Here is a 71808-nt window from a genome sequence, read left to right on the forward strand (position 1 = left end):
GCACTTGAGGTCGGGCAATGGCCGGTCGGGCTCTTCTTGATGCTTGAGCCTTCCTCTTTGATGTAGTTGCCATGCTCTCCAAGAACTCCCAATCATCATTCTCGTAATTTGTACCGAAAGTCCCACCGGTAATGGACATTAGATCACGCGCATCTTCGGCACTCAACCCTTCGTGAAAGGCATTCATCAACTCCCACAATTCAATTCCATGGTGAGGGCAATTCTTTATCATCATATTGAATCGTTCAAATGCCTCGTGGAACATTTCACCATGTTGTTGTTGGAAACTTCTCAACCCCTTTCGTGCATCGTTGGTCTTTTGGGCGGTGTAAAACTCATCTAAGAAAGTTTGTTGCATCTCCCCCCATGTATATATGGATGCCGAAGGCAAGGTGTAGAACCATTTTTTCGCCTTATCTTCCAAAGAAAATTGGAATAATACCAATTTAATATCATCGGCCGAGAACCCTTGACTCCCAAGAGTGTTACAAATCGAGTCATAAGCCTCTAAATGAAAGTAAGGCTCCTCCGTTGCTAACCCTTTATACTTTGGTAAACTTTGCAAAGAGTTGGTCCTCACTTCAAATGTCCTCCCTTGATCATTGTGAGGAATAACTACCGGTGAAGGGTTTTGATTGATTACCGGCCTAAAATGTGCTTTGATGCCCCTCACATTTTCTCTAAGGTGTCTCCTTGGTACACCAAACCTACCTCTTGGAGGGATAGGACCCATTGGCCTTGGTACTTGCCCTTGTGGTGCGATTGGTTGTTGAAACTGTTGTTGTCGCATCGGTGGGCGTTAAGGTGGTCTTTGAAATTGTTGTTGTACATTTTGTGGCCGAATTTGTTGCAATGGAATAGGATGTTGCATTGGTGGCCCTTGTGGTCTTGGCCGAATGTGTTGTGGTACGAGTTGTTGTTGTTGTTGCATTCCACCGACACTTGCCATCCCTTGAGATTGAATTTGCACATATCCGAATTCTCCTTGATCACCATAACCCCCGTAAGCATACCCATCCTCATCATAACCCTCAAACTCCTCAAATCCTTCATCATACCCATCTCCTTGAATTCCTGACGATTGCCCAAATGGAAGGTTTGAATATTGAAAACCCGCTTGGTTCGATGGTCTAAATGTTGAAGTAGCATGGACAATGGTCGAAATTGGTGCTATGGTATGGCTTGAATATGACGGACCCGCACCCGGGAAGAAATGGGACAATGGTGGTATAGTAGTAGATGGGTTAAAGGTAATGGTTGGTTCTTCTTGGGTAGTAATGGGTTGTGTTGTGTTGGTTAGTGTAGTGTCATGAGGTGGAATAGGAATTGTAGTGGAATTTGGTATAGTTGTGTTTGGTGATGGTTGTGTGGAAGTAGGTATGAATGATGAGGTCGTTTGACCCGTTGTAGGTGGAATTTGTGAATCGGCCATGATGTTTCTTGGTGTAATTGGTGAAGTGGGTGAACCAATGATTCGGTTTTCTCGTAATAAAACCCTGTTTTGCCTTAGCGTTCTTTCGATTTCCGGATCAAATGACAATGGTGACGCTTTGTGAGAGCCTCTAGTATGCATGCACCTGTAGAACCTGCACACTAAACACACCAGTGTAAACCCGAAAATAACAAAGCAAAACTAACAAACTGACACACGTTGCGCACTACTCCCCGGCAACGGCGCCAAAATTTGACGTGATGTCGTGGTACACGCAAATTTAATCCCAAAAACAACTATAGATAGTGGTAAGAGGGTATCGAACTCAGGGAGTATGTGGAAAATATGTCGATTATATAGCTTTGCAATTAAACTACAATTAACCTAATTTGCAGAAAATAAAGATCAATGATTTAGATTGTTGTTTTAGAAAACTAAATTAATAACTAAGTGCAAATCAAAATTGGTTGTTTAACACATTAGGAAAACAATGACCATCTTAGGATTCAGTTTCTTTAAACAATTGTGTGTAATTCCAACTAGAAAGAGTTACATAGACATAACTCGTGTATAGATAATTGAAGTGATAAAAGGGAACAAAGTACTCGGATTATATAAACGCGAGGTTGTTTCCCGATGACCAATTAATCAATAACCAACCCTAACCCTTCCCGTGATATCTCGATTGCCAACGGCACCAAGAACGTACGATTGAGACTAGAAATTGCGCTATCAATTAACACGCTACAAACAATTATGCATACACCATGATAAACAAGCAAACACAAGTTATCATTCTAGAAATTCAGAAATAAACACACAAAAGTTCAAGAGAAACCTGCACCTAAGATGATCACCGAAAGTTTTAGCCACACATAGCTTGGTGAAGCATCATAACAAGCAATTCAATGTTCATACAAATCGAAAACACAAACCGAATGTTAGAAATTGTCTAAAACCAAGCCAAGATAGCCAAAATCGCCCCCAAAGCGTTCTCTAACCGACCAATGATGATGACAGATGAAAAGACACCCTCAAAACTGACTTAATGTGGCAGTTACATAAATTCCGCAGACTCCACCGTAACTTACGGCTCCACCGTAAGTTACGGTGGACATGAAATTGTTACGGTGCAAGTAAACTGTTTTACGGTGGGAACCAGGCCAAGATCAGGTGCACTGTAAATTACGGTAGGACCGTAATTTACGGTGACAACCTGAATTTTGTGCTTTGTTTCATCCTTTGCTCCGCACACGACCCGTTCAACTTCAAACTTTCTAGAGCTGCATTTTTCTTCACTTTAAGCCGCCAAACCGCACCTGAGACATGAGCAACAGTAGTTATCTAATTCGAGATAATTACACACTTAAATGAGGGATAAACTTGTCTTTTAACATCATAAAAGGGTTGTCCAATGGACCACCCATCACTGCGCAGGTATTTCACCGGTCATGTCATCACTGTACTCACCAATTTTCACATTGGCACTATCTTACAAAAGCCGGAAACCTCGGGTCGTTTGGCAAAATAGGCAATCGAACTGGGGGCCATAATATCTTGTATAGGCCGCGCCCAGCTATCGAAGGCCAAGTGTTAGCAGATTTCATTACCGAAGTTCCAGAAGATAAGATAAGAGAATGTGAAGCAGTTGATACACCCGTCCAGAACACATCGGATGAACTATGGTTGTTATTCACAGATGGGGCTTCAAATGAAGACGGCGCAGGAGTAGGGTTGTGTCTAGTCAGCCTAGAAAAGCATGAGTTTACCTATGCTATAAAGTTGGATTTCAAGAATACCAACAATGAAGCGGAGTACGAAGCGTTCCTGGCAGGCTTGTGCCTAGCCATCAAAATGGGTGCAAAAAACTTACAAGCGCATGTTGATTCTATGTTAATCGCGAGCCAAATCAATGGGCTGCATGACGCAAAGGGCGAGGTAATGGCTCTCTATTTGGAATAGGCAAAAGAGTTTCTCCAGAGGTTCAAATCGTACAAGGTTGTTCACATCAACCTATATGAAAACAAGCCCGCTGACGCACTCAGTAAGCTAGCCTCAACAGCATTTCAACACCTTGCGAAGGGTGTCAGATTTGAAGTTTTGAAAAACCCATCCGTTCTGCTGCGCGAGGTAAATGTCATCGAGATAGGACCACCTTCGTGGATGACCCCCATCATTCAATATCTGCAAGAAGGGATTCTTCCAGAAAACAAGGCGGAAGCTAAGAAGATCCAAAACAAAACGCTGTTCTATCAAATGGACGGGGGCATTCTTTACAGGAGATCTTTTTTGGGGCCATTATTACGCTGTACGGACCCCCAGGATGCAAGCTACTTAATCATAGAAATTCATGAAGGCATCCGTGGAATACATGCGGGCCCTCACATGGTTGTGGCGAAGATCATGAATGCAGGCTACTATTGGCCAGGGATGCATGTGGATGCTTTAAACAAACTGCGCAAATGTGATGCCTGCCAAAGGCATGCGCCGAAGACCCTGCGCCCAAAAAATGATCTGATCCCAGTTTCAACAGCCTGGCCCTTCCAACAGTGGGGGATCGATATAGTGGGACCCTTTCCTGAGGCCCCAGGGGCAGTCAAGTTCATAATTGTTGCTGTCGATTACTTCACTAAGTGGGTGGAGGCAAAGGCCATAGCATCAACTTCAGCAATGATAGTGCGGAAATTCATTTGGGAGCATATCATTTGCAGATTCGGCCTCCCACTCAAAATAGTGACGGATAATGGCACAAATTTCGCCTCCAAGGATCTTCAAAAGTGGATGAAGGAATTGAACATTGAACACACCTTCTCTTCCGTTGCGCACCCTCAAGGTAACGGTCAAGTGGAGAGTGTTAACAAAAGCATAGTTGAAGGGATCAAGGCCCGCCTGGGCACAAAACGACGAGGTTGGGTCGATGAGCTCCCTAGCATCTTATGGGCTCATCGTACCATGCCTAAGACAAGCAATGGCGAGACCCCCTTCAGCCTTGTTTATGGCTCGGAGGCGGTTATCCCAGCAGAAATCGACCTCCCCTCGCCGTGCTTAACAACAGTTAACACAATCGACAACGAGGCGGAGCATCGGTTAGACTTGGACCTACTTGAAGAAAGGCGTGAGATCGCGCGTATTAAAGAGGCCAAGTACAAAACTCAACTGGAGCGATACTACAATGCGAGGGTGCGCATATGTACGTACACTCCAGGAGAATATGTGTTCCGGGACAACGAAGCCTCTAATGCCGAGCGCGCTGGAAAACTAGCATCCAAATGGGAGGGCCCGTACTTAGTTCATGAGGTGCTAGGAAAAGGCTGCAAACGAATCGAACGAACATAAATAAATATGAACAAAACCTTTTTCATGCTCTCTTGTTAAGGAAATAAATGTGCTCATGAACACATGCCGAACAAGATTATTTGTTCATGTTCGTTCCTCAAGGAAATTAACGTGTTCACGAACACAAAAAAATTGAAGAAGCGGCGTATGCCAAAGGTAAATGGTGGTGGGAGCAACGTTGGAACTTGAAGTCCTGATCGTAAAACGAAGGTCGATAATATTCGTTGATGTGAATAATGAGGAAAGAAAATAGTTCTGTGCATAAACAAGTTAAGAATATAACTACCTACTTTAATTTTTAGGGGAATAAAAGAAATAAGTTAAAGGATATAAATTGTCTTGATAAAACACATAAATGTACAAAAATCTTTGATGAACAATCTAAACAAACAAACATGAATGGGCGTTTACAAACAAATTATCGAATGTTGACGAACATAATTGAATGAACAAGACTTATGTTCATGCTCGCCTTTTAAAATAATCAAACGGAATTATTGTTTATGTCCTTTCACTATAAAACGAACGAACGTAAACGAACTTCCTATTAAATGGTTCGGAGACTGTTCGGTCCGTTTTCGACCAATGATCTCTAGATCAGGTGGTGTAGGACTTGCATTTCTCTTGAGAGATGCAGGTTCGACTTCCACTTGGTGCAGAGTGAGGCATTGGTGGGCAATGATAGGAGACCCAGGGAAACCTAGGTTGGATCCTTGAGCCAAACGGGTTTTACCGGTAATTTCACCGTCGTGCCTACGGGCGAGTGGGTTACTGGGTTTTCCCCGGAATTGGTGGTGGACTCGGGTTACTCTCGGAGTACTCTGTTTATCCAGTGGGTGCCCCGAGAGTGCTCGGGATTTAGTTTGTTGGCCGTTCAAAAAAAAAACAACGAAGAAAGGAGAGTTGACCGGGCCCAGAATAGCCCGACAAGGCTGTACAAAACCCTAGCCCCATTTACCAAAATATCTACGTCAATCTCTTCGATCTTTTTCAAACCCTAATTCAATCACTAGCTTCATTTATCACAATCTCCATAAATCACAGGCATCTCTTTGCTCCTCATCGTATAATCCTTCATCTACCAGCATCCATCATCCAAAGTTCGTCTCTCATATATCGTAACGACTCAGATCTGTAACAATCTTCAGGTAAATTCATGTTTCTAGTTGATTTCCTGTAGGTTTTATGTATTTACACGAATTAATCGTTAAATTGTCTTAGCAGTGTTATGAATCTCACATATACGGATCTGATTTAGTGTTTTTGTTCGTAATCTGTTTCGTAGTTAGATTTGAATGTTTATTGATGTTTTTCACTGTAGATCTTGTTTGTTTTTGTTCTAATTTTGAGATCTGAGCTTATATATTGCTAGTTATTGAACATACATAGGTGAATGCTTATCAGATCTGTAATTTAGTCAAATTTAAAGCAACAAGCATAATAATCTACGAAAGTAATAGAGGTATGCTAGGTAGTTGAACTTGCGAATACAGGATTTGGATATAATTGTGATTGTGTGTATTTTAGTTTACATGTAGATAGGTATAACTAAATTAGTAAGCACTGGTAATAATTTATTCATCAAACTTTCAGGTATTATTGCTGCAATGACATATTATTGTTCGTATAATGTGATATTGTGATGTTATGCATATAGAGCGTTCTTAGATAGTTGTATTATGATATAGCCTTTATTTACTGTCAATTTTGGTACATATTAACATGTTGTATACATATGCTCCGTTGACGTTGTTGATGTTATTGGAAGGGGAGACATATTTTAATTCACTTATGAGTTTCGGTGTTTGACAGGTTGTGTACTTTGTGTTCTTTGCAATGGCATCTTTAGATATGTCACTTGATGATATGATTAAGAGTAGGCGTACTGCTGTTAGAGGTAGAGGTAGAGGTCGAGGTGGGGCTCGTGGTGGCCGAGGTCAACAAAGGTCATTTGGTGGTGGAAGACCGACAGGGCCACCTCGCAGAGGTCCCCTTGGTGTCAGTGCTCGACCATCAGCTCATACCATTGCCAAGGCAAGCTCAAATTTATGGATATCTTATGTATTTGATTAAGAATTGAGTAGGAACCCAAACTTGCGGACCTCGTAACATTGCCTTAGATATTCAAACGTGAGGAGTATTTGACACTATTATCTTCATGGTGAAGTTCATATCAGATCTGCTACTAAAGAATTGTCATTCTCTACTTCATTTGTTCATGGATCCCTCGTTTTGAGTTGCATCGAGGGTTTTCTTATGCATCTGCTCGATGATACGGAAGTTCTTTAATGTCATTGCTGTGTTAGATTGCTTGCTTGCTAGCTACATCATGTAAAGGAGCTTCATCATTACAAATAACCAAAAGTTCAAACAGTTTAATTTCGAGGGGCCAAATTTTCTATTCTCATTTATAAAATCTAATCTTGCTTATCTACCTGTGGTCAATTTACTCGCATCATTACTTATTTCTAGATGGGGATATAAGATGGATTCTATTGCTTTATCTGGGATATCTCACCAGCAAAATTATCAGTTACTCTCCAAGTTCATGGTGTTTTCGCAAAGGGGATTCCTTCGCCTGAACCTCAGAACTGGAGCTTGTTTGTATACAATAGCAAAACTTTTTGTGCAGTGGGTTTAGTGTAGCTCCACATACTTCAATGTTATCAGTATTTCATCATTTCAATATTTGAATGTTTCTGGGTTCATTCATGATGCCATGATAAACGAATAAGTCATGAAGAATGGTGCATTGTTTAACTTATGGTAATAGACTGACTTTGTCCCAACTTGGACTTTTTTTTGGTATGCTTGCTCCAGTCTTTCCGCAAACCGAAGAGTTCCCCTTGGCAGCGCAACTTGCTTGAAGAGAGTTTAACCGCAGCAGGCGTTCCAGGGTTTGATAACGTTGCAAAGTTGAACGTTTCCAACTTGGACATCGGAGTGACAAATGAAGATATTAGGGTACATTATAAGCAGTTTTACTATATGTATTTCATGTGCCTCATCCTCTCAAGTTTTCTTCTTTAGTTTCTTGACGATGGATTTCAAACTCTAGGAACTTTTCTCTGAGATTGGGGAGCTGAAAAGATATGCGATTCATTATGACAAATACGGCCGTCCAAGTGTAAGTCTCTATCACTCTATGAAATTAGCACGTTTGTTGTGAAGAGTACAATTAAGCAGTATAATGTAGTTCTTACCAACAAACTCTTGTTGTACAGGGTTCAGCTGAAGTCTTGTTTGCTAGAAGAAGTGATGCTTTCCAGGCACTAAAGCGGTATAACAATGTACAATTGGATGGGAAACCTATGAAGATTGAAATTGAAGGCTCCAACACTAAGACTCCTGTTTCTGCTCGTGTTAATGTTGTTGGAGGTCTAAATGGTCAGAGAACTGTTGTGATGACGTATGTTAGTTTTCTCATTTTTTATTTACTTATTTGTGGTGCTTTACTCTTTCTTTTCTTTGATTATGACAATATAAGAACAACCATCTTTCTAGAAGGTAACTTCTAGATTCAAACTATAAGGAAGGCCTTTTGAGCAGAACTATATGTGAAAGTGAAAATTAACAATTACCGTTTTTGGTCGGGAACGCTGTGATCTAAGTATCTGACATTACTTAATCCCTTGCAGGTCAAGAATGGGTCGGGGTAGAGGAGCAATTGCAGCTAATCGTGCATTTGGGTAAGCCTTTGTGATAGTTCTTTATCTATGATCTGGATTCTTGAAAACTGTTTTTGAGATATTTTCTTTGTATATTGGTTTTTGTTTTTCGGGACAGAAACCGTGGAGGTGTAAGGAACGGACGTGGGGGTATGACAAACATGCGTGGCGGCATTGGTGGGGGTCGTGGGCGTGGTCGAGGTCAAAGTGGTGGGCGGGGTCGTGGTCGAGGGAAGAAACCAGCTGTGGACAAGTCTGCTGATGAACTCGATAAGGAACTAGAGAACTACCATGCTATGCAGAGTTAGTTATTATTTCTCAAGTTTTTGAAAATTCGGTAATGGTTGAAGATTTCTGCTTGTGGAGTAAATTTGTTTTTTAGCTTTGTTGCATATGCTTTCTAATGGTAGAACCCTAACATTGTTGTTGGCATGTTTTTTCTATAGAACGTAGTATCCTTGTATATGGTTGTGTTTTATTCATCTTTTTATAACATTTATGTCATAGACTACTTGTTATTATTGCATGAAATTGGAACACAGGTATGTTAAATTGTTAAGATGAGGAATAAAGTCATCATGCTTTCTTGAACACGACCATTAGAGGCTCCTTGCTCACAATCTTTTACGTTCGCTTTTAGCGACACCAATATCACCACAAATTGGACTGCACGTGTTGCACACTTTAGGGCTGTAAACAAGCTTATAGCCATTGCCGCTATACTACTCTATCTTGAACCAATTGAATAAGGTATCCCTGCCAGGATTACCTATGGTCCCACGGCATGAGAAGAACCATTGCCCGTTCATAACCTCAAGCCTCCAAACTGCGGGCTGGCCACAAATTGTTAGACCCAGGAACTGAATGTTAAGATCAGTGGATTCACAAATGATGCCATATTTTCTAGCGTTGATCGGTATGAAGTCATTGGTAACCTGTTTTTCAAATCATTGTTTTCTTGGATCACGTCAAGCGGGCATGTTTGCCCAATTGATGTGGGGGCAAGGACATCAATGTCAGATATGAGGCAAAGCTAATACTAATAGGCATAAATTAGTGACAGATGTAGAATGGCTTCCTATAAAAAGCTAATAATTTCTTAGATCCACTCTAGGATGCTTTTAGTTAAACTAAAATACTATGTTGAGGTCATGTTTGGTTTGCAGCCAAGCTTCAAGTATAAATGAGGAAATTCTGAACCAGTTTCAACTATATATGACACCGATAGACCGTGCATATCTGTCACAGTATGGCAAACTTTGTTTTTTCTTATATATTTTAACCGAGCTAATTCAATGTTAAGAGTGCACTCGAGTATACTTGGTAAAGGTGCGTAGAAAATCTAAGCGAAGTGTTGGTGTTGGTAAAATCGTGTAAAAATTCTAAGCGAAGTGTTGGTCACTTCCTCGTTTGTTTAGACCTATTTTTACTAATTTTATATTTTCTTTTACTTATAATTATAAAGGTTTAAATTACTTTTTTGCGTGAAGCCGGGATGGTATTACCACCGGGCTTGACCATGCCTGAAGCTATTCAGAGAACCTTTGGGGATGAAGCGGTTCGGTTAAAGCTTTAAGTTATCTATAAAAGCTTGTTTAGGTTTTTTTATAAACAAATTCAAGAACAATCAGTTTAATTTATGATACTCTTCAACTTTATGTGGGCTATATATTTGGATCATATGTGTTGATATTGTAGAATGTTAAGTTGAACCATTCACTTATGGATCCATTGTTTTTGTTGTATCCCTTTTTTGGCTGCACTTCATTTCATTTCGCTTTACGCCTTAAAAAGGTTGAGCCGGCCGTGGTACACAACATAACATGTCACATTCCATGAGTACTAACATCTAAGATCAAAAGGCTTTCTTGGCAACTGTGGTTTGGTGAGCTCACTAATTAAAGAGGTGCTATAGCCCCAGGAGGCACCAACATGTTTCCACTCACTAATATTGTGAATTATATCTTGAATTTATTTATACTATACATAAAGCTTTTTGGGTGGTATGTTTCGCTTTTGTACCGAAGATAGAAACCTCGTATATTGTTGTTTTTATTGATGGTTTTATAACGTTTACAACATCGACCCAAGACAACCTTTTATTTATACTAGAACACAAGTATGTTAAACCATTCTTGATGAGGAATAAAGTCATCATGCCTTCTTAAACATGACTATCAGAGGCTCCTTACTCAAAATCAGACTTCTACGCCCACTTTTAGCCACACCAATATCACCACAAACTGGCTTGCAAGTGTTGCACACCGCAGGGCAGTAAACAAGCTTATAACCATTGCCACCATACTTCTCTATCTTGAACCAATTGCCTAACGTATCCCTGCCAGGACTCCCTATGGTCCCACGGCTCGACACAGTCCCTTGCCCATTGACAACCTCGAGCCTCCAAACCGGAGGCTGGCCACAAATGGTTACACTCTGGAACACAATGTTAAGATCACTGGATTCACGGATGATGGCATCTTTTGTAGTGTTGGCTGGTATGAAACTCAGTGGTAACCCGTTTCTATCGTCAACGCTTTCTTGGACCACGTTAAGCGGGCATTTTTGGTTTATCGATGTGGGTGTAAGGGCTATGCCGCCTCCCCTCCCACGTATGACTGGCAGAATGTAGTAGCCTGTGCCATATCTTAGGAAATTGCGGTTGATGTCAAGGACAGAAGATGAAGATTTGGCGGAGGAGAGTGAGAGCGTGGAGAAGACGATGAAAACTAAGAATAATATCTTCATTGTAAAGAAGGATAGTATAGTTGTATGATGTAGGGTGTTTTTAAGTGTTACACGGATGCTAGCTTGTATTTATAGAAGAGGGGATGCGTAAAGAAGATCATCTATGATGCGGTGTCATGCGGCGGAAATTTATCAACTTCACACACGAATGTCAAACGCATACATCAATGGCTGATGTGAAGCACAAGCTAAAGCTAAATGTAGTAACTAGCAAGTTATTATAGTCATATAATCCATAAATAGAATTATGAATGATGTATGATATACATCTATGTCAAATGTATACATATATCAGATATGAAGCACAACTAATGCCTTTTTATAAAAGATAATATTTTCTTGGATGGTTTTAGAAAGACCAAAATCCTATGTTGATCTATAAATAATTACTTGTATATAACATTGATCAAATAATTCGCTGGTCAATAAAATGCGTACATTGTAGAACATATGTCTTCAAGGTTAAGATCATGTTTGGTTTGCACAAAGCTATGAGTACGAAGGGGGAAGTTCGGAACCAATTTGAGTAGGGAATATCACGCGCCAAGAAAATAATTTGTTGCGCCAGAAAAAGGAACTACTGCCCCACGTTGGTCTGCTGCGTTAATGGGATCCAATTTGCTACACCATTTTGGATCAGTTGCACCAAGGTGATACAATCTGCTGCGCTATATTGAAATTTTACGTGCCAAATGACTCATTTTAATAAAAGCTTAAGAATGGTAAATTTCCTTTAGGACACTCTTGGTATGTATATGTGTTTGAATAGTGGATGGCGACGTATAGAATGTCGACTTGAAAAGGACGGAAAATCATTGTATCTTGGAAGTTGCTTTAAGGGCATGTTTGACTTTTCTAAACAACATATGACTTTTTGGAAAGGTTAATAAGTCACAATGGAGTGAGTTATTGACTTTTCCACTCGCATAATAATTTCATGCCAAACACCTTTTAACTTTTCAAAAAGTCAATAAGTCACTAAAATAAACAATCCCAAACATCCCTTGATTAAAAACAAAGAGAACCCACTTTAAAGTAACAAGTAGTAGCAAATTACTTTCGATCACTAAAACAATAATCTTAAAGCAATTAGTAGTAACCAAGTTATTGCTAGACAAAATCCAATTATTAACAAAAACTAAGTTACTGCTGATAAAAACAATCATCAGCAATAACTACGTTTCTACTTGTAGATGCAATAGTCGAAATACTTCATCTAAAAGTCATTACAAAGATCAAACAAAAAGTTACCTACTATATAACATACAACTATAACATGCAGACTTAGGGGCGTCTTAAAGGGTGTGCAGGGTGGGTGACCGCACAGGGCCCATGTTACAGTGAGCCCAGTTTTTGTTTCTGGTTTAGATAGAGTAGGTGGATTATTATATATATTAAAAAACAATAGAGTTAATAGGAATTTCATGTTCTAGAAGAGGCTAATGAATCAATAACAATCTACCATTAGTCTATTAATCAACTAATCATTTGAACCAAATATCCAATACCCCGTTGGCCCTTTTAAACACTTAAATAATTTACCCTAATTAACATTTGCTACAGTTTTTTTTTGTTTTGTTTATTATTATAATAATTAACGTTGTACAAATGAATTTTGCTTATACGTATATAGGGTCAGAATTTAGAAAAAACGGTAGAAAGTGTGAGAACGGTGAGAACGCTTATTGATCGTCCGATCAAAACAATCTATGGACTAGATTGGCGCGGTGGCATTTTGTTAAATAACATCATTTTTATTACATGGACGCGCTTCATTAAGGGTAAAAAAGGTAAAACACCATTTCTCACATAAACGCCATTGAAAAATAAAACGCCAAACAAATACAAAACGCCAATTTTATCACTGTGTAATTTTTTATGGGTTTTATTTAAGCTCTGGGGCTACAAAAACACCACAAAATATGAAACGCCATAATATATAACGCCAAACATTACATACGAATAAATGTTAATTACATTTTTTGTTATAAAAATAATATCCCGCCTAAACTACGCACCAAAAAAAATTCTATAAATAGAAACGTCTCACCACCTTCCGTTTATCACACTAAAAAAACACACAAAAAAACACAGTGGTTGCTAAAAAAATACAACTAAATGTAAACGCCAAAAAATACAACGATAGCAAAACATCTTTTCTTTGATACTCAGTAATGTTCTGCATGAAGTTTCGCTGAATGATTTGTTACGTGAATGTAGAAAGATTTTACTGCATGAGATGGACAAAATTGAAAAAAGAGGGACTGATGACACCCAAATGTCATTCTGTCATCTTTATTCTTGAAGAAGGTTTGAATGATAAGAAGAGACCTATACTAGTGTAAATGCTACTTTGGCCTCGATGATTATAATAAAGACGACGAGCAGATATCATCCACCCACAAACGGTTGATCTATATCTCCAACATCCATAAAGATACTTCAACACATGAACAAAGAAAATAAACAAGGCCAAACCCAAAACGTCATTTATTTGTCACAGTTCTTGTAGTTTCAAAAGATAAAAGAGACTGATGACACTGAAGATTTAAATCATAAATTGCTTCCACTTTGTTTTTTTTTCTTTATCTGTTGTTTGTTTTGTAATTTCAATTAATAAACAACAAAAGTATTTAAATCGTATATAATAAAACGCCAAAATGAGCAAATGCTTGTAAAACGCCATAATGCTAAACTATAATAAAATTACTTTGAACAACTACTATTATTAAAAAAGATAAATAAATAAGCATGAAATAATGTACAAAGAATATAAAACAAAAAAAAAATCCAGTCGTTATCTAACCGCCATTGGAAAACAAAACGCCGTAATTACAGCCGTCAAAAGATTTGACGTGTTACACCATAAAACACAGTTGAGTCTGAAAACAAAACACGGTAAAACTGCAAAAAACAGTAAAATGTAACGACGGAAAACATAATTACTAACATTTATAATATTAATAGCAAAATTCTTGAGAAATTAAATTTATTTAACTTTTTCAAAACGCCATAATTACCTGTCATGCGCGGGAAAAAAAAAGCCAATATAAAAGAAGACCATGAGAACACAAGATCAAACACGCCAAAAAATTTGACTAAAACGCCACATATTATACAAAACGCCAAAAAGTTTTAAAATGGCTAAGGTTATTGCATGGAGGTTTGAAAGAAAAGAGAAACGATTCATCATAAAGTTCTCTGATAGGAGAAGGGTAAATGTAAGGACAATCAAAGCCATGTTTGGGATGAATGAAAAGGTTCAGAAGCATATCCTGGCCCTTGGGGTTCCAATGGACAACGATTGTGAAAGAACAAGAACTGTAATAAAAAGACTGAAGAGAAAATTTCCAGCAGAAGATGATGAAGATGATAATGATATTGACGATACTTCTATACCAAAACTTAGCAGTTGGGTGATGCATGAGGAAGAAGGAACACTTGAATTGACTTATAAAAACGGGGTGCAATATTCAAGGCCAATGGAAGAAATGTTGAAGATAGGGTTGGTATCTATCATTGAACAACTCTGTGATTTAGCACCTTCAAACGATCCAAAATTCAAAGATGCAGTGATATTCAAGAATACGCTGCAGCAAATAAGAGAGGATCTAATGGCGTTATAGGCAAATATGAAATTTGATGATGAAGAATCTGAAGAAAGTGTTGAACAAAGCGATGGGTACATCTCTAATGTAATCCCACCTACGGAAGACTATTAGTTAATTTTGATTTCGTATTATTGTAATTTTATAAAATATTAATCTATGGCAATCAATTATTAACAAAAAGATACAAAACGCCAAAAAATGACATGGAAAAAATCATAACGCCAAAAAAATTAACCATGTGACACAAAAAGAATTAATTCAACGAGAAGAAATATGAGAAAAAACAGTAAAACGCCAAATACTTAATAATTCTAGATAACACCAAAATTATCTTGCACGCAAAAAATAAAGCAGCATGTCAAACGCGAAAATCGGGAAAGGAGAAGAATACTAAAAAGACAAAAAAAAAAAAAACCCCTCGGGCCCTGATCATGCCGCGCGCCACGTGTTGGGCCAGGATGCGTTCACACTGTTCTCACATTTTTGAGCGTTTTCTCCTAAACTCGTTTCTACGTATATAAGCATCTATTTTTTTTAAAGGGTCCATTCTTACTTGTTGTACAGACGTATAGAGCCTGTAAATCTCAGGGACGATACCGTGCAAACTTAGTTGTTATTTCTTGAATTTTGGAGAATTGGTAACACGTATAGATTTAGGCTTTTAATGAGATCTTAATTGTAACAAAAAAAGGCCTTTATGGTAAGTTTGTTGAGTAAATAAGGTTTTAACTTGATGGCATGCTTCTAAAGATGCAATCATGTATAATATAGTTATGTTTTATTGATCTTTTTATAACATTTAGGACACAAGAGACCTGTCATTATTACATGTACTTAAGAAAAAACAGGTATTTTAACCATTCATGATGGGGCATGTAGTCATCACACCCTCTTGAACATGACCACAAGAGGCTGATCGTTACTCACAACCAGACTTCTACGTCCATTTTTAGCGATCCTAGAACCTATATCACCACAAAATGGCTTGCAAGTGTTGCACACCCCAGGGCAGAAAACAAGCTTATAACCAATGCCACCATACTTTACTATCTTGAACCAGTTGCTTATGGTTTCCAAGCCAGGATTCCCTACGCTCCCACGGCTCGACACCACCCGTTGCCCGTTCACAACCTCAAGCCTCCAAACCGCAGGCTGGCCGCAAGTTGTACCACCCGAAAACTTAATGTTAAGATCAGTGGATTCACGAATGATGCCGTCTCTGTTACCGATGGCTGGTACGAAAGTCAACGGTAACCCGTTTCTCAGTTCATTGTTTTCTTGGGCCACATCAAGTGGGCATGTTTGGTTGCTCGTTGTGGGGGTTAGGGTTATGCCACCTCCCCTTCCGCGAAAAACGGGCAAGATATAGTAGCTTTGATATGATCGAAGGAAGTTTCGGTTGATGTCAAGGACAGCGGATGGAGATTGGGCTGAAGAAAGTGAGAGTGTGGAGAGTAGGATGAAAAGAAAGAAAGATATCTTCATTTTTATGGATGTTACAACTCGGAGAGGTTGATTGTATTTATAGGAGATGGGATATGAAGATATGGATGATGTGGTGTTGTTATGCGGTAGTGATTATCGGCTTCGTGCATGTATGCTAAAATGGCATATGTGAAGCATAAGCCAAAAGCTAAATGTAGCAAGTTGTTATGGTGATTATATATATACTTGTCGTACTCAGAAATAGAAATAGGGTGAAGGTTTATCTTGAATTAGTAGTAGAGTCAAGTGTTTATTTTATGAAAGTTGATATATTTTAGTTAATTATATTGTAATAGGTTTAGGAAATGTTTATTTGTTTTGGAGGGGAAGTATAGTGTAACTATAAATAGTGGTCTAGGTTATTATTTTTATTTGTTCCTTTTCTTTTTAAGCTCGTTAAGTTTGTTTGATTGATTGAATTGAAAGAGTCGTGAGTTTGTCCCCCCAAAATATCTTGTGTTCTTGTTCAATCTGATTGTTTGATCCGTCTAGGCCAACATAGGGGTGAACAAATTTAACCTGTTAACCGGATCGTAATCAAATTAACCAACAAAACGAACCGGGTTAATTGAACCAATTGAAAGAGTTTAACATTCTCAAATAATTTTGACTTGATTCATTTGTGAGTTACTCTTTCTGGTTACGGAATTGGGAAATTGTCTTGTCAACAATTCTGCTAGGATGAGCATGTGAAGTCTCTTACATTACTTGGTATTGCATTCCGAGTACATGTGCTAGAGAAATATAGTAGGAACTCAAAACTTTAACACCAGAACAACATAAAACACATATTTTATTATATTTCTAGGACATGAGACCTAATTCATTGGGTATCTTGATGTTGGATATCTATCAGATCCATACATAGCACGATCTCAGTCAGGTTACGAGTTAACCACGATGATACAACAATTTTTTGAAGTTCAACAAAGCAAATGCTGACAACATCATCAAATCATGCCTAACCCATAACTTTATATGATGATGGTGAGAATGCATGTAGCTAAGAGCCTAAGAACAACGACACAACACATACAAGAAACATATATTTAGAACAAAAAAAAAGACCCCAATACAATACAATTTGCAAAATGAATTAAGGGAAAATCATAGCTAACTAGATCAAGCCAAGTAGTTGTCACAGAAAATCGAACCCCACATAATGAAAGACCTATGGTGGTGGTGGTGGTAATTGCATCTACGGTTTTTGCATCGCAGACGACAGTGGTAGGGGTGGTGGTGGTGGCAATTGCATCTATGGTGGTGGCGATGGCGGTGGTTGCAGCGGCAGGGACTAACGTCAGGTCGAGAAGGCGATGACTAACAGTTTGGTTGCTATTTGAACCTTATTTTAAGTTATCAAGTGTAATAAGAGCGGCCAGTGTTGTAGTAGTTGATAGTCGGGCGGTGGGGACAGCGATTATTCGGGATTAATTGTGACTAATCGGCACCTAGCCGGGATTTTTACAACAATGCCTATTCTAACCCAACCCGTTGCTTAATTTGAGTCAACTATGTCACCGAAATGTATATATATTTTTTTATTCAGATCAACCCATATATTAATGTAGGGATGAGCTCGGTACCGTCCGGTACCGAAAGAACCGGTACCGAATATACCCGGTTCGATACGGTTCGGTACCGGTATTTGAGGGTAAAAACCGGTAAATACCGGTAGCGAACCGGTACCGTACCGGACCGGTACCGAACTGATACCGAAAATGTTAAAAGTCGGTACCGAATCAGTACCGAAAAGGTACCCGGTTCGGTAAATTCGGTACCGGTACCGGGTCCATTTTGCTCATCCCTATATTAATGAGTGGGTATGTGTAGCAGTGATTCTCAGGCTTAATCCCAAACATGTATTTGTGTAACGAACCAAAAATAAATCCCAAAACAAAACCTGCTTCAAGTAACAAATTAACCAACACAACCAACTTTTTAACCCCCTCTCAAAAAATTCATTAAAACCCCACAAATTCCTATAGAATCTTGCCGCAATAATTTACAACAAAACCAACGATAAAAGAAGACCCAACCATGGCTATACCAGTAATTCTAGCAGTTTTCACGGCTCCAATCATCGCAATGGCAGCTAATTACACTTCACTCGTCACCTTCATCTTTGGTGATTCTTTAACAGAAGTTGGCAACAATAACTACTTGAGATACTCACTCGCTAGATCAGATTTTCCCTTCTATGGCATCGATTACCCCAACCGAATACCCACTGGCCGCTTCAGTAATGGCCGAACCATTGCCGATATTATATGTACGTAAGTAAGTAAGCCTGTTTTCAATACATTACACAAGTTGTTAAACAGTTTTCTTTTTCATGCAGCTGAGAAGCTTGGAATTCCATCTCCTCCACCTTACCTTTCGTTAAATCGCCAAGATGATGCGGTCTTGAAAGGTGTTAACTATGCATCTGGTGGTGCTGGGATTCTGAATGACACCGGAATCTATTTTGTAAGATTTGATTTAGTTTGTTTTTTTTTTTTTTTTCATTTTTGGGCTGTAATTGTGTTTGTTCTTTCTTGTTTTTATGGGAGTGATTCTTTGGTTTACAGATTGAAAGAATATCGTTTGACGATCAAATAGGTTGTTTTGAGAACACAACAAGGGTGATCAAGAAGAAGATAGGAGAAGAGTCTGCTATTAGTCTTCTACATGAGGCCATCTACTTCATTGCAATGGGTAAGAGGTGCAGGGGCGGATCTAGGCTACTTTTGTGGGTTCCCAGAAACTCATTCGGTTTAGAAAAAATGGGAAAAATTAGTGAGAACCTAGTATGGTTTGGAAAAAAATAGTAAGAATTAGTGAGAATCTACCAAAAGGAACCAGTGAAAAAAGTTCCTAGATTCGCCACTGAGGAGGTGAAATTAAACACTTTTGTAACAATTTGTTACCATTTGATCATTTTATCTTTAAGTTTAAAACGGTTAATATATCATTATCATTAGTTGGTTAGTTTTATCATTATTTTTTTATGGTAATCTCTTTGTATAAATAGTTTTGAATTTCAATATTCACAACACACATAAAATATTAGTCACTAATACAGTTTTTAGTTGTTTTGAATTCTTTCATAGTTTATTGCGATTTCTACTTTATTTTTTGGGCTTTCGATAGGTAGCAACGATTACATCAACAATTTCTTGCAACCGTTTCTTCCCTATAGTCAACGGTACACCCACGACGAGTTTTTGGGGATTTTGGAGTTGAAACTAGCCGAGCAGTTAACGGTAAGCATGACATGTCTAGAGAAAACTAACAAATTAACGATTGTTATACCTAAAACTTATGTATGTTTTGTTTTTGGCAATGAAAGAGGCTTTACTTGCTCGGGGCACGAAAGGTGATATTTCTTGGGCTTGGACCTCTTGGATGCATTCCTTCACAACGAGCGAAATCAACCACGAATCAATGCTTGCAACAAGTGAATGATTGGGTGGTTCAGTTTAACTCCAAAGTGCAAAAGTTGATAAATGTACTAAATGTCAAGCTCAAAAAAGCACAACTTACTTTTGCGGATACTTATCAAGATGGTATGGATTTGGTTGAAAATCCGGGAAAATATGGTAAGCATGTATCTCCTAAACATTTAGGGTTGATCAACAACATTTCTAAATAAGGAAAGTTTCCTAAACAAAGAATAGTAACTTAATTTGTAGCATGTGGTGTTTCTGTTTAGGTTTCAAGGTGTCCAATACGTCATGCTGCAAAGTCGAGACGGCTGTAGGAGGATTATGCTTATCGTATGCACATGTATGTGACAATCGAAGTGAATATGTATTTTGGGACGCATTTCATCCATCCGATGCTGCGAATGTGGTTTTGGCTGATCGCTTCTTTTCAAAACTGTTTGCTACGTCTAATAGTTCGAGTAATTCTTCGTCGAGTCATGAGGGATAAAAGTAAAATTATATATATATTTTGTACCTTACAATAACATGAAGGCCAACAATTCAAACATATTAGAACCCTACAAAACATGTTTGATATGTCTTTTTGTCCTAATATATCCTTCATTTGTCAAGGCAAATTTGAAATTATGGTACATTTTGATGAATAAGAACTCGTTCTAATTGGAATTATCTTGTTCATAATAGGTTAATCAACTATGAGTATTTAGGCGGGAGGGTGTGGGGACGCCACCGCCGCCACCTCACCATGTATAGCGCCCATATTGGCTCCATCACCACACCCTCCAAGTGAAGAGGGGGGGGGGGGCATCTTCCATTCGCCAACATGGTAGCGCCAAGTTTGAAATGTTCAGATGGAGCCCACTAGTTTTAGTCCAATCAATTTTTTTTTTAAATTTTGTTCAGGTGGGCTCCATCCACACCCTCTAAATTAAAGGGGGGCTCCATGGCTGACGTGGATTCTACGTGGCTTGATAAAGCCCCTAGGGGGCTCCAACCACACCCTCCAGCCTTAGCGTTTTGTTTGTTTCCTTTTTTCGTTTAATATCCTAAAAACCTAAGTAGTCTATTGCTTATAACTCAAGGGACCCAACTAATAACATGGTAACCAAAAGATGGTAATATCAAATAAAAAGTTTATTTTGCGGATGAGAATGAATCTTAACCACTCATTTTTCAAATCAATAGTTAACATAAAAATCCTATTTATTGACTTTCTCTCTCCACATGCATATTTCGCCATCATTTTTTAAACGTTCATAACTTTTTTATACGACATTAGTTTTTTATAAAAATTTCACCATGAAAGCGAGCGTCTTTTTATCTTTAATTTGATTACCATATTGCAATATAAAATATGACAACTAAAAAACCCAGAAAATGTGTTGTATTTTTATGTTGTATAGCATTTTTTTGCTTGATTTTTGTACTATATTTTTGTGCTAATTTTTTTTTTCTAAATTTTTTGTGTTGGATTTTTTGTGCTAGATTTTTTGTATTAGATTTTTTTTTGCTAATTTTTTTGTGCTATATTTTTTGTACAATATCTTTTGTGCTATATATTTTTATACTGGAATTTTTGTGCTATATTTTTTTGTATTGGATTTTTTGTGCTAAATTTTTTGTACTATTTTTTCTTGTGTTGTATTTTTTAGAAAACATAACGAGTGTCACATGTCATTTTCGTAATGTTTTAGTACCAAAATGTTATTTCTTGTCATCATCACAATCCCTCTTAGGAACAATTAAATCCGAGCATGTATTAGGCAGGTGGTCTTCTAGAGGTCGGGTCATGCTAGAGAAACTAGTGAAGACAAAGTTAAAACATGAGACCTTTGTTAAAGGGGAATTAGGTGCTTACCACTCTGTCTACCTAAAAAGTTAATGTGTATGATCTGAGGCTAAGACATATAACAGATTCTTTTACTAAAAGATATTGTTTTATTTATTAAACGAATATGTTAATATGTAACTATGCTATACTAGTTTTGGAAAAATGATTTGTAGAATGTCGATAAAAAAGAATGAATCACCTTCCTGGATATAGGTTCTTAAGTATGACATACCTACTCCGATAAATGTCATATGCGTGTGTTAGTCACCCTCTCGAATATACTTTTGACCCTATTAAACAATCATTTGCATGATTTCTAGTAACTGTAATTTAAGCAATTGAATTAACAGTAAATGGAAATTTGATTATATGTACAACTGTCCACATATGGGTTCAAACATAATTTTCGTAGTTATATTTAGTCAGTCTTAGGGTATAAGGAGTGGTTAGACACTTAGAGTGACAAACTAAAAAATCAATCAATGAGAGTGTGCCATGTCAAAGTGGTAAACTATGCTCAAAAGTGTTAACAATGGTTAGACACTTGGTGAAGTAGTAAACTATTTAAAAAAAAAAAGGAAAAATGTGTGATTGGTTGAGATGGCATGGACTCCACCACACACACACCCCCTCTCTCTTCTTCCCTCCATTCACCACTTCGGCAAGCCATGACCGAATTGACAAACTTTTGTGTGGCAAACTATGTTGGCAGTAGTGTTACCAATTGGCAAACTTTACCGCACCCTACTCCGTATACCCTTAGAACATATATTTTATGGTTGACAAAATGTCTAGTTAAAATTTTAAAGTCAAACTTGTATTTGTTTGTTTCTTGGGATTGGTGACCCAATAAGAGAAACAAAGCTTCTAAAGCATCTAAGTTGCAAAAGTCATAGCTTCAAGTCTCACAAAGAACTTCAAGTCTCACAAGAAGTTTAAAAAAATAGTCGTTAAAAAAATTTGTATTTGTTTTAACGTTAATAAAAAAGAGATCGGGAACACCACCCCCGTCCTCAGCAGCCTTGAAAATTTGCTCCAAGACCAGGACGGCTTCCCCAATGTATTCCCTGATTTGGTCTTCCCCAATGTATTCCCTGATTTGGTCTCTCTCTCTCCCTCCCTCTCTCCCTCCCTCCCTCCCTCATCATTTTGGTATTTGGTGAGTTTTGATAGTTTTTGGTGGATTCCCCCTAATCAAAAGAGTTTGGGAAGTTGCGGGAAAAGATGAGGTGGCGCTAATGTAGCGTTTAGGAAGATCCGTTGTTTTTTGGTGGATACCCTTTCACCCTTACCACTATAGGTAAAACGCTCTAGTAAAATACATGTTAAACATGTCAATTTGCTTATGTTGACGAATCTAAATTTGTAAACATCACAAATATAATTTTCATTTACAAACAGGTGGTGATATGAAGTCTGACGACGGGCCAGTGGGTAAGCCCACTTTACCCGCTTTGGGCCTTTTTATCTAGAAGCCCAATTATTTAAAAAGCCCACCGGTTATAATAGCCTTGCTCGCTAAGGTTTCTTCTATGTACAAATGGGCGGGAAACAGCTAAGGAAAACAGGGCTCATTTAATGTCTGATAAGAGAGGCATCCGGTCACTATCATCGTACTTGTCCGGCGATGCATTAATGAAGACGGATATCGCACCGTTGGGGGTCAGACACGTGTCTGACCTTCCCAAGGGATTATAGTTACCGTTAGATAGTGTGGGAGCATTTCCCTTGGAGATAAGGGCATGCTATTATATAAGAAGGCACAAGGATAAGGCAAAGGCAGGTATGATCTCCGGCCACTCTCCTCATTTACTACTCTCAGTTACTCCCCTCATTAACTCCGACCAACATTCCTTGTATTTACTACACTCAATACATTAATTAGATTCACACCAAGATAGGAACTCTCCGGTGAATATCTTCATCGGAAAACGTTCCTTTTCCTCATCCGGCAAGTTTACTTATTCTCACGCCGGAGCTTGGTCACGGATCCCCCTCCCGGGGTCCCCCGTGGCGAGGCTAACGGTTTATTATTTTGTAGCAAGCAAGGATCAAAGCTCTCGACGTCACCGAAGATCTAACCGACGTCAGCCGGAGGTTGGGTATTCGACATTGGCGCCATCCGTGGGACACAGGCCTGACCAGTGTTCCCACACTAACATCCGACGTTCAGAGAGCAACTCACCTTTCCTGAAACAGCATGGCAACTCCACATAGTTCACGTGTCACCCAAACAGCTCAAAATGATCTGGAGAAAGTCACTGTGGAGGATATCACCCATGAAGAGGATAACGAGAATCTGGTAGAAAACCTGGAAGAAACGGAACATGTCACCCCTGGCTTCGTGGCCATGCACAGGGAGAAGATAACTAAGTATCTTGACGATCTGAAGAGACAAGAAAAGTTAGACAGCCTCAGGGCCAGACTCTCTTTTGACACACCTTCTAATCAAGAAGGAACGAACTCCCAGAATAAGGGCAACAACGGGGACCAACTGGAAACATTCATGACAGCCCTGAGGCAGATGTCTTCCGAAGAGAGAGAGGACTTGATCATCGGTCAGAAACACAAGGAAAAGGAGAAAGACGACTCAGGTAGCGTTGGTTTGGACCAACCATACCTACCACGAGACCTGGCAGAGGTCTCAAAGTTCACAAGGAGAATATCAGAGGCACCCATGCCTCCCAAGACAAAGCTGCCCCCAGGCTTCGATCGCTACGACGGAACGAGGGATCCAGAGGATCATCTGCATGACTTCCGAGGAGCGGGGCAGCTGGGAAGGTGGCCCATGCCAGTATGGTGTCATATGTTTGTGCAAACTTTAACAGAAGGAGCCCGGCTGTGGTTTGATAGTCTCCCTCCAGGGAGCATAGACAGCTACGAAGAGTTAAGCGAAAAATTCCTCAGAAATTTCGGCCAACAAAGAAAGGTAGTTAAGAATCCCAACGAAATCCTCCACATCAGGCAAAAGGATAACGAGCGGATAGACCAGTACATGGAAAGGTTTGTCAAAGAAAGCATGAACATCAAAGATGTTCCGGAGGTCATGAAAATCAGTAGCTTTATAAATGGGCTGAAGCATGCACAGCTGTGTGAAAAGCTGGGAGAGGAGTTCCCACCTTCCTTCGATAATCTCATGGACAGGGTCAGGGCTTTCGTCCGGGGAAAGGATACGGTCAGCAAGGCTAAGGAGACGGACACTACACCCCGAAGGGCTACTCCAACAGCAAGACCCCTTGAAAAAGGTATTCCCTATTCCCGAAAGCCTCCCTTCGATAGAATGTTACATGACAGGGCAAGGCCCTCATACTCCCCCTACAGGCCCCGAGGGAGGGGCCCTCCCCCTTACCCTGACAACTTCACCCCCCTCGTCAAAACTCCAAGTGAGATACTGGCCACGGAAAGAGTGAAGAATTCTTTCCCAAGGCCACCCCCCATAAAGCCAGGTCCCAAGGCACAGCCAAACGAATACTGTGAGTTTCATAAGGGCTTCGGGCACAAAACCGATGATTGCATGTACCTCAAAAGGGAAATAGAGGCTGCGGTGAAGACGGGAAGACTGGCCCACCTGGTCAAGGAAATCAAAGAAGGGGGAAGGGATCGTAAGGGAAGAGATGCAAGAGAGCCCGGGAGGGCAGATGTCGATATGATAAGAAGAAGAAATGAATTTGATGTTACCCGAAGTGTTAAGGCCAGAATCCTAGGCTCTCCGAACTGCATGAAAACTCCCATCCTCATGCCATACTTGGAAGAAAGCGAAGTACAACGGCTCCTGCTGAATATCTCAGCTGTAATAGCTGGACACAAAGTGTCTAGAATACACGTAGACGGAAGATCCGGCGTCGAGGTAATATATGAACATTGCTTCCTCAGATTCGACAGAGATATAAGAGATAGACTGGAGGAGGACTCTATCCCGTTGGTAGGATTCAACAACAGTGTATCACACCCTCTGTGAAAGATCAAGCTCCCATTCACAGTTGGTGTAGGGGATAGGGTCCGGACAATCAACTTAACCTTCACGGTAGTCAGGGCACCCTCCAAGTATAACGCGATTTTGGGAAGACCTGGGATTGGAGACCTACAAGCACAAGCATCTACTCCTCACGGGGCTTTGGTATTCCAAACACCAAAGGGGCTTGCATGGGTTAAGTCAGCCTATGAAGTGGTCTCTTCAGTATCCAAAGGAGAGGAACCCGGGAAGACCCAAGGGAAGAAAGTGGAAGAATGGGTCCTCTGTGATAAGTTCCCGGAGCAAACGGTCAAGGTGGGAAGCCACCTAAGTGACAAGTGCAAGAGTGCCCTGAAAGAGTTGCTCCTCCATAACCTAGATGTGTTTGCGTTCCAACATGGTGACATGACGGGAATCCCCAGAAGCCTGACGAAACACCGACTCAACACCTTCACATGGGCAAAACCAGTAAGGCAAAAGAAGCGGAGCATGGGGCCAAACAAGAGAAGGGCTGCTTGTGAAGAGACCCGCAAACTGCTCAGGGCAGGGATAGTCAGGGAAGTCAAATACCCATCCTGGGTTGCCAACCCAGTTATGGTTCAGAAAAAAGATGGGGGATGGAGGATGTGCATCGATTTTCAAGACTTGAACAAAGCATGCCCCAAGGACTGCTACCCCCTCCCGGAGATAGACACCCAGGTCGACTCCCTGTCCCAATACCCGCTGAAGTGCTTCCTAGATGCCTATAAGGGATACCACCAAATACAGATGTCAATAGAAGATGAAGAAAAGACCGCTTTCATCACCGATGAAGGAACATTTTGCTATACTAAGATGCCCTTTGGTCTAAAAAATGCGGGGGCAACATACCAAAGGTTCATGAACACCTTATTTAGGGAGCAAAGGGGAAGAAATCTAGAGGTGTATGTTGACGACATCGTCATCAAGAGTCTGACAGAAGCAGCCATGATAGACGACATAGCTGAGACTCTCAACACAATGCAGGATGTAAATATGAAGCTGAACCCCGGGAAATGCTGTTTCGGGGTAGAGGAAGGAAATTTCCTAGGGGTGGTGGTAACTAAAGGAGGGATAAAGGCAAACCCAGAGAAGACCCAGGCTGTGGCTGAAATGCGCTCCCCCAGGTCCTTGAAGGACATCCAGCAATTAAATGGAAGGCTGATTGCGCTAAATCGTTTCTTATCAAAAGTGGCTGACAAAACCCTCCCTTTTATGAAGGTGTTAAAAGACTGTCTCCAGTCCAGCAAATTCAACTGGACCACCGAGGCCGAAACCGCCTTCCAGGAGATGAAGACCTACATCTGCAAGCTCCCAACGTTAGCCACCCCGGTGCCCGGGGACCCACTGCTCCTTTACCTATCCGCCTCTAAGACGACCATAAGCGCGGTCATGATGGTGGAACGGGAGGGGAAACAGATCCCCATATATTTCATCAGCAGAAGGCTTAAGGGGCCCGAGGAGCGGTACATGCCTTTAGAAAAACTCGCGTTGGCCCTGGTTTTTGCATCTAGAAGGCTCAGAAGGTACTTCCAAGGGCAAAAGGTCACCTTAGTAACTGATCAGCCCCTCCAGAAAGTGCTTAGAAAACCGGAACAGTCAGGGCGGCTGGCTAAATGGGCCATAGAATTGGGAGAACATTCTCTGGAGTTCAAACCCAGGACAGCCATGAAGGGGAAAATACTGGCTGACTTCCTAGCAGAAGTGCCTGAGGACGAAGAGAGGGAATTATAAGGTGGGAGGCTTTGGAGGAAGAAGAAAAAAGAAGGGAAGACGAGGCTGTCTGGAAGTTGTTCACGGATGGAGCATCCAGTGAAGAAGGGAACGGTGCAGGCATCACATTGATAAGCCCCGAGGGGGTTGAGCTGACGTATGCTATAAGGTTGGATTTCGAAAACACCAACAATACCGCCGAGTATGAAGCCCTCTTGGCAGGAATAAGATTGGCTCAGAAGATGAAAGCAAAACACGTGGAGGCCAGTACCGATTCACAGTTGGTAGTAAAGCAGTATCAGGGGGAATATGAAGCGAAGGACAGCATCATGGCTCGGTATGTGGCGAAAGTCAAGGAGACGGCTAAGGCATTCAGAACCTTCAAACTGGAATACATCCCTCGGGGGAGGAACAGAAAGTCTGATGCGCTCAGCAAGTTAGCTTCAGTAGCATTTGACCACCTCGCGAAGGAGGTTAAAGTAGAGGTCCTGACATCCCCTTCCCTGGACGTAACGGAAGTGGCCACAATCGAAGGTTCCCAAGAAACATGGATGACCCCGATCATTAAATTCCTCCGGGACGGGACCCTACCCGAGGGGGAATGGGCGGCCAGAAAGGTAAGGGTCAAAGCCCTACAATATGAACTGATTGGGGAAGAGCTATACCGAAGGTCGTACCTGGGTCCGTCCCTAAAGTGCATAGACATGGAAGAGGCCGAATATGTAATCAGGGAAATGCACGAGGGAATCTGTGGAATGCACTCAGGACCAAGAACGGTTGTAAGAAGGGCAATGAACGCGGGATTCTACTGGCCACGAATGTACGAGACGGCATCTGAAGAGATAAAAGAGTGTGATAACTGCCAGGTACATGCACCAATGACCCACCAGCATAAGCACCCTATGGTCCCGGTCTCGACATCTTGGCCGTTCCAAAATGGGCCATCGACATAATCGGGCCTTTCTCGGAGGGTCCCGGGGGGGGGGTCAAATACGTGGTGGTGGCCATTGATTATTTCACTAAGTGGATCGAAGCGAAACCCCTGGCAAAGATCACCGGAGATCAAATGAGACGGTTCGTGCTGGACAATGTCGTGTGCAGATATGGGGTCCCGAAGGAACTGGTGAGTGACAACATGGTGCAATTCGCCGGAAGACCCTTCAAGCCGTGGTGCGAGCAAATGAGGATTCAACAAATGTTCACCTCTGTAACCCATGCTCAGAGTAACGGGTTGGTGGAGAGAGCCAACCAAAGCGTTGTCAAGGGAATGAAGGGCAGGCTTGGGAGGAAACAGAAGGGCTGGCTGGAAGAACTCCCATTTGTGTTATGGGCATACCGAACCACTCCCAAAAGTTGCAATGGGGAGACCCCATTCAGTCTTACCTACGGGATGGAAGCCATGATCCCTGCAGAGATCAGATCCCAAACCGCCCGGATGAAGCTGAGGGATGAGGAGAACGAGCAGGATCTAAGAATGAACCTGAACTTATTGGAAGAAAGAAGAGATATAGCAGCGGTAAAGGAAGCTCACTACAAAAAACTCCTAGCAAGTTACTACAACACCCGGATGAAGAAGCTCAACCTCGTCCCAGGGGACCTAGTCCTTAGAGCCAATGAGGCCAGTCTACAGGAAAATACCGGGAAGTTGGGCCCCAACTGGGAAGGCCCCTATAGAGTCACATGGGCAAACGGGAAGGGAACGTGCAAGTTGGAGACTTTAGAAGGAAAAGAGGTCCCCAGGACCTGGAACCTGATGCAGCTCAGGAAGTATTACATGTAAGGGGCATGCCCCCAGGAGAAAACGGCCAAGGGCCACTTTTGTTGTAGGAAAACTATATGTACGGGGACTTTCCCCCCAGAAAGTAAACCTTTTGTAAAAAGTCTATGAAGGGAGGTATAAATCCCCCGAAGATTCAATGAAAGACGGACAAAAATGTCCCATTTTGAAAACTGCGGGTAACCATACCTGGGCAGACGTGCCTGTGAACACCCTTCAAATCTAAAACTAGAACAAACAAACACACGTGTATGAGGCATCCAAAGACGTGCCCAAAGCCCGGCCGTGGGGCTAATAAAGGTCTAGCTAACCTAAAAAACGGACAAAAGCAAGTCAAAAACATAATATCACATTATAAACTTGTCCACCGATTGGCCTCGAACAGACAATCATAGTTTAACAAAGCAAACAACAAAGAACAAATAATGCAAATATACTCGTATATAGAAAACTACGAAGGGGAAACTGCTCTTTTTGATACAAAACATACGTACAAAAAGAAGCCCCAATAACTGGGGCAAAAAACTAAAAAGACTATTACAAACATGGCGAGACAAAGTAAAGACATAGCTCCTCGCCAAAGCAGCTTGAAAATCTCCAAGGAATCACCAAGCTAGCCTCCGATATAAGCCCCTGCAAAATAATATAAACAAGGCAAGAAACAGGCAACAAAGCAAAAGAGGAGCTGTACATATCCATAGGTCGTACGATTAGCGGTCAAGATGGTCCCCAACACAAAGGACCATCCAAAACAAAGTCAAACCAAACATACAAATATCCCAAGGTAAGTTAGAGTTATTACAACCATATCGAAGTTTGTTAAGTGTTCAGAATTCACTGGGGATCACCCCCGGAAAGAGACGGCGGGGACGAAGGACCAACGGAGGAGAACAGGGCCTTCAGTTCATCAATTGAGATCATGGGATGTTCAAGGATCTTGGCGAGGACGGCTGGGGTTTTACGCCCAAACTCCTCGCTCAGTTTGGACAACCTCTTCTTCGCTTTGGAGTTATAAAGAGGAGTCTCTTTTCTGCCCAGGCCCTGGGCAGAATAAGCATAGCCGTCCTTCAACCCTGCCTGATAGCCAACATCCCTATAGGCCCTATAAACCTCCTCCAAACCGCTTTTAAAGTCTTCTGGTTGAGCTACAGCAGTCAGGAAAGCCCCAAAACCTTCAGTAATCAACCAGTGCTTCTCCCCAGCCAACCGTTGGTTATCATCCGAAGTTATCCCGTAGTCTGCATACATAGTGTTGAGCTGCTCCTGGGAAACGGAGCCAACTTCCTTCACATGCTTCAGCTCAGCAGCAAGCTCCTTCTTCTCCGCAATCAATGATGCCATCTCCTGCTCCCAGGCTCGCTCCTTCCTCTCAAGCATAGCACCAGCCCCCTAAACAAAGGATCAATGAATACGTATATGTATATAAAAAAAGGGGGGAGGGGGGGAGAAGATTATGCACCTTCTCCTCCTGTAGCCTCCTCTCAGCATCAACTACTTGGCCTCTAAGCCCAGCAACAACCGACTGGGAAGCCTTAAGCTCAGCCTTGAGTCCCTCGTTTGCTTTCCTCAAATCATCAATCCTTTGCAGCATCCCAGCACCCCTAAAGAAGCTTTCACACAAAGACATGCTGTACTGATCTTCAAAGAGATCATCCCTCAGGGCAGAGTTTACAAATTTATGTGAGGGGGGGGACAACATGACTCAGAAAATCCCTGGCAGCTTCAGGAGTCCCAATCACGGAAGAGCTAGTTACCTTCCACTTGGGAACATAAGTGGTAGGGATAGCATCAGCAAACAGAGGGGCAAGGGGGGATCGACAAGCAAGGCCATCCTGAAAAGTAGGATTGCTAGTCCCAGTAGCACGTAACGAAGAAAGTTCATAAGCCGAGGAAAATCGAGCTACCCCCACCTCAGAGGCCTTGTCCCGGATGCGGGAAGGAGAAGGACCAGTTGGAATTTCTATAGGCTCCCGGGAACTCCCCTAAGAAACAAGAAGAAGGGACAGTCAGAAAAGACACAAAAAGAAAGAAGAGGAAAAGAGATAACTTACCAGTAATGGGGCACTCACTAAGCTTGAGGACTTTAAATGCTTGGACAAAGAACCTTTGACCCCGGCAGGTGGAAGGTCAGAAACAGCCTTGGAAGAAGGAGGTTTTTGACCACTAGCACTCCGAAGCCTCTGACGAATATTGCGAGGTGCAGGAGCCGGATGAGGACTGACAGACTTTCTCTTACAAACCAACTGTATCTCCACTTCTTCATCGTCACTCTGACCGGAGGGATGAACAGGAGGAAGGTCGGGAGAGCTTTCCTCTCCGCCAGAAAGATCCTCCTCAGATCCACCCAGGGCAACAGAACCCCCTGCCTGGACGGATCCCCCAGCAACCTGTGCCTCCGCATTCAACAGGGGATCAACCTCGTCATCAACCACATACTTCACATCCTTGGAATCACCTTGAAGAAGCCGCCACAAAGTTATCTCTGCACAAGGCACCAAAGATGACTACGGGTCCCCAAAAGCATGAAAGGAAAAAGGAAATGATTATAAGAAACAGACCAGGAACAAAAAAGTACCTTTCTTGCCAAAGAAGGCTCTTGGACGAACTGGGTAGGAAGGACTCAAACCACCCATGGCAAGCATCCCCTCGGAGAAAGTAAAAGCCCTTGTAGGATTATCACACATTCTTTTCTACTGGACAGTCTCACTCGCAGAAAGGGTGGGGACAACATCCTCAATGGCAGCGTCAAGATCCTTAGGAGCAGGGGAATCCGGCAACATAGCGGCTGAAACAAAGATGAATCTACACTTCCAGTCTTTCGGATAAGTAGAAGTGGGCATAAAACTGTAACAGGGCCTTGAAACGTTGTTCTGTCGCTTCGCGAATGTGAACCAATCTCCGTCGGAAATAAGCCGGTAAAACATGCAAAACAAAGGAACAGAGGGCTCCCCTGAAATGGCCGCACAAGACAGTTCAAAATGAACCACTCTCATTAACCCTAAAGGATGAATCTGTGAAAAGTGAACACCGAAGTGACGGAGCAGAGAGATCTTGAAAGCAGAGAGGGGGTACCGGACCCCACAGGATGAAAAGGCAAGAGTATAAATAGGTATCCTGTCCGGCGTACATTCTGCCGACTCACTAGGACCGGGCAGAGAGGGAGAAAAGCGATCCGGGATGTTATACGCTTCTACAAAGGACTTCAAGTCCTTTGCCGTCAACACAGATCGTATGGATGAGCGTCCACAGCGACTCATGATCGTAGAAGAAGGGGCAATCACAGAGGAGTACCACAGAGAAAGAAAAGAGGGCTTGAAAATGTTTGAGTGAGAAACCGGAAGAGAGGAATAGGGTATTTAAAGAGACGCGACTGATTTGCAGGTAACTGTCACGTCAGTTGTCTCTTCAAAATTCAAAATAAGGAACACGTGTTGTTAAAGGGTTAACTCTCGCTTTAATGAGACTGGCGATGTAATGATTAGTGGAGATGGCTCATTACAACCGATCCCAGAGGGACCCACTAGAAAAAACCACTCTTTGAACGGTTATGGCTCAGCCCTGTATCATGAGCCTCGGGTCTCAGAACCAGGGACTAAAGATGACTTGACGACGGGCCAGTGGGTAAGCCCACTTTACCCGCTTTGGGCCTTTTTATCTAGAAGCCCAATTATTTAAAAAGCCCACCGGTTATAATAGCCTTGCTCGCTAAGGTTTCTTCTATGTACAAATGGGCGGGAAACAGCTAAGGAAAACAGGGCTCATTTAATGTCTGATAAGAGAGGCATCCGGTCACTATCATCGTACTTGTCCGGCGATGCATTAATGAAGATGGATATCGCACCGTTGGGGGTCAGACACGTGTCTGACCTTCCCAAGGGATTATAGTTACCGTTAGATAGTGTGGGAGCATTTCCCTTGGAGATAAGGGCATGCTATTATATAAGAAGGCACAAGGATAAGGCAAAGGCAGGTATGATCTCCGACCACTCTCCTCATTTACTACTCTCAGTTACTCCCCTCATTAACTCCGACCAACATTCCTTGTATTTACTACACTCAATACATTAATTAGATTCACACCAAGATAGGAACTCTCCGGTGATTATCTTCATCGGAAAACGTTCCTTTTCCTCATCCGGCAAGTTTACTTATTCTCACGCCGGAGCTTGGTCACGGATCCCCCTCCCGGGGTCCCCCGTGGCGAGGCTAACGGTTTATTATTTTGTAGCAAGCAAGGATCAAAGCTCTCGACGTCACCGAAGATCTAACCGACGTCAACCGGAGGTTGGATATTCGACAAAGTCCAAATTAAAATCATTCAACAGGTCACGAGCTAATTGTGTCATTTTTCTACTGAAACACTTTGATGTGTTCTCCAACACAAAAAAAAGGGTTAATGTGAACTTTTAGTTCATGTAAGGGTATATGTATAATACTAAAAGGGAGTTATTCAAACAACAATAATTCCATTAAGATTGTTACATATGTATTAGGGCAAGTGAAATCTTGGTCCTCTGCTGGTACTTGCGGCTTTCGAGGTACAAGAAATGGGATATCATTTCTTGTTCAACTTGTAGCAGAAAATGTTATTCATGTAGTAGTTGATCAAGGTACCTAACAAATAGATCGAGATCACAATAAGACATTTAACTTGAATCTATTTCAACTTAAGAGAGACAAATTCAATTCAGTATAATTCACTGTAATGCAATGACCCGTCTAAATTTAAATCACTATGGTGAATTTTGATACGAACCGAATCGTATATCAAATGGTCCTAAGAAAATAGTAAGGAACTTGAAGAAATTTAGAATGAAACAAGAGTTTTACTAATTCATTTCTTTGCATAACTTCATTAATGTAACCTAATGGCTATTATATAGCCTTACGTAACAACTAAACAAATTATAAATAACTCCTACCAGTAAACCACTAAAATTAGCATAATGCAAACATGGAGAAAATAAAGGAACTAAAAGTAGATAATATGTATGGAGTGGACTACGTGGGTAAGGGAACTAAGGGTGTGGCACACATCATTCCCCACCGCTCAAAACATCCTTGTCCTCAAGGATGTAATCCGAAGAAACTTTCTGATACGCCACGGCGGCTTCCACTCAGTTCTTTTGATTGCGCTCGGATGAGTCATAATAACGTACCATGGTGGTCGCCACTCGGTTCTTCGGGCGCTATACGGACGAGTTTTGGTGGCTTGCCATAGTGGTCGCCACTCGTAAGGTTCTTCATCTATCTTCGAAGGAGTGCTTATTTGATTCGGCGGTAATCCTATTAGAGGCTGAGTTGTTGGTATAGGCGGTGCGAGTGATGGTGCTTTTTGTGAGGATTGTTTCGGTGTGTACGGTGTGGGTGATAGCGGTCGTTTCGGGTCTGGTTTTGATGTAGGCGACACTTGTTTTGAGGCTGATGATGGTATAACAGCAAAGGCTGAAGTCAATGGTGGTGTGATATTTAGGCTTGGTCGTGGTGATAGTGAGGCAGGTGGTGGTGTTGCGGTGGAAGCGGGTGACGGGACACTTGGTGCGGTGGCGGAAACGGGTGGTGGAAGTGTAGGAGATCGGGCTTCCCACGCGGTTCTAACTGATCGGAACTCGTTACAAACGGTTTGCAACTGAGATTCGAGTCTCACAAGTGATTCATTCATCCATTGATAAAACTCGATTTCGGATAGAGTTTGAGCAGCCATGGTTCCGAGGGGATCATGGCGGCTCTGATACAACTGATACGAACCGAATCGTATATCAAATGGTCCTAAGAAAATAGTAAGGAACTAGAAGAAATTTAGAAGGAAACAAGAGTTTTACTAATTCATTTCTTTGCATAACTTCATTAAGAGTGAATTTCAAGTTTTGTCCTTTATCTTTAGGCCACTTTGCAGGTTTTGTCCTTTATATTTAAATTTGACGAGTTTTGTCCTTTATGTTTAAAAATCAAGCACGTTTTACCCTTTATGTTTAAAAATCAAACACGTTTTGTCCTTTATGTTTAAAAAATCAAGCACGTTTTGTCCTTAAAAATCAAGCATAAAGGACAAAACGTGCTTGATTTTTAAACATAAAGGACAAAACTCGTCAAATTTAAACATAAAGTGCAAAACTTGCAAAGTGGCCTAAAGATAAAGGACAAAACTTGAAATTCACTCCTTCATTAATGTAACCTAATGGCTATTATATAGCCTTACGTAACAACTAAACAAATTATAAATAACTCCTACCAGTAAACCACTAAAATTAGCATAATGCAAACATGGAGAAAATAAAGGAACTAAAAGTAGATAATATGTATGGAGTGGACTACGTGGGTAAGGGAACTAAGGGTGTGGCACACATCATTCCCCACCGCTCAAAACATCCTTGTCCTCAAGGATGTAATCCGAAGAAACTTTCTGATACGCCACGGCGGCTTCCACTCAGTTCTTTTGATGGCGCTCGGATGAGTCATAATAACGTACCATGGTGGTCGCCACTCGGTTCTTCGGGCGCTATACGGACGAGTTTTGGTGGCTTGCCATAGTGGTCGCCACTCGTAAGGTTCTTCATCTATCTTCGAAGGAGTGCTTATTTGATTCGGCGGTAATCCTATTAGAGGCTGAGTTGTTGGTATAGGCGGTGCGAGTGATGGTGCTTTTTGTGAGGATTGTTTCGGTGTGTACGGTGTGGGTGATAGCGGTTGTTTCGGGTCTGGTTTTGATGTAGGCGACACTTGTTTTGAGGCTGATGACGGTATAACAGCAAAGGCTGAAGTCGATGGTGGTGTGATATTTAGGCTTGGTCGTGGTGATAGTGAGGCAGGTGGTGGTGTTGCGGTGGAAGCGGGTGACGGGACACTTGGTGCGGTGGCGGAAACGGGTGGTGGAAGTGTAGGAGATCGGGCTTCCCACGCGGTTCTAACTGATCGGAACTCGTTACAAACGGTTTGCAACTGAGATTCGAGTCTCACAAGTGATTCATTCATCCATTGATAAAACTCGATTTCGGATAGAGTTTGAGCAGCCATGGTTCCGAGGGGATCACGGCGGCTCTGATACAACTGATACGAACCGAATCGTATATCAAATGGTCCTAAGAAAATAGTAAGGAACTAGAAGAAATTTAGAAGGAAACAAGAGTTTTACTAATTCATTTCTTTGCATAACTTCATTAAGAGTGAATTTCAAGTTTTGTCCTTTATCTTTAGGCCACTTTGCAGGTTTTGTCCTTTATATTTAAATTTGACGAGTTTTGTCCTTTATGTTTAAAAATCAAGCACGTTTTACCCTTTATGTTTAAAAATCAAACACGTTTTGTCCTTTATGTTTAAAAAATCAAGCACGTTTTGTCCTTAAAAATCAAGCATAAAGGACAAAACGTGCTTGATTTTTAAACATAAAGGACAAAACTCGTCAAATTTACATAAAGGACAAAACTTGCAAAGTGGCCTAAAGATAAAGGACAAAACTTGAATTCACTCCTTCATTAATGTAACCTAATGGCTATTATATAGCCTTACCTAACAACTAAACAAATTATAAATAACTCCTACCAGTAAACCACTAAAATTAGCATAATGCAAACATGGAGAAAATAAAGGAACTAAAAGTAGATAATATGTATGGAGTGGACTACGTGGGTAAGGGAACTAAGGGTGTGGCACACATCATTCCCCACCGCTCAAAACATCCTTGTCCTCAAGGATGTAATCCGAAGAAACTTTCTGATACGCCACGGCGGCTTCCACTCAGTTCTTTTGATGGCGCTCGGATGAGTCATAATAACGTACCATGGTGGTCGCCACTCGGTTCTTCGGGCGCTATACGGACGAGTTTTGGTGGCTTGCCATAGTGGTCGCCACTCGTAAGGTTCTTCATCTATCTTCGAAGGAGTGCTTATTTGATTCGGCGGTAATCCTATTAGAGGCTGAGTTGTTGGTATAGGCGGTGCGAGTGATGGTGCTTTTTGTGAGGATTGTTTCGGTGTGTACGGTGTGGGTGATAGCGGTCGTTTCGGGTCTGGTTTTGATGTAGGCGACACTTATTTTGAGGCTGATGATGGTATAACAGCAAAGGCTGAAGTCAATGGTGGTGTGATATTTAGGCTTGGTCGTGGTGATAGTGAGGCAGGTGGTGGTGTTGCGGTGGAAGCGGGTGACGGGACACTTGGTGCGGTGGCGGAAACGGGTGGTGGAAGTGTAGGAGATCGGGCTTCCCACGCGGTTCTAACTAATCGGAACTCGTTACAAACGGTTTGCAACTGAGATTCGAGTCTCACAAGTGATTCATTCATCCATTGATAAAACTCGATTTCGGATAGAGTTTGAGCAGCCATGGTTCCGAGGGGATCACGGCGGCTCTGATACAACTGATACGAACCGAATCGTATATCAAATGGTCCTAAGAAAATAGTAAGGAACTAGAAGAAATTTAGAAGGAAACAAGAGTTTTACTAATTCATTTCTTTGCATAACTTCATTAAGAGTGAATTTCAAGTTTTGTCCTTTATCTTTAGGCCACTTTGCAGGTTTTGTTCTTTATATTTAAATTTGACGAGTTTTGTCCTTTATGTTTAAAAATCAAGCACGTTTTACCCTTTATGTTTAAAAATCAAACACGTTTTGTCCTTTATGTTTAAAAAATCAAGCACGTTTTGTCCTTAAAAATCAAGCATAAAGGACAAAACGTGCTTGATTTTTAAACATAAAGGACAAAACTCGTCAAATTTAAACATAAAGTACAAAACTTGCAAAGTGGCCTAAAGATAAAGGACAAAACTTGAAATTCACTCCTTCATTAATGTAACCTAATGGCTATTATATAGCCTTACGTAACAACTAAACAAATTATAAATAACTCCTACCAGTAAACCACTAAATTAGCATAATGCAAACATGGAGAAAATAAAGGAACTAAAAGTAGATAATATGTATGGAGTGGACTACGTGGGTAAGGGAACTAAGGGTGTGGCACACATCATTCCCCACCGCTCAAAACATCCTTGTCCTCAAGGATGTAATCCGAAGAAACTTTCTGATACGCTATGGCGGCTTCCACTCAGTTCTTTTGATGGCGCTCGGATGAGTCATAATAACGTACCATGGTGGTCGCCACTCGGTTCTTCGGGCGCTATACGGACGAGTTTTGGTGGCTTGCCATAGTGGTCGCCACTCGTAAGGTTCTTCATCTATCTTTGAAGGAGTGCTTATTTGATTCGGCGGTAATCCTATTAGAGGCTGAGTTGTTGGTATAGGCGGTGCGAGTGATGGTGCTTTTTGTGAGGATTGTTTCGGTGTGTACGGTGTGGGTGATAGCGGTCGTTTCGGGTCTGGTTTTGATGTAGGCGACACTTGTTTTGAGGCTGATGATGGTATAACAGCAAAGGCTGAAGTCAATGGTGGTGTGATATTTAGGCTTGGTCGTGGTGATAGTGAGGCAGGTGGTGGTGTTGCGGTGGAAGCGGGTGACGGGACACTTGGTGCGGTGGCGGAAACGGGTGGTGGAAGTGTAGGAGATCGGGCTTCCCACGCGGTTCTAACTGATCGGAACTCGTTACAAACGGTTTGAAACTGAGATTCGAGTCTCACAAGTGATTCATTCATCCATTGATAAAACTCGATTTCGGATAGAGTTTGAGCAGCCATGGTTCCGAGGGGATCACGGCGGCTCTGATACAACTGATACGAACCGAATCGTATATCAAATGGTCCTAAGAAAATAGTAAGGAACTAGAAGAAATTTAGAAGGAAACAAGAGTTTTACTAATTCATTTCTTTGCATAACTTCATTAAGAGTGAATTTCAAGTTTTGTCCTTTATCTTTAGGCCACTTTGCAGGTTTTGTCCTTTATATTTAAATTTGACGAGTTTTGTCCTTTATGTTTAAAAATCAAGCACGTTTTACCCTTTATGTTTAAAAATCAAACACGTTTTGTCCTTTATGTTTAAAAAATCAAGCACGTTTTGTCCTTAAAAATCAAGCATAAAGGACAAAACGTGCTTGATTTTTAAACATAAAGGACAAAACTCGTCAAATTTAAACATAAAGTACAAAACTTGCAAAGTGGCCTAAAGATAAAGGACAAAACTTGAAATTCACTCCTTCATTAATGTAACCTAATGGCTATTATATAGCCTTACGTAACAACTAAACAAATTATAAATAACTCCTACCACTAAACCACTAAAATTAGCATAATGCAAACATGGAGAAAATAAAGGAACTAAAAGTAGATAATATGTATGGAGTGGACTACGTGGGTAAGGGAACTAAGGGTGTGGCACACATCAAATTTCGGAAAGATCTATGTTGCTCATGATAGATTAGTCTAGAACGATCGTGAAGGAGCTTGGGAGTATATGGAGATTCCCATGGAAATTTCTTGGTCATCAAGTAAGCATATTGCTAGGAGCCTAGGAATAATCTAGAAACCATAATCTAGATACATATATAGAAATCAAAGAATGATTTTGTATCATATTAAAAGTGAGGCAACCATATATAAAAAGAAGGGCTGCCCATTTGTGCAAGGCACCTTTAATATTTATATACCTCATATTCTCAAGCAAAACCAGTCGTGTTTTGCATACATATATTGTTTTCCCCTATAATGTCATATGAATCACTACATCGTTTGTAAAACGCTTAACTTATAACAAATCTAAATCTTCTCATGAGAGTCGAAAGAATCAATCTACGACAGTTGGTATCAGAGCGGGTCCATTCAAGGGAATGGCAACACAAATCTTTACAAGGAGCCAAGAAGGGTCAAGGTGAGTCCAAAGATGTGCTACTCATTTTGGGTGATAGAGTTGTTGCAAGGTCATTCATAACTAAGGTAAAAGCACGAGTTGGTGATTTCGAAAAAATAAATAAATAAATAAACTAGATGAGTTGGGATTCCATGTGATGAATATGAAGGACGATTTCAAGTATGCTATCAACATGCATAGTGACTACTTAAAACACGAGCTTGATGACTTAAAGAAAATAGTCATCTCTCACGGTGCTCTCCCACCGCCTGTAACAAGCGTCCTTAACTCACATGATCATTACTAAAGCCACAACATTTTGCAATAAGGATACATCTCTATCTTCAAATCAAATTTTAAGTTTGTAAACCAAAAGTCCGAAAGCAGTTATATTTCACCGGCATGTGCAATGGAAAATTTCGCATGCATATGCGATGGTCGATGGAGATAATTTAGGACTACCAAATTACATAATAGTATTTCAACTATGTTTTACTAGACCAAAACTTAGAGAAAATGTCTAAGTTCAAAAGTTGTTAATCAACCAAAAAAGATTTAAGCTCAAACAACCCAGAACCATTTTTTTAAATCTAAAAAGATTTGGAAACCAAATATTTCTAGATGTGGTTCTATTAAAGGCCGGCCATGAGGCCATGAGGGTGGTAGACCGCCCAAGGCCCAGTTCTCCAGGGGTCTAAATTTTATTAAAAAAATAATATATTGCATATACGAATGCGTCGAAGCTGCCAAAGGCTCCGATGCGGATGGTGTCATGGGAAAGCGTTCAAGAGCCAACTAACGGCGGTAGACGAGATAGCATGTGTCTCTAAGAGTTTCGAAATCAAGATTGCTAATAATGTATGATTTGTCACAGGTGAAGGCACTCACATTTCAAAGGGTTTTGAGCCTAAAACTAAGATTAGTGGTTCCAGATGAAAGACAAATGGGTAACGGGTGTAACACAAGAACATACGCAAAAACAACAAAAGAGAAAAAGATTAAGCGAAAACAAAGAATCATTGTATGTTATTTAATGTTTTCTAATTGCATGTTTTTTTTTGGAACGACGACTTTCTTGGGCCACGGCACTCCCCAAATTAAGAGCCTAAATGGCCTCGTTCTGGCTAGACGTCATTTTACCAAGCTCACGCTAGATTTGAAATTTGGCTTGGGTATTTCAACAAGAAATCATACCGCCAGTACTTGACAGTCTTTATAGCACCACAATAGAAGAACTCTAAACTATAACACACAAAGAGCCAAAACCCCATGTAAGCTCGGGATTCGAACTAACAGCCAAAAGTGACAAGTGAGGAACAAACTAAGGTCTCTTCTACAAAAGAACCCAAGCTTCTACTTGATTGGAATGCACTAGTCTAGTTTGAGCTCACTTGGTTACTTGGTAAATTAGATATGTACTTTTATGACCAATCGAAAAATGATTTTGTAATTTGGTGAATCATATAATAAGGTTTAATGGATGGAAATTGTCTTACCTCCTTACTTAACATACTTGATAATATTTGACCATAGGACATATATATATATATATATATATATATATATATATATATATATATATATATATATATATATATATATAGAGAGAGAGAGAGAGAGAGAAATGCAATTTGCGTCCCTGTGGTGTGTGCCAAACATCAACCTGAGCCACTAAATTCATTTTTTGGTTTTTTGAGCCCCTGACCTTATAAATTCATAACACTCTGAGTCCTTCCGTCTGAGTTCCGTCTGAGTTCCGTCTGTTTGACTGTTTGACTATTGTTAAATGTCCAATATACCCTTAATGACCTTATATATATAATCCATTATCCCCTAAATTGATCAAACTGATTCATAACACCACTGATCTGATACGAACCCTAACCCCAATTCCCAAATCGATCAATCCAGTCTTAAACTATTGTGAAGATGTCTCAAAAATCAGCTTCAAGCTCCAACAAGAAATTAGCTGGCGGGGAAGCTTCTCAATTCCTGTGTTCTTGTGGTGCACCTACTTGGTACAAGGTATCAAAGACGGAAGCTAACCCAAATCGACGATTCTTATGCTGTGTAAGTTAAAATTATAGAAGAAAGATTGAAGTTAATTATATGGCTATTTCCTGATTGATGTGTTTTTACAGAAGAAAGATTGTGGATTTATAAGGTGGGCTGATACACCTTCATCTCCACCTTCAAATTCATGCTCTGCTTGTGAGAAGGTAATACCCGTATTGTTTAGGAGAGAAAGATGATTTGGCAATTAAAAAAGCTAACGAAGTGATGTTTTTGAAGATGTGTTTATTGTTTAGTTGGTTAATGATTGTGGTGGTTTATGATGTGCGTGAAGTGTGTTATAATTTAGATGTATATTTTAAGCCATTTTTACACTTTTAGCCAAGTTTTAAATTTATAAAACACGATATTTACTAACACTAAACACACATATGGGCAAGTGCACCCATCGTGGACGTAGTATAGTGTTGGTAAGATACCGAGGTCGTCCAAGGACACAAGAGCTTTTAGTACCGGTTTATCCTCAACGTCTAATCAAATCAAAAAGTTAGAAAAGTTTTTTAAACTAAGAAAATAAAAACTAACTAAATGCTGACAAATAAAATAAAATAAAAACAGATAGACAAGATGAATCACTTGGTTCCGACTCGTGTATTAGTATAACCTTTGATTATTTTCGCACTTTTGCACTTGTTTAAGAGATTATCTTAGTTATTGTAGTAGGCCCCTCTTTTGAAGGCGACGTTACCCTCAACCCAGTAGTTTGAGTCAGCAAGGATACAATCCTAAAGGGTTGGATTATTGGAAGATAATGAATTAAGTTATTAATGCAAATTATGGTAGGCCCCGCTTTTGGCGGTGACGTTACCCTCGGCTAAGTAGTCTGAGTCAGCAGGGATACAGTCCTAAATAGCCGGGTTATAGTATTAATAGTAGTTAACTTATGAGGGGGTCAAAGAGTTTGGATCCCCGCCATCCAATACCTATGGGCATTGAAGGAGATCCTACTAAATTTGACCCAGGTCCCTTGCAGGACCTCTAAACGCTGAACAAGGGCAAGACCCTTACCAAACCGTTCCCTTAACCCCCGACCAGGTAGCCAACATACCTCCATATAGACCGTGGAGATATGAATGGTGAAAATCTTTTATTTTATATAGACAGTAAAATAATGCCAAGACACCACGGACAAACGATAAGGAAAGATCACCTTCAACATAAGTAACTAGTTATTAAAGTCATTAATACAAAACCAAATAAAAAGTGCAAAAGATTAAAAATAAAAAGTATTATACTAAACACTTGTCTTCACCAAGTGATGTAAGAGACTTAGGCAAACATGGCCTTGATTGTCAAGAACTCTTACGATCAATCTTGGATCCCGAGACGACTCACACACTCTATGATGGACAATGGATGATGGTGGTGGATGGTGGCGGTGGATGATGGTGTTATGGTGGTGGTGGGTGGTGGATGAAGTGTGAGAGAGGTGGTGTGCCAAGGGATGAGTTGAAATGAAGCCAAGCACTCCTATTTATAGGCTGAACAGAAGGCTGGGCACGGCCCCGTGTCCGCTGGACACGCCCCCGTGCCCGTCTGACACACTCTCTCTCTTCATTAATTGTAATTCGCAATTACAATTAATGCGTCTGCTGTACTTTCGCCACGCCCCCGTGCTCACTGGACACGGCCCCTTGGTGGGCAATAGAAGCTTCTATAGGTTTGTCTTTTCTGCTGCTTCTTGGGCACGGCCCCGTGTTGGCTGAGCACGGGGCGTGTTCAGTCTTCTGACTTCTCTTTTTTGCTTGGGAGGATGCTGTTGAGGGGTCGGGCAATCCACTTTTGTTCCTTTTCTTGTATTTATGTTAGATTTAGCCGTCTTTTTGCTTCTTTTGTGAATTTGAGCTCATTTCATCCTGAAAATACAAAAGGAAGACAAAAACACTCTTTTTCCAACATTAGCACTTAAAAAGGGTTAGTTTTATGCCTCATTTGATGTAATTTATATGTTGCATTTTACACACATCAGTTTATGTGTTTTTTTAGTTTAATGTAAAGAATGTTAGTTATGTGTCTTGTTTTGGTTAATGTATAAATGAACATTGAACAAGTTTAGTATCACTTTAATGCTATGAATGTTGCCGTTGATGTGTAGAATAACGAATTGGTTGAGGAAGTGGCTGACAATGAGTTGGACTTAGTGTCGTCTGTGTTGAAGGAGGAGTGGTTTGATGACTATGATGTTGTGATAGAAGTGTTGAAAGCAGAGTATGAAACGTCTCTTCCAGATCCAGCAGCGGACTACAACTCAGAAGAGTTGGAATGGGCAAGGTGGGAATGTGCAGTTCAACCACCGGAGGATGATTGGTACCATGATCCGTACCCGGGGGAGCATTCTTCTGACTCCGAATGGTCAAATGATGATGCTCATTGGATACTTTGTTAGGGTTTTAAATGTTTGTATTGATACATTAACTGAAACATTAACTGCATGTGTTTGTAATGAAATTTAGTTGTGGTTGAGACTCAATGTGTATGATACATTAACTGCATAAAGTGCAGTTGAACTGCATTACCAAGATCAGCATATAATAAACTGCATTACCCATAAACTGCAGTTACAAAACATAAACTGCATGTCCAAACATAAAGTCTTAATCTGCATTACAAAGAAGTCTTGAAGTGGGCCACTACATAAACAGGTCTTAAGCCATACATAAACAAGTCTTAAACCATACATAAACAAGTCTTAAACCATTGAAATCAACCTAACTAAGCTTCACTCGAAGTTGGTGCACCTTGTGTTGCAATTTGAGATTCTTGAACATTCTCCCCTCCCTGGCCCTTGCATGTCTTACTGTTGTGACCCAAGGTTCCACACTTGCTACACTTGCCCTTCCTGGTTTTGTTTTCTCCACCTGCAACTTGATCCTTACTTGGTGCATGTACAACATTCTCCCCACCCTGCCCCTTGCATGTCCTACTGTTGTGTCCCAAATTTCCGCACTTGCTGCACTTAGTTGTATTGCCCTTCCTGGTCATTTTTCCCTCACTATCAAAATGAGCTTCAACTTCAGCCTCACCAACTGATTTCTTTCTCTTCTTTTGTGGCCTCCCAACCTGCTTATGGTGTTTGGGAGGCAGAAGTTTGGTGGGACATTGTGAGGGTATCCAATTCTCAGGCCCGGAAATTGGATTAATCACATTCTCATAAACCTTTGTCCATGTGGATAACTAATACACTTCATTAACCAATTCTTCTGGCACCCCTATCCTAATATCATTCCTGGCCATATCATTGATAGCAGCCACTGCATGTTTACATGGCATGCTAGTTAAATCCCACTTTCTGCAGGTGCATGTTCTGTTCTTCATATTAACAACACACTGGGATCTTAAGCTATTCACCTACACAAAATCAGTATCCAACATTGAAACATTGCGTTACTCACCTAGTAAAGGGTCTTATTTGGTCAAACTGCAATACACATACCTGGTACTGTACTGCATCCACCATTAAAACATTGAGTTGTGAGGCTTCTTCTTTGATCTTATTAAACACTTCTTGAGCATGAGGAGTTAATGGACCATGAGCTTTAGCTTGAATCTTCTTTACATTCACAATTCTTTTGGTCATGTACACTCTTATGAACTCTAAACATGTGATTACCGGTTTGTCTCTGGCTCCTATCAACTGCCTATTGAACACTTCACATATAGTATTCAACAATATGTCACATTTGGCCCTACCTGAAAAGTGTGCTTTTGACCAACTGCTTGCTGGGATATTTGATAGCTTTTCATGGAAACCAGGCTCTGCAATCTTCATTTCTTCCATTGCCTTTTCAAAATATGGCATTAATGTCTTGCATGCTACTCCATACAACAAGTTTTTGTACACATCACCAGGCCAATCCTTCTTCAGATTCTGGTGGATATGTCTTAAACAGAACCTGTGTTCAGAGTCTGGGAACACTTTGGATAATGCAGTCAGTAGTCCCTGCCTCAGACAATGTAAGTTAGATATGATAAAATGGCATAAACATTTAAATGATAAAATGCCATACCTTTTGCCTATCTGAGATGAAAGTGAAGTTGGTAGCGTCTGCTAAGCCAAGATCATCTTTGAGTAATTCCAAAAACCATTCCCAAGATTTAAAAGTTTCAGCCTCCACTAAAGCATATGCTACAAGATATATACCGTTGTTGCCGTCTACACCAACTGCAGTAAGAATCTGTCCAGAAAATGGACCTTTCATAAAACATCCATCTAGTCCCAATATTTCTCTACCACACATCTTGAACCCTCTCATAATAGAAGCAAAACAAACATAACATCTCTTGAATTGCCTAGTAGGAAGACAAGGGTTAGCACAGGGTTCACAATCTATTTTAATTGTGCTACCTGGATTTGCCCTCAACGGTGTTTCACAATAAGACCTTAGGATACCATATTGTTCTATATAATCTCCAATGATCCTTGTTGTAGCAATTCTTTTAGCCGTAAACACTTTCTGGATTGAAACATTCACCTGATGGTTCTTCACAAGCATATCATGTATGGCTGGCAAAGGCATGTCAGGGTTTGACTCGATCATGGGTTGGATCTCATTTGCTATCTGAGACATGGTGTACAGGCCCACTTCTCTTGTTTGGAGGCAATGATGTTGTGAGGTAATGGTTTTCACACACCAAAATTCCTTTTCAATTCTCCTGGAGATCTGAACCGCCCAGGGACAAGTGGGCTTCAAGTGCCTTTTATCTTGTTTTAACCCTAGCCCTCTAAATTTACTATTCTGCCCCTCACCCGAACCCAAAGTAGGATTAGTCCCAAGACAAATAACTCTGAACCTCAACTTATCATTTTTTAATATATAAATCTGCCTTCTACTCTTAACAACATATGTCTTAACCATGTCATTCAATTGTTTTTTATCTGGTATTAATTGACCAATTGAAAATGGGAGGTATGAGTCACTAACATTACCTGTATTTTTTCTCTTCTTCCTTACCTTCTTCGCAACCTTGTCCAGTAGTGTACAGTTATCATCTTTATCACTAAAATCCTCATGATCACAAGTTATATCTTCCTGCCTAAGTTCTTCTTCAGTATTCTCATTTCTAGCATCCTTAATTGTCTCATTGACTTCATCAGGATCAAAGTCAACACATGCCTTGAACTGACTCATATCTACTTCATAATCAAACACTGGATTATCTGGTTCCTGATCAAATGTGTAATCTGGATCATCTTCATCAATGTTCTCTTTATCACTACTTTGTGACTCACCCTCAGAAAATGCCTCGGTACTTTGTGACTCACCCTCAACCACATTATCTTCACCCATTTCAACATACAAATCTACTAACTTGCATCCTCTTCTACGTTGGTCATACACATAATCTAACTCATCATCATCAGTAAAGTGTCTATAGATGATGTGTTCAATTATTTTGTTAAAGATCCTAATGTGTGTTTGGGTCCTATATCTTTCAGTATTTCACGAAGAACAGCAACACTTAAGTTTTCAAAGTCAACCCAGTCAATGTAACTAACCTTACCGTTGACATACTCTCTTCCTGGATAATCAGTAAACTCACCTCCATCAAACTCATTCTGAACAAACCGAAAATGGCACATACCCCTAAGGAAGAAGACACAATCAACTTACCATATATATCTTCAGGATCGTAGTATTGACCTTGAGGACGAAGTCGCCATGTGAACACCATCGATTTGGGTTTTCTCTCTTGCACAATCAATTGGAGTTTTTTCCCAAACTAGTGTAGATACAAAAAATATTTATCTATTTGGGTACTTTGAAAAATATTTACCTATTTGGGTAGATTTAAAGTTTTATTATTATTTTTGTTAAAAAAAACCCCACATACGTGCGTAACTGCTCTCCGGCGATCGCTCCTCTACTCCTCCAAACTGTTCGTCTCCCACCGAAGGTGTCACCTGGCCGGCGACTTCCCGGCGACATCCCGGCGACCATCGTCTCCCATCGACCATCAGTGTTCGTCTCCGATCGCTAGTCCCCTCAAAATCACGAACTGATCCGATCACGTATCATCATCAGGTTTGGCTCTATTAGATCTCCTTTAATAATAGAATATGCGTCACTTTTCCAAGATTCTAAACAACTGATATATGGTTTTTCAGGTTTGGCTCTTTATTAGATTTCCTGTATATATGGTTTTTCAAAATAATAGAATATGTATTGAAAAACTGATACCTTTTTCAAAAAAGCAAAATACCTTTTTCAACTAAAACCTCAACCACAAATTCCAGATTCTAAACAGTTTTATTATATTCAAATATTAGGGTTAATTTCCTTGTTCGTATATATATGGTTCAGAAAATAATAGAATGTGTATTGAAGCTTCTAAAGACCTGAAGTTATTGTGTTATTATTCAGGATGAATAGGGTTAATGCAATATGTCTCGGATTTTAACGCGATGTCTCGGATTGCTATTGCAAACAATGAAGATGTGGAAGATGTGTTAGAAGAAGAGCTTGTAGACTGCATTGAAAGTGAAACGGATGATGAGTTAGAAGATGGAATTGGAAGTGAAACTCAAACTCAAACTCAAACAGATGGAGATGGAACTTCATATGGTAATGTTCAAGTACCTTCAACATATACCAATTTAGAGGAAACTAATATAACAATTGATGACAATTGGATGACGCCATATTCTAATAGTAAAAATGATTTTATGCGTGAGTTGGGAATTGATTCTTTCAATGACAAGGAAGAATTTGTTAGAGCTGTGAAGCTCTACAATATCAAAACACACAAACATTTTGAGGTTGTTGAATCACGTCCAGACATTTGGTCTATCAAATGTAAGTTACATAAACAAGGTTGTAAATGGAAACTTCGTGCATGTAAACGTAAACGTAGTGGATGTTTTGACATCACAAAGTATACTGGTCCACATACTTGTTTGCATTCTAAGATTACCCAAGACCATCCAAACCTAGATGCAAGCTTGATCGCCCAAGAAATACAACACTTTATAAAAAGGGCCGCCCTCGCTCAACAAGACTACGGAATGGAATGGACATTAAAGAAAGGAAAAAGGCGAACCTTTGTGGAATTTGTAAACAACGTGGTCATAATCGAGCAACGTGCCCCTCAAAGCCTAGAAGAATGGACGCCTAAACATGCCGAGTCTTTTTGACATTTTAATTTGTATTTGATATTGATATTATGAACGAAATGACTTTATTTGGTATTTTATTTATATTTTTTGCGGATTTTTTTAACTTTGCAGAATTATTGTAAAAATTTTTAATATATTTTTGCAGACTTTTTTTTTATAATTTTTGTAGATTTTTTTGAATATTTGCAGAATTATTGTAGAATTTTTAATATGTTTTTTGCAGATTTTTCCCAGATTTTTTTTAGAATTTTTACAGATTTTTTTTCTAATATTTGCAGAATTTTTTATTTTTTTAGCAAAAAATAAATACCCATATTTTTAATCTAATTTTACTTTGGGTAGTAAAATAAAAAGAAAAGTATAAATTAGGTAAAAAATTCAATGGATATAGAAAAGTACCCAAATAGGTAAATATTTTTCAAAGTACCCAAATAGGTAAATACTTTTTGTATCTACACTAGTTTGGGAAAAAACTCCAATCAATTGTGTTTGTTTTGTTTTTGGGAGGACTAAATTAGGGCTTAATAGTGAATTTTGGGGTTTTTAGAAGGGAAATAGATCAAAAAGACGGTCTTACCCCTGGCTCAAACAGTCAAACAAATGGCAGTGTAACAGAAGGACTCAAACTGTTATAAATTTATAAGGTCAGGGGCTCAAAAAACCAAAAAATGAATTTAGGGGCTCAGGTTGATCTTTGGCGCATACCATAGGTACGCAAATTGCATTTTTCTCATATATATATAGAGGCAGAATTTAGGGAAACGCCTAAATGTGTGAAAACAATGAGAACGCTCCTCATCCGTTGGATCAAAACAATCTATGGATTAGATTGGCGCGGTGGCTTTTTCGTAAATAGCATCAAGTTTATTATGTGGACGCGCTTTATTAAGGGAATACAAAACATCAAACTCATGAGTTAAACGCCATTAAAATTCCTACTTTAAACAGGTCATACACATCATCTTTATCTAAACGCCATTCATATAAAACGTCAAACTTTTTGTTTAACGGATAAAGCTGAACAAACAGTAACAGAAACGATGAAAGTTTCATTACTTACATTTCATAGGGTTTTGAGCCTAAAACCAAGATTAGTAGTTACAGACGAAAGACAAATGAGTGTAACACATGAACATAGGCAAAAACAACACAAGAGCAAAAATTAAACGAAAACAAAGAATTATTGTATGTTAGTTAATGTTTTCTAATTGAATGTTTTTTTTTGAAACGACGTCTTTCTTGGGCACTACACTCCTGAAGAGCCTAAATGCCTCGTTCTAATCGGACTCTGTCATTTTACCAGACGCTAGCTTTGAAATTTGGCTTGGGCATTTCATCAAGAAATCATAACGCCGTTTCTCACTTGACGGTCTTTTTAGCACCGCAATAGTAGACCTCAAAACTTTAACAAACAAAGAGCCAAAAACCCAAGTAAGCTGAGGATTCGAACTAGTAACCATCAAAAGTGACAAGTGGGGAACAAACTTAGGTCTCTTCTACCAATGAACCCATGTCTTTCACCACTAGGCCACAAATAACTTTTATAAAACCTAAACTGATTATTAAATTTTGAGTGAATTTCAAAGATGACGAGCTTTGTCCTTTATGTACATTTTGTCCTTTAAGCTTAACCCAGTTAAATTTGGTCTTTTCCACCCATCTCTCCCTCCATTACAACCTGACACCACCCCACCTCCACCTCCATCAACCGCTGATTCACCACCTACCACTAACTGCGGCAATTACCATTTGCCACCTTCCTCATTACCTGCCACCACAGACTGCAACCACCTTTAAATTCGAATTGGGGGTTATACAACACCTGCACCACTGTTGCGGCCACGAGTTGTAACTGTAATCCAACAGTAGATATATCTTTACCCAGCTTGGTTCTGAAAAAACATTGAAACTAAAACCTAAATGGATGCTTAGAAAAAGCAAGTAATTGAGTTTGATAAAATTTGATCTGTAGAGAACATAAATTGTTAGAAAGTATTTATACAAGGACATGAAAGACTAATTAATTAATACATACCTTGTATATTAGAACCAAGCAACAGAAAATCCATTTTTGAATGTTCTCATTTCAGCCAGTTGTGCTACCTGACACATCAACAATCTCTCTGATAAGTTGGGCAACTGGCTGAAATGAGAACATTTAAGAACGAATTTCGATTATCAGTAAACATATAATCTTCATTATCCTCTAAACTTATCAACGCTTTTTCTTGGCGCATCCTCTCACCTTAAACAGAATATAAGTTTTAACCTAAAAAAGCTAAATCAAAATCCACCTATTACAAACAGAATCACTTCGGTTACAATTAAAATAATTGCAAAATGAATGCATTTGCAAAACAATAGAACTGTTCATTTAAAAAAATAAAAAAAATGTAAACCAAAACTAAATAAAACCTGAATAACCCATATATCCAAGCTATAAAAAGAGCATACAAGAACTAAACAAAAAAACAAAAAATTAAGTGTTTCAGACATCCAAGGAAGGTTAAAGCAGCATAAACTCTCAAGCCTGGCGAAGGCGAAAGTTCTTAGGCGGCCACTGCGAATGTCTCTGAGAAACAAGCCTTTGGATTATCATCATTAACAAACAATCTTCCATACTAATTAAACCAAAACTATATTATTAAATCAACATTTATTAACCCTATTAAAAAACAAATGAGCCTCAGACATCCAAGGAAGGAATAAACAGCATAATCTCTCAAGCCCGGCGAAAGGCGAAAGATCTTAGGCGGCCACTGCGAATGTCTCTGAGAAACAAGCCTTAAAAGGTTATCATCACCGGCTCATAATAATAATTTATATAATATATATTTGCTCTCAGACAAAGGCCAGGGTTTTCCACATGAGAAGCTACATGTGTTCATGATCTTCAATTGGATTTGACCAAAAAGTTAAACAGATTCCAGTTTGAAGTGGAATCAGAACTTTTATAGTAAATCCAATCAAGTTCAAACACATCGGCCTCACTTCGGTGTGGTTAAAGCAAAATTAATCATCATTGAGCAAATATTCGATAACAAAGTTGGAAAAACATGTTTGAAACATTAAAAGATAACGAAAAAAACAACGAAACGATTAAGAAACATAGGATATGAAGAAGGAATCAGGGCAACGTAAGCCTCAAACGATGGAGGATGTAGAATTGGTCGATGAGATTAAAGGCAGGCAAAGAGGTAAATATAAATAGGATGCGCTAGGGTTTTAGAAGGGTGTAGTCGCCAGCCCATCAAGCCCAATTAGCCATTTAGGTTTTCTTTCGAACTCAAAATTTTTATTTCGGCTAGAATTCGGTTTTGAAAAGGCTATAAATGTTTGGCCAATAATTGTAGAGTTTTTTTTCTTTTATTTTCGAGAAAATTACTTTTTTAAGTTTTTATTTTTGTGGTTTTAATTATTTGAGTACAAAATCAAAAAGTTTAACGCTCTGAGTCCCTAACCACTTATTTTATAATATTTTGAGTCCAATTTTTAATATTTGTTCTTTTGATTTTGAACTCAAGTAGTTAAAATTACTAAAACACAGAGACTCAAAACGTTATAAAACGAACGATTAGGGACTAATGGTGTTAAACGTTTTGATTTTGGACTCAAGTGGTTAAAACCATTAAAACATAAGTACTAAAAAACAAGGGTGTTGCTTTACACACCCACTCTATAGATACTTTAATTATTACATTTAAAAAAAAGATACTTTAATTATTACCTATTAATGAAAAAATATCATAATTATTACCTAATTATTAACCAATATTTAATTATTACTTTTATAATTAGACCGCCATAATTTTTTTATTATCTTTCTTAAGTAACTTCTTTCATTTTTTATCATATTATTAAAGTTTAATTAGGAACAAGATCCGCACGCGTTGCGGAGCGGGTACATCGCAAACATCGAATGGATTAGCCCAAACGTTATGTGATGGTTAATCATATGAAAACATGTGTTTCGACGTAGCTTATTGAACTCAATGCAACCTATATAATCATTGCGATTGGATCAAAACATAAAGAAATCAAATTTATACCGTACAATTATAACGTATTATATGTGGCCCGAGTCATACATAGAAAATGTAACAGTTATAATGGAAATGCTGACACGTATAATTAAAAGAGATTAATTGGAACTTTAAAAAAAGGAAAAAACGAAACCGTAATTTGACTCCACTTGGATCGAAACAAAATTTACAAAACATTCATAAAAGTCACGAAAACATATTATATTTGACCTGACTTGTTTCCAAAAAATTTACGTCGAAACATACAGCAACTCGAATTTATACCGAAACGTACATAAAAATATGTACATAAAATTTGTTTTTTAAACGAAAACGTATTATATTTAACCAGACTCATTTCCATAAAAAGTTTACGTCTTGCAGCGTGTTAATACGAAAAAATAGACATAAATGTAAAACGTAGAAAAGAATAACTAAGCCGATATAGGACCCGCGTGTTGCGACGAACTTGTCAAACGAAGAATAATAGACGTGTTGCGATTATCTGTCAAACGGGAAAAAACAGACGTAAAAACGTTGAATCCTACACGCACGTTGTGGCGTGTTGACTCGAAAATTTTATAACGAAACTTAAAACGAAAAATTCGTGAAAGATGAAAAGTGGGGGACCAAAGTTGCAAATAAAAAATGTTCGGGGTTAAATTGCAAAAGATGCAAAACTTTTTGTTAAAAGTAAAAAAGTCAAAGGGGTAAAAAAGCAAAAGATTAAAATCTTTGGATTAAAAGTGAAAAATACTTTTTTTTAAAAAAAAAAACTCCTAATACCAATGTTACAACCACATAAATATGTTGCTAATTTATAGTTTTGAAATCTAAGTTAGCAACTGTTTTTATATTTATATTTTACTTTTCATTTAATTTTTTAAAATCTAATATATTTTCACATTTATATTTTTTACTTATACATGTGTAGTAATTTAACAATCATCCTTTTTTGTATGTTAACCATACCACAGGAATCGTGAACTTTAAGCTTTGAAATAAAATGACATTAACAGAAAATGACCTATTAACAAAAACTGCATATTAACAAAATAATGGTATATTAAAAAAGTGCATATTAATAGAGACTAAAATGGCATTTCAGTGTTGTTTTATAATGGTTTACCAAAAAAAATACACAACAAATTACGCATATTAACAGGAGAATCAATATGATCGTTGGATATATGAGTTTTTTTATTTAAAGGCTGTGAGAATTAGTGCTCGGTTTTTTTCTTTATAATGTTATGAGAATGAGAATTAGTATTGCTATTGAATGCTTAAATATTATTGATTCTCTTGATATATGCATTTTGAAATCTAATTAATATTTGATATTTTCGTTCAAAAATATTAATATTTGATATGTTCAAGTTTTTTTTTTTTTTTTGAACAACAAATTATTTCCCCCTTAAATAATACCCCTAACCAGGTTAAATAAGTTAAATGGGTTGTTTTATTTCCACACCCCTATAATCTTACTTTCACATCCCTATTTGTATACAAGCCGTATAGACTTATACGGGCCGTATAGAATGTTTATGCGCAAAATTTAATGCGTGGAATGTTTTTTTTGTTTTTGTTTTTAGAGTAAATTACAAGTTTTGTCCTTTATGTTTGTACCAAATTGCAGGCGATATCCTTTACCTTTAAATTTGATGGGTTTTGTCCTTAACGTTTCAAAATCCTGCACGTTATGTCTTTTAGCCCTAACTCAGTCAGATTTTTTTGTTAAATATGATCATGTGCCTTGCACATGAGGGTATTCTTGTCAATTTACCTCTCCAGGGACTATTGAGTAAATAACTTATATCAAGGGACTAAATGTGTAAGAGATTAAAAATAAATATATTAATTAAAAACCCAAAAGTGTCTCTTCTCTCTCCTTCATCTCTACTCTCTCTTCTTCATCTTCCATACCACTGTAACTTTTTCCAAAACCCTTGAAAAAACATAACCATCAAATCTTTCTCCAAATCATCTTCTTCAAATTCAACTCTCCAAACTTCAAAGCCAACTATCCAAAGCCATCACGAAGCATGTAGAACTCTAATTTCATCTCGTTTTCTCCCAAAACCTAGGGTTTCATCGGAGGATGCACAGCCTACAGTTTCGGTTAACGAAGATGAAGCATCGGAGCCGAGTTTTCTGGAGTTTATTACATCAGAGAGAGTTAAAGTTGTTGCGATGGTGGCGTTGGCGCTGTGTAATGCGGATCGTGTTGTGATGTCGGTTACGATTATTCCGTTGTTGCAGTCTCGTGTCTGGAGTCAGGCTTTTGCGGGTGTTGTTCAGGTAGTTTTTTAAGCTTTGTGGTGTGTTATGTGAGTTTGATTTTGCTGGTGTTGTTCAGGTAGCAAAAAATGTCATCTTCTTAGTTTGAACATAAGGGGAAAAAGATGAGAGATGAAGAAGAGAGATTGGGTTTTTAATTAATATATTATTCTTTAATCTTTTACACATTTAGTACCTTGATATAAGTTACTTACTCAATAGTCCCTGGAGAGGTAAAATGACAAGAATACCCTTATGTGAAAGGCACATGACCGTATTTAACAAAAAAAAATCTGACTGGGTTAGGGCTAAAGGACATAACGTGCAGGATTTTGAAACATTAAGGACAAAACTCGTCAAATTTAAAGATAAAGGACACCGTCTGCAATTTGCTACAAACATCAAGGACAAAACTCGTAATTTACTCTTGTTTTTATATGTATACGGGACGTATAGTTATATACGGGATGTATACATATTTGCATAATTTTGTTTCGAAGGTTTGATAAGGGTTTTTAGTTTTGAAATCTGTATACGGCCCGTATAATGTTATACGGCCCGTATAGCCCGTATAGAAAAGTTAATTTTTTGTTGCAATCGGGAAACCGTTTAATAAATTTTGTAAATTTTAAAATAGTGTTGTATATATTGGATTATGTTACGAGTTTGTAGTTAAACGTATTTATTATGTTTCATAAGTTTCCACTTTGTAAAACGATAAATATGTCTAGAAAAGTTAATTTTTTTTTGCAATCAGAAAACCGTTTAATAAGTTTTGTAAATTTTAAAATAGTATTGTATATATCGGATTATGTTACGAGTTTGTAGTTAAACGTATTTATTATTTTTAATAAGTTTCCACTTTGTAAAACGATAAATATGTATGTATAGAAAAGTTAATTTTTTGTTGCAATCGGGAAACCGTTTAATAATTTTTGTAAATTTTAAAGTAGTATTTTATATATCGGATTATGTTACGAGTTTGTAGTTAAACGTATTTATAATGTTTAATAAGTTTTCACTTTGTAAAACGATAAATATGTGATATGATTATGATAAACTACGACAACAATTATCAAACAAACAACATAACATCTAAACATAAGATTAATATTTAGAATGTTTTACATCTAAAACAAGCAAAAATATAAAGTTTTACAATGTTTCAAACGTAAAATAAGAAAAAAAAAATACAATAAGCAGCTACGGCGGTGGTGGTGGTGGTGGTGCAGCGCCAGCTCGTGGAGGTAGGGACGCGCCAGAATGCATAGCCACAATCGCCTCGACCATCCACTGTACATCCCCTCTCACTGCAGCTAAATCCCCTCTGACTGCAGCTACATCCGACTCGACCTGACCGAGTCACGACTCGACCTGAACGAGTCTCTCCTCCACCTGAACCGCTCTCTCCTCCACCCCCGGTGCAGGCATCACGCGCTGTCTCACGCTCCGTCGAACGTACGGGCGATCACCCTGTAAATCCGCCGCAGCTACCTGTGATCGATCGACAGTATGATCGCCTCCCTCGCCCTCGCCCTCGCCCTCGCCTCCCTCTCCATCGCCCCCTCCCCCTCGCCTCCCTCTCCACGGGGTCCCTCACCCACACCATACGCCCAAACCAGCCGCCCTCCCTCTCCCTCGCGAGCCAAACCCATCGATTGGGCTGTGTCCCTCCCAACCCTGTCAAGCTGGAGTGTCAGAGTCATACCACTTGCCACCTGCGGGGACAAGAGGCGAAAGAAATGCTTCGCCAGACGGGTGACGAAGGCCCCACAGCTAATGTGGGTAGAGGTACGCTTAAAAGCGTACTCGGCGAGATATGCGGCCAACTTGTACGCCAAGTTGCCCCCCCCCCCCCCCGCGCCGGTAAGTAAGTCGTGCAAGTAGAATAGGTCATTTTGGGTGACCCATTCCCTGTTATCATGACGACCGGCGATCGTCACGGCGATACACCGATGTAGGTATCTGTGTAACGGGTCGAAAAGATAAGTCGCCCATGCCTTCGGGGATCGCTGGTTCGGTTTCGCGAACTCCCCGAACCCAATAGTGCGCCACCAAGGCCACAACACGTCACTGGACGTGGTGATGTGCGCATCATAAAATGCCTGGGACACTGAGTACTCCTGTGAGTACAGACCCAAGGCAACGGCGAACTGAGGAAGTGTCATCCTCTGAGTCTTGCCGCAAATAGTAAAAGCTACGGCGTCTGTCGTCAAAAAATGCTGAAAACCCCCACCCCGAGTGTCCGTAAATGAAAAAGTAGATAAAAACTCTAAAGTAATCTCCCTGTGGGCCCGCTCTGTGGTGGCATGAAATAAGCGGTCCCACAGGGAGTTAGCTGGCATGAGCTCCCGGACCCGACTAATCGCTCCAATATCGGTCAAAAACTGAATATCAATGGTCCGAGGTGCATCCAACACCATCTCTCGTAATCTGCCCAAAACCCTATAGGCAGTCGTACCTCGGGGGATATCTCTAATAAACTGCCCCGTCTCAGTAAAATCCGGCACAATCTCCTCCTCATGTCCACGTCCGCGTCCGCGTCCACGTCCACGTCTCCGACCCTGACCCTGACCTCGACCTCTACGGGCCGCACCAGCTGCTGATGACTCAGCCATATCGTCTGTAAAAATAACAATTACCTCTTAGCAATCACTATACGATTAGCGTTAACGTATTATACGCACGTATACGCTACGTACACCTCAGATATACGTTTCCTATACGCATGTATTATACGTCGCGGATACGCAAAAAATATAACAAATTGGGAATAAAATATAAGTTTATACGATCGTAAACGTTATAACAAATTGGGAATAAAATATAAGTTTATACGATCGTATACAACGTTTACGATCGTATACAGCTTGAACATTCAACAAGTATACGACCGTATGTAGCATATACGATCGTATATTGGTTGAATATTCAAACTTTATACGAGCGTGTATAGTGTATACGATCGTATACAGTTTGAATATTCATCTGCTATACGAGCGTATATAGTGTATACGCTCGTATAATATTTCAATGTTCAAGTGTATACGATCGTATAACTTGTATACGACCGTATACAATTAAATAATCAGTTACAATTTTCAGTTTCAATTTTTTTTTCAAATTCAATTATACAATCGTAATCGTTACGCCTATCTACGTTATTCGATCCTTTACTATACAAGACCATAATCTAACATGTTATGAAATTTGAAAGTTTACTATACGAAAACGTACCGTATAGGAAGAACGAGAAGAAAACGCCAAAAACGTCGAAGAACGCTATCCAAGAACGATCCGAGAGAAAACCGAGAGAATTTTTGGTGGAATGTTGAGGCCGTATGGTGGAAATGAGGTCGTATAAAGCTTATACGATCTTTTTACCTTTGTATACGGGACGTATAAATGTATACGACCCGTATACAATAATTTAATGTTTTTTAATTCAGTCGTATACTTAATATACGAGTACTATATATGAGGTGTATACGTTTATACGGCCCGTATACATTTGAGTATTTTTCATTTTTCTTAAATTACTATATGCGGAAATGACGAATATACGGTCGGTATGTGTTAACGTTGATTCGTTTAAACGTTTTTTCAAGTTCAATTTCAACAAGTTGGCAAAACATTTATATAACGTGTATGTTCATCATTACAAATTGTCAAAACATGCAAATTGATTCGTTTAAACGTTTTTTCAAGTTCAATTTCAACAAGTTGGCAAAACATTTATATAACGTGTATGTTCATCTTTACAAATTGTCAAAACATGCAAATTGTTTCGTTTAAACGTTTTTTCAAGTTCAATTTCAACAAGTTGGCAAAACATTTATATAACGTGTATGTTCATCATTACAAATTATCAAAACATGCAAATAACATTTTATATTCATAGGGCACCTAAATCCACGTAATCTCTGGTCCTGTATTCATCAACGATCCTATTATATTGGTCTATACGTTCCTTGTAATAGTGATACCAACTTCCTGCTGGCGTATTCCGTGTCGCTTGTCGCCAGTATCCTGATGGGGTTGGCATTGGATATTCCCCTTCTAATCTGACGTGAATAAAATTGTTCCTGTTTACATGTACAAATGCGACTGTTCGATGCGGAATACTTTCTTCGGCTGTTCTGAACATGGGAAAAAAATGAAGCACAACCAATGTCACTTACTAAGAGACAAACGACATTCCACCGGTTTGCTATCAGAAGCCCCGTGAAAGGCATTTGTAGCCACTTATGTTGAGGTGCTCCTCTTATACCAGTCCAAACTAATGAATCCATAACATTTTGATAATCAGGTCCATTTATCTTTTTCCATAATTTGTGGAACCGTTTGCACTCAACATGAAGCTGCGCCCGTATGAACGACCACTCCCACTCTTTAAGCGATAAGCCGACCGCTATAGATCGAAACCCACAATTACCATCACCCTGCACATTTTGTATGTGACTGAGGTGTGGATAGAAGCAAGGTGGAATGAACTTTTTAAAGTGCATGAACATATTAACTAGTCCGACAGGCAGCAAAGGTAAGTCTGGTTGCTCTTCCTATGATTTTGCGACCTTCTTTTTCGTTTTCGAATTCTTAGCGTCTTTCATAATCTCGCCGAAGAACATAGGTGTTTCAGCACAATAACTTTGTGACTCGACAAACGAGCTGTGCCTGGTAGGTTCGATGATTGACTCTTGTGTGCCTAACCCAACGGGTGAATCACTATACTCGTGTTGCGTTGTAAAAAAGCTGTGTCTTGAAGGCTCCATAAATGAATCATCCTTCCTTTATTGCTGAGCTTTTAAAGTTGGACGACCCCGTGTGTTTTTTTGCACAACTGGTTGTTTGAGATTCGTCTTATTGAGTTGTACCAAGTCCTTCATCTTTTGAAGCAGGTTTTTCTTGACTTCTCTCGGCTGGAAACTTAAATGTTGTTTGAGAAGCGCAAGTTCGCCGTCTAAGTCGAAAGAGTCCACCTCGCTCCGTTTCAGTATGGAGTCCAAATTTAACTTTCTCCAAAAAGGGTCTATCAACTCCAACGGGATCATCTGACCTAAGAAACATATCAACAAACAACATAAAACGTCAATAAGATTTTGCGTGATGAAATGCTATGATTCTAAAATGTGGTTGGTCGAATAATGTATTACCATTCGTTGTATGCGGTTCCAACCGACACGCGCACGGCAACCCACAGCTTGTATACAAACGGCACGCGCATGTACCGTTATATAACTTTAATTTTTCTATTTCATCTAATTCGTCGGATATCAACTCTAGGCAGGCATGAGAAACCTTCTTTCGTAGGAGATTAAATATTGGTTTGTTATGTTGACCCAATGTTCGGCTCCTGCTTGTTTCAATGCTGCCTTTGATTTCTGTCACCTGGTTTCTTATGAGCTTATCAATAAGTGGTACCACTTTCTCCAGGGTGTAATTAGAGTCGCCTAGGTACTGCTTCAAAAGGGCATGTTGACCCTCTGCCCTATTCGTTGTACGTTGACCGAAGTTCAGATGTTGGTCGCTCCAGAACGAAACAAACCGGTCTCTATATGGTTGTAACCAGATTGAATCCAAATAGTCCATAATCTCTGTAATCAAAGTCAAGTGCAGTTAAGACAAGTCAAATAAATACAATTATTAAACAAAAATAATATAAAACTTACCGTCGGTTTTTTTGAATGGCAACCTTGATCGTATTCGCTCGTACCAGTAGTTGTAGTCAAGATCGGACGTTGAGTTAATTAGCTGGCCCCACTTGTAAAGAAACCTGTCCCAGCTACCCTCTGTTTGAAAGCTTTGCCTACAATGTTTGAAGATGTTTTGCTGTATGTGCCACATACACAATGAATGTCTAGCCCTGGGAAACACGGCTGCACATGCGTTCATTAGGGCGCGATCTCTATCGGTTACTATTACACGGGGTTCCATAACACTGTCTAATGAGTGTTTCAACCTCTGTAGAACCCATGTGAAGTTTTCCTGTTTCTCGTTGCTTACGAACGCATGAGCAATGCAAAACGACATCAACGTGGATGTAACACCGATAATCTGGACTAGCGGCATTTTGTACCGATTCATCTTGTAGGTGGAGTCTATAAGCAACACATGCGGGAAGGCGCGCCACAACATGTTCGACTCCGGGCGGATGGAGAAAACATCCTTGACCCGTTCGCCGTTTTGAGATGTTCTATGGTAAAAAACAAACCCAACCTTCTCCAACCGGTCGAAAAGTATCTGCATTGAAGTCTCGCCGACTTGTTCCATTCGACCCAATTTGGCTCGAGCGTTGTATATGGTGTTTCTTGTTGAGACATTATGGGGGTTCTGTTCTTTAATGGCAGCAAGAATGTCTCGTGGTTTTATGTTCTGATGCGTCATTTGCTCTACCGTCCTCTCTTCCGATGGAGTCAGCCTCATTAGGGACGGATGACCCTCTGGATACAGAAATGGTTCGTGGTTATGTTTAGCTTCCTCAACCCTTAGATCCCAATAACCTAACCTCTTTTTGTATGCCCCGATCAGTTGGAACTTGCAACCGGTTTTCCTGGTCCCGCTGCGTCTACCGTGGCTGTTGATTTGTACTCGCCGGCACAATCGCACGTAAGCCAAATTTTTAACGGCTGACCGCTTGGGGGTTTATCGTAGATGGTGCGTTTGGTGACGAGGGCGTAGCCATTTACGCGTCCAACGTCTCTACACCACTCTACCAATTCATCCATGCTAGCGAATTTCTAACGAAAACACTTATATGTGTCAATTAATGATTAACTCAAATGATTAACCCATCGGTTTAGTTTTAGTATAAACGGGTTTGGGTCAGTTTCAGCTTGAACCTAAGAACCCGTTTGGGTTAACGGGTCGGGTTCGGGTCAACATGGTCGGGTTGGCGGGTTGACCCGTTACACATTTATACTATATTATATTTTTTAAATGGAGTGCGTATTTTTATGCCATGATTATAAGTTAAAAAGAGAAATTAACATAGATTTCATAATTTAAATATGATATTATTATATATATATTTGTGTTTTTTAAGTAAATTTTAACTTTAATATATTAATTTCAGAAAAAAAATAAAAAAAATCAGGTTTAATGGGTCGTGTTCGGGTCAACCCATGAAACTTCGGGTCGTGTTCGGGTTCTTATGTATGATACGATTTTCGGGTTCGGGTCGGGTTCGGGTTTGTGTAAAATTTTCAGGTTCAGGTCGGGTTGAACCCACCAACCCGCGAACACGACCCGTTGCGCAACCCTAATCTAAGATTTTAATAAAAACAACATCAAACGTAAAAACACTAAAATAGTTAACGTACAACAAATAAACGTATAATTAAATGTTATACCTGCTTGTTTTGAAACTCACTACGTTCCTGGTCAGCATTTGGACCCTCGGGCGGTCCATCACTTATGGGAGGAGAATGAGAACTATCAGTCGGCTGTCCAACACTAACAGGAGGGGCTTCAAAATTAACCGGGTGTTGCGATGAATAATACCAAGGTATATAGGACCATTCGAGATCATCGAATGTGTAGGAACAGTGGCTTATAAGTTAAACTTACCTGAAGAGCTCAGTGGTATTCACAATGTATTCCACATCTGCAATTTGAAGAAATGTCTAGCTGATGAATCACTAGTCATACCGCATACAGATGTGCACATAGATGAGAGCTTGAAATTTGTGGAAAAACCTTTTTCGATCGAGGATCGACAGGTTAAGAAGCTTCGGAGGAAGCATGTGCCTATTGTAAAGGTTAAATGGGATGCCCGCAGAGGTCCCGAGTACACGTAGGAGGTAGAGTCCACAATGAAAGAAAAGTACCCTCACTTATTTTAGTAAATCTCAGGGTCGAGATTTCTTTTAAGGGGGTTAGGATGTAACACCTCGAAAATTCATGTCCAATGATGTATCGACACGTGTCATAAGCTTTAAACGTGTAAAAGATTACTTTAGAGGGACTAAAGTTGACAAACAAGGAAAGTATGTGAATAAAAGGGTTCAAAGTGTCAACAATGAATAAATATACTTTAAAATAGCCCTACATGATGTTTATACCCTTAAACGAATAAATCATGGATCATACGAAGCTAATTGTGAAAGAAAGTGAGAGATTACAAACTAAAGGGGTTAAATGTGTCAACATGTTTAATGTATACCTCTGAGTGACCTTTTAGCAAACCCGAAGCTTTGTAACGATTAATTATGCTCACTAGAATGTGTGATAAAAATTTCATAAAGTTTCGTTATCGTATGAGAAAGTTATGATAAGATTCGTGTGCGAGGGGTTAAAAGCGTCAACATTGAAATTTAAGGCTTTTTCGGTAATCGTATGAATAACCGGGGGCTTAAGAAAGTTGGTTTATGACTTAGGGTCCTTAAAAGTCAAGTTTGGGGGTTAAAAGTGCAAGAAACCATGTTAAAATCAAGTTTGGAAGGACCAGGGACCAAAAATGCAATTTTTGCAAACTTGTGACCGGACTAGACATTGACGCGGGCCGCGTAAGATCAGGCCCAAGTCTTACGCGGGCCGCCAGGGCATGCCAGCATCAGAAAAACCTGCAGATGTCTGTTCCAGCAAGTTACACCGACTTAGAAGCTTGGTTTTTCGATTATAGGGCCATGTTTGATGGTTTTTCATGCCTAGGGACACTTGGAATGATCAGGAATCATTCCATAGACTTGTATGTCATGATCTTGTGCACTCAAAGTCCCTATATAAGAAATTCTTTGTTGCACCATTTGGGCACTTCACTTGCAAACTCCACAACTCACTCTCTGAGGATTCATGGAGCTCAAGAGCTCTTCCTAGTGATCATTAGTCTTGCATAGGACCTTGGTAAGTGTCATTAACCTTCCTTAATTCAGTTTTGCTTAGTTAATTAGCCTAAAGTCAAACCGTCGTAATTAAGATTTCACTTCGTCATTAATCTTAATTTGTCCAGTCAAATTTCAAATTGAAAGTACCTATGAGTGGGTAATTATGTGGGCAATAAACCCTTAAAAGGGCACCCTCTGATTCCCACTTCAACTAGGTCAATTGTCGGGTCAATGTTAATCTTAAAAAGTCAACAGGAAGCTTATTTTCAAATTAATGCATAATTAGCAATGTAGAAGCTATGCAACCTGTTTTGTCATTAATGTAACTTGGTAATTAATGTAAGAACATGTCTAAACATGTTCAACTCGACAATTTTCAGATTAAGCTCGGTTCAGAACCGAAAGTCGCAAAAGTAGACCTTTGCTTTGACTTTCAGTTCTGACCCATTAGAGCATAGTTTAATAATGTCTTAGAGCCTTATTAGGACCAGATTTCATATAAGAATAACCCTCTGTGATTATACAACTTGGTTCATTAGTTATCCGATTCATATGCATATTTCCGTTAAATGCCAAAAATGTTGACTATTATGCCCATATGACCTTAAAACATGAATTTTGAAAATGTAAAAGAGTAGAAACTTTAATTATTGATTTATAAACTTGTACCTAAAATTTGACATCAGTTTGAGGTCTAGATTAAGAGTTACGCTTAATAGCGTAATTAGAAAACTTTTTAGTAATTAAATGGTGTAATTAGCATATAGCCTATCTAAACCCAAATTTTGATACCAAAATTTTTACCTACTGTTATAAAATAATATTTTGGGATTTTTGGAGATTTTTATTTATTTTTAGGCTAAGCATAACATAGAGTTCTAAGCTTGATCCGGTAATTGTTGGTTTTGCCCTTTTAGGCTATAAAATGAGTTTTACCAATCCTTTTGATACCAAACCTTTTTCTACTGATCCAGTATGATAAATAGAATATTTTAAGCCTTCTGAAATAATAAAAAATATCGGCTTTTCTTATAAAACCCGAAAATCGCTTAAAATCGTCTTTTTACGCGTTTTAAGCGCATAGTATGTATTAAAACCATTTTAGATATATAAGACTTGATACCTACTGATGTTTTTAGTAAATTTTTATATACTTTAGTAGTAAGCAAAAGTTTTAAACTCAGATTTCCAGATTTGACCTTTAAACCTTAGGTGAAATTACCAAAATGCCCCTTCGGTGCATAGTATGGTTAGAAATGATAAATTTCACATATAGGTTATACCCTACTGATATAACTTATAAAATTAAGTATTTTTACTGATTATATTAGACCCGAAATTCAGATTTATATTTAAACTCTTTTATAACCTTTTAAATGACCAAAATGCCCTTACGGGGCATAATTTGAGTTTAAATTCATTTGGGGCATAATAGAAGATATCTTACTGGTCACAACATATTTAAGGCATATTAACTTAGGAAACCTGTGTATGACTCATTTGGTTACCCGTTATGCACTTTTCGTGTTCGGATCGGCTTATGTAACTAGTTTGCATATATTAGCCGAAACGGGTCAAACCATATCGTTTTCATCTAAAAATCCAGAATGTGTTTAGTTTACCCATATTAAACAAGTGTCCAAGCTTGTCAGGTCAAAACCACATTCTAAACCAGTCTTCACTTTATCATGCGTTTGAACCGTGTCTTCCTTTTGAAAACTAACCGGTCTAAGTCTAAGCTTAATTAAAGACCCGTTAGGATTCTAATAGGTTATTAAAAACCTTCGTTCCAGATTAGGAGCCCAGTAAAAGCTACATGCACATGCTGTATTTGATTTATACTTTGCTCAGGTAAATACTCTTAACTTATTTTCCCTATATGGGCTTGGGATACGGTACTATAAAAGTACCGCTTGGTCGGGTGTGTAGTCATCTAAATCGGATTGTGATTGATGTATTTACATAACTCGTTTTAATCTGTATTATTTGGTGTATGGCCTTTGGGGGTTAAATGACCATGTTCTGGATATCCTTGGCATCATTCAAAGAAATGGCCACGACCTAAGCACGAGGTGTAGGCGTACACCTGACAGTTGCATTATGTAAAAACTGGTAATCCACTTAAAGGAATTAACCTTGTGGGCATTATACCTGTGGCGTGTCAGCTAATCTTGTCCGGCCCTACAAATCGGCCCTAATGGATGACAAATAAGTAAAACTGTATACAAGATTATTTTTAATAATTATCCCAAGTTATAAAAGTATTTTTGCCTAAGTGCATTCAAATAAATTTTCAAACTCTTTTCAAAATGAGTCAGTTAAGTTGTATTTACCAGTGTAAACTGACGTATTTTCCAAAAAGGCTAAGTGCAGGTACTATACGTAATAGGCTGGCTACTACAGGCATCAATAATCAAGTCTCGCAAGCTCTAGATGTTAAAGTCTGTTGAACAGTTGTCCTTTTTATTTGATCCGCCTGTGGATCTGTTTCAACTATCTCGTGATACTTAATATTACAATTTATTCAGTTGAAATAAATCTATCTTTTGCTTCCGCTGTGCATTTAAATTTGTGTTGTTTGACTATGATGATATCAACTACGTCACGATACTCCCCACCGGTAATACGTGGAAATATCGGGGTGTGACAGGTTGGTATCAGAGCCAACACTGAGTGAATTAAACACTAGCCTTTTGTGTTTAATCTCAGTTACACAGTTGCACATTCTTGAGTCTAGACAAAGAACTTAGGACTACTCCTGATTCGTTGTTGTCCTTTATTTGTTTCCTTTGTTATTTTTCTGAGTAGCCCCTGCATGGGCGAGTCATTTCAGTTAGAAGTCCCGTTTAGGGCAACCATGTACTTGTTTAAATTTTAATGGAACAGTTAGATTTAAAATAACATTCCTATTATAAGATCTACCATTATAATAAAATGGCAAGATCTAAAAAGGACTAGACCTAGCCATGTGTCACCTTAAGACAAGGCTAAGATGGTAGTTCCTCAATTAGATTCAGATCCTTGTTAACATCTCAATTTAGGATTGCTCTGCGTTTAAATATTATGAAGAATCTTAAAGGTAAAACCTAGTCTATATGTCGTTGCAGACATGGCCAAGATGGTAGAACCTATCCAAAAGATTCAAATCCTTGTTAACATCTGAAGACATGTTAACATTCTTGGAAAAATGTGATTCGATAAAATCGCATAAGTCATTTTTAAAATTGGATTACTTCAATTATCCTTATTAAAATAATCATCCCTTAAAGATGAAGTGCCTACGGGCTATAATTAACGTCCTCTGAGACTAAAGACAGTGGTAGCCTACAACTCCCTGTCAAAGAAAGGTAATGAACTTTGATTCAAGCCTTAATGCCTTGATTCCATAAAATTTGGACTTATAAACTAAACTTGTCTACGTGACTAGGCCTTTTGTGCTATTATTAACTTATAATTTAGGATTTATGATAAGGATCCTGAACAATTATATACTTAACAAATTAACTAAAATGGTTATTAAAAACCATGGTTAATAAATTGTCAAAAACAAAAAAGCTATATAAGCTTCTATATAAACCTTGTCCTTATTTTCTTTTATGTAGCAATTAAAGCTACATGGCTAGGTCGGAGGAAGTAAACAGTCATCCGGTAGAAAATCATGAAAATACTAAGATACATGTGACCGGAGCAGAACTGCAAGCATTGATAGATAATGCTGTTGCAAAAGCTATGGAGCGAAAGTATAATGAATCTAGTGGGACGCACAGTAAAACCTCTTCAGTACCTCACTCTAAATCCGTCCCTAAAACTCATTCTGAAGCTCATAGCAAGCCACCCTCTAAGAAAGATGAACCCAAGAAAGTGGATGTTCAACATTCCTCAAACCAACACAGTGTTCCATCCAAGAGGATAGTGTTCGATAATGAACCGCATACCAAGTCTTGTACCTATAAGTACTTTGTTTACTGCAAACCCCGGGATTTCACTGGGGAGAAAGGGGCAATTGATTGTATGACCTGGTTGGATGAGATGGACACGATAGTTGATATCAGTGGTTGTGCTGAAAGGGATATAGTGAAGTATGTATCCCAATCATTCAAGGGAGAGGCATTAGCATGGTGGAAGTCTCTCATTCAAGCTGCTGGGAAGATCCCACTCTACAATCTGTCATGGGATCAGTTCGTTGCTCTTATTAAAGAGAATTATTGCCCGCAACATGAGGTTGAAAGGATTGAGTCAGATTTCATGTCATTAGTAATGAAGAATTTAGATTGTCAAGCTTACCTCACCAGTTTCAATACCATGTCTAGACTGGTTCCGTATCTGGTAACCCGGAACCCAAGAGAATTGCTCGCTTCATTGGGGGTTTAGCCCCAGAAATCAAAGCCAGTGTTAAGGCTTCAAGACGTGCTACTTTTAGGTCGGCAGCTGATCTATCCTTATCCCTCACTTTAGATGCGGTCAGGCTAAGATCGCTCAAGAACTCTGAAGAGGGTAAGAGGAAGCGTGAGGATGATAACTCACGAGGGTCGGAGAAGAAGCATGTCACACCCCCAAATTCCACACGCGGAGTACCACCGCTTGGAGGCGTGACGTGACCAGGATCAAGCCACCAATCATATCGAATATAATAAGTAATAAATGTAAATCAACCATCAATATGAAAGGTGTTCAAAACATGACATATTAAGTGTTTAGCGGAAGCATAAATGTAAACCCAATGTAAGTAATAAGTTCAAATGTTTAAATGTTTTAGCATGGCATCCACGATCCATGTCCCACAACGACTGTGCCTCCCGTGCAAGCTCCATGTATACCTAAGGTCCTGCAAGGCATGCAACAGAGAGTCAACAACTAGTTGAGCGAGTTCACAGAAAGTAAGTTCGTAATAGTAAGTTCTTTTGTAACGTGTGGCTCTACTGGGCCGATAGTATGTTCTATTGGTGGGGGCTTCCCATGATTGCATATACACTAGACTATTTGTAACCATAAGTGTTCTTCTTAACCCGAGAACAGTAGTACATACAAGATTTACGTAGGCTTTACGTAAGTGTCCTTCACAACCGAGGACAGTGGTACGCGGGAGTTTACGGAGGTTTTACGTAAGTGCCTGACACAACCTGAGGCAGTAGTGAGTATAAGTTTACGTAGATTTTACGTAAGTGCCTGACACAACCCGAGGCAGTAGTGAGTATAAGTTTACGTAGGTTTTACGTAAGTGTCCTTCGCAACCTGAGGACAGTGATGTGTACAAGTATACGTAGGTTTTACGTATGTATCCTGCGCATCCGAGGACGATGGTAGATAGTCTAGTAACAGTGTACAAATCTATTCCTTCAATCCCATTCCCAACCCCGGGAATCCCATGCCTTGGTAAGAGTGTGAACTCACCTTGGTTTGCTCGGCAGATACACGAAAAAGGTCACTTGAACTAAGAGTGGTCAACCACGTCCTAACAGGGTTACCATACAAGTCAGGTCTAGGTTCAAGTAATGCACGTATGCTACACACAGGTTACAGCACGTATTTACCATAGCAACACATAATCAGTCAAGTACACTTCATATACCAGCTTGTGCGATTCAAATGACTAAGCCCAAAAGATAGTTGGCCCAACCTGTTGTGCGTCCAGCACAACCTTGTGCGATCCACAACAGGTTGTGCGATCCATTAATACCCCGGCCCAACATTAAAGAAGTCCAAACATAAACTACTCGGCCCAAATTAATAACATGTAAAAGTCTTGTGCGATCCGGATGGGCTTGTACGATCCGGTCGTCTTGTGCGATCCGTTTGGGTTGTGCGATCGGACTAGCCTAGCCCAAATGGTACACCCGGCCCAACATATCAACTTGTGCGATCCAATTAGCCTTGTGCGACTGGGGCACCTTGTGCGATTGGATCGTCTTGTGCGACTGGACTTCTTTGTGCGTAGGGACCTCTTGTGCGATCAAGAGGTCTTGTGCGATTGGTTTAAACATTCCAGATATCATGCAATCAGTTACAAACATTTAACAGTTTCCAATTTTACAACAATCAATCAACAGTTTCCATCTAGACCTTTATTCGATCAAAACAAGGTTGTTACAACCAATTCACATAAACCCTAAACAAATCATAATCATGAACAATGATCAAACATCCAATTCGGATCATTAAATTAGTGAACTTTTATATCAACATGGAATGCTAACCAACATGCACAACACTTCAATTATTAACCATAACAGCCGAGTTTTATCTATTCGGTTCTCGATCTAAATCATGAAATCCGAATCATATGAACATCACCCAATACATACATGTGGGCCGATTATTAGTACACAATCATTCAACAACATAATCAATCATGTTAATCAGGAACCCTAGATCATCATGCAAGACTATTATAACACACACATCAAAACATCATCAAACATGTAATCGATAACCCAAACACTAACCGATTAGAAGGTGAAACAGAGATGATCCGAGCAAGGAAACTTCAAGAGAAAAGGCTTCGGCTAAGAGGATTTGCCGTCGAACAAGAGAGAGAGAAGAAAGCTAGGGTTTTTGTGTGTAATGTGTTTGCAACTCATGAGAGAACAACCCCAATGATGGGTGTTTATTTTCGTTTAAGGGTAGTGGGCCGAACCCTCATTTGGGTTGCCCCTTGTTCCGTGTACAAAGAATAAGGCCCGACTGGGCTTGTGCGGTTGGGTTTATGTTGTGCGGTTGGGCCATTTATATACATACATACATTACACAAAGCACGTATCATCATAACATTCATATAATCATTCACTTTCATCAAATCACATATCGTCCACATACGCTATATCAAAGTACAAAGATAGGTCTGAAATACGAGTTGTCACATTATCCCCAACTTAAAAGAAATTTCGTCCCGAAATTTGGTACGTGCTCACTGAGGAAGCTAGGTGAGTTGTATCGTTTACTGGTTTTCCTGGGGTGTCACATCCTCCCCCCGTTGATCTGGAATTTTGTCCCGAAATTCCGTGGTAGCTTCAGCCTCAGTAGCGGTTGTACTGTTCGCGAATAACTGGGGATACTTTTCTTTCATTTGGTCTTCTCGTTCCCAGGTGAACTCCGGGCCACGACGGGAGTTCCAACGAACTCGAACAAGAGGGATTCTCGTGTTCTTGAGGACCTTGACATCCCGGTCCGTGATTTCTACTGGTTCCTCGACGAATCGCAACTGCTCGTCGATAGTGAGTTCCTTCAGAGGAACTATGAGGGTCTCATCTGACAGGCACTTCTTCAGATTCGAGACGTGGAAAACGTTGTGAACTGCACCCAGTTCAGCTGGTAGGTTTAGTCTGTAGGCTACTTTGCCTATTCTTTCTATGATATCAAATGGTCCAACATACCGCGGATTGAGCTTGCCCCGTTTGCCAAAACGAACCACACCCTTCCAGGGTGAGACTTTGAGTAGCACTCGATCCCCAACTTGGAACTCGAGTGGTTTCCTGCGCTTATCAGCGTAATTTTTCTGACGGTCACGTGCCGCCGCCATGCGTTGTCGTATCTGAGCAATCCGTTCAGTAGCATCAACTACCATTTCTGGTCCTGTGATTTGACTATCCCCCACCTCTGCCCAACAGAGAGGTGACCGGCATTTACGTCCGTACAATGCCTCGAATGGAGCGGCTTGAATGCTGGTGTGGTAACTGTTATTATATGAAAACTCCACCAAAGGGAGATGCTTTTCCCAGCTGTTGCCGAAGTCAATAACACATGCCCGAAGCATGTCTTCTAGGGCTT

The 71808-nt window shown here is 39.7% G+C and overlaps 6 protein-coding genes, 1 long non-coding RNA gene and 3 other non-coding genes across 10 annotated transcripts; 3 read left to right on the forward strand and 7 right to left on the reverse strand.

The window, feature by feature from the left end:
- Positions 1–203: 203 nt before the first annotated feature.
- Positions 204–309, forward strand: LOC118486989. Its single transcript, XR_004880156.1, has one exon. It is a non-coding gene; the product is annotated as a small nucleolar RNA R71 (small nucleolar RNA).
- Positions 310–5660: 5351 nt separating this feature from the next.
- On the forward strand, positions 5661–8947 carry LOC110909268 (THO complex subunit 4D). The gene is made up of 7 exons (XM_022154301.2): positions 5661–5916; positions 6581–6802; positions 7589–7732; positions 7827–7895; positions 7993–8177; positions 8407–8457; positions 8555–8947. The coding sequence occupies exons 2-7, from the start codon at positions 6605–6607 to the stop codon at positions 8742–8744; spliced, it is 837 nt and encodes a 278-aa protein (XP_022009993.1). The 5' UTR covers positions 5661–5916; positions 6581–6604; the 3' UTR covers positions 8745–8947.
- Positions 8948–10283: 1336 nt separating this feature from the next.
- LOC110905840 (miraculin) lies at positions 10284–11214 on the reverse strand. The gene has a single exon (XM_022151298.2). The coding sequence runs from the start codon at positions 11182–11184 to the stop codon at positions 10591–10593; it is 594 nt and encodes a 197-aa protein (XP_022006990.1). The 5' UTR covers positions 11185–11214; the 3' UTR covers positions 10284–10590.
- A 4340-nt stretch (positions 11215–15554) lies between these two features.
- LOC110909267 (miraculin) lies at positions 15555–16311 on the reverse strand. The gene has a single exon (XM_022154300.2). The coding sequence runs from the start codon at positions 16278–16280 to the stop codon at positions 15678–15680; it is 603 nt and encodes a 200-aa protein (XP_022009992.1). The 5' UTR covers positions 16281–16311; the 3' UTR covers positions 15555–15677.
- Positions 16312–18146: 1835 nt separating this feature from the next.
- Positions 18147–20374, forward strand: LOC110905839 (GDSL esterase/lipase At5g37690). The gene is made up of 6 exons (XM_022151296.2): positions 18147–18552; positions 18622–18749; positions 18851–18977; positions 19413–19525; positions 19612–19861; positions 19975–20374. Exons 1-6 carry the CDS (start codon positions 18321–18323, stop codon positions 20193–20195), a joined length of 1071 nt encoding a protein of 356 aa, XP_022006988.1. The 5' UTR covers positions 18147–18320; the 3' UTR covers positions 20196–20374.
- Positions 20375–34049: 13675 nt separating this feature from the next.
- LOC110907297 (vegetative cell wall protein gp1-like) lies at positions 34050–34703 on the reverse strand. Its single transcript, XM_022152296.1, has one exon. It carries the CDS (start codon positions 34701–34703, stop codon positions 34050–34052), a length of 654 nt encoding a protein of 217 aa, XP_022007988.1.
- A 656-nt stretch (positions 34704–35359) lies between these two features.
- Positions 35360–36013, reverse strand: LOC110907296 (vegetative cell wall protein gp1-like). Its single transcript, XM_022152295.1, has one exon. The coding sequence runs from the start codon at positions 36011–36013 to the stop codon at positions 35360–35362; it is 654 nt and encodes a 217-aa protein (XP_022007987.1).
- Positions 36014–49959: 13946 nt separating this feature from the next.
- On the reverse strand, positions 49960–52089 carry LOC118486642. The gene is made up of 2 exons (XR_004879301.1): positions 50959–52089; positions 49960–50815 (listed from the first exon to the last, which is right to left on the reverse strand). It is a non-coding gene; the product is annotated as an uncharacterized LOC118486642 (long non-coding RNA).
- LOC118486838 lies at positions 51408–51530 on the reverse strand. Its single transcript, XR_004880006.1, has one exon. It is a non-coding gene; the product is annotated as a small nucleolar RNA SNORD14 (small nucleolar RNA).
- Positions 51606–51731, reverse strand: LOC118486840. Its single transcript, XR_004880008.1, has one exon. It is a non-coding gene; the product is annotated as a small nucleolar RNA SNORD14 (small nucleolar RNA).
- Positions 52090–71808: the final 19719 nt, after the last annotated feature.

The sequence above is a fragment of the Helianthus annuus genome, chromosome 14 (assembly GCF_002127325.2).
Source record: "Helianthus annuus cultivar XRQ/B chromosome 14, HanXRQr2.0-SUNRISE, whole genome shotgun sequence".
Classification (NCBI taxonomy): Eukaryota; Viridiplantae; Streptophyta; class Magnoliopsida; order Asterales; family Asteraceae; genus Helianthus; species Helianthus annuus.

Excerpts from the sequence above, each read along its gene's own strand:
- LOC110909267 (XM_022154300.2), bottom strand. The coding sequence starts at position 16,280 with ATGAAGATATCTTTCTTTCTTTTCATCCTACTCTCCACACTCTCACTT.
- LOC110905840 (XM_022151298.2), bottom strand. The coding sequence starts at position 11,184 with ATGAAGATATTATTCTTAGTTTTCATCGTCTTCTCCACGCTCTCACTC.
- LOC110909268 (XM_022154301.2), top strand. The coding sequence starts at position 6,605 with ATGGCATCTTTAGATATGTCACTTGATGATATGATTAAGAGTAGGCGT. Across the intron at positions 8,178-8,406 it reads CAGAGAACTGTTGTGATGAC|GTCAAGAATGGGTCGGGGTA; the intron begins GTATGTTAGTTT and ends AATCCCTTGCAG. Across the intron at positions 8,458-8,554 it reads GCAGCTAATCGTGCATTTGG|AAACCGTGGAGGTGTAAGGA; the intron begins GTAAGCCTTTGT and ends TTTTCGGGACAG.
- LOC110907297 (XM_022152296.1), bottom strand. The coding sequence starts at position 34,703 with ATGGCTGCTCAAACTCTATCCGAAATCGAGTTTTATCAATGGATGAAT.
- LOC110905839 (XM_022151296.2), top strand. The coding sequence starts at position 18,321 with ATGGCTATACCAGTAATTCTAGCAGTTTTCACGGCTCCAATCATCGCA. Across the intron at positions 18,553-18,621 it reads AACCATTGCCGATATTATAT|CTGAGAAGCTTGGAATTCCA; the intron begins GTACGTAAGTAA and ends TTTTTCATGCAG. Across the intron at positions 19,862-19,974 it reads TGAAAATCCGGGAAAATATG|GTTTCAAGGTGTCCAATACG; the intron begins GTAAGCATGTAT and ends GTTTCTGTTTAG.
- LOC110907296 (XM_022152295.1), bottom strand. The coding sequence starts at position 36,013 with ATGGCTGCTCAAACTCTATCCGAAATCGAGTTTTATCAATGGATGAAT.